Here is a 72,089-nt window from a genome sequence, read left to right as displayed (position 1 = left end):
TAATGATTATTCATTACACAGCTATGGCTGCGGAGTACGATCTTAGACTAAACTAAATATCCGATCCGGTCGCAGCTAGAAGTCTTCGTCTGGTTGCAGCGCTGTCGCCAAGGTGCCGGATAAGCATTTTTTGTCCAGGTGCTGACGATCACTCGCTGCGCAAGCGTTCTGGCCGGGAACTGTGGGATTGTCTCCAGACTGCAGAGTTGACGATTTCCTATGCGCGTGTTGGCCACTTCTGATCGGGCTCTGTGATTGCCCCCAGAGTGCAGAGTCGGCGGTTTCTTCGTTGCGCATGTTGACCACTTCTGGCCGGGCTCCGGGTGATTGTCCCCGGAGTGCAGAGTCGGCAGTTTCCCTATTCCGTGTGTTGGCCACCGGATGTGGCCCGCAACTCGGCAGTTTCCCAATTTGGGAACTGGGTGTGTTAACTTACATAACATTATGTACATCAAACAACCAATTAAATTTCTACAAGGTGCATCACATAGTTCTTCCGATTGCAGAGCCGTATAGTCCAACTTGCTTGGGAGGGGAGTACTAACTGAATTACAATGTTCCATATTAAATTTTCTCAATACATTCTGAATATATGACGTCTGACTAAGACAAATCTCTCCATCGGTTCTGTCAATTTTTATGCCAATAAAGTGTCTAATTTCCCGTAAATCGGTCATTTGAAACTTATCATGAAGGTAAGATTTAAATTTTGACATTGTATCTGATTTGTTTGTTGCAATTACTATATCATCCATATATAACAGGATATATATATTTCTCGAAATATCTCCCTTATCCAGAATATAAATACACCGATCAACTGCTAAGTTTTGAAATCCAACATCCTTCAACACACTTTCAAAAACTTCGAACCAACATCTAGCAGCTTGCTTAAGGCCATATATAGCTTTATTAAGCTAACATACTTTGTTCTCATAAGACTGATTCAGGCCTTTTGGAACATTCATGTAGATTTCATCTTTTACAGTTCCATTTAAAAACGCAGTTTTTACATCCATATGATGAACAATTAAATCATGGTGATTTGAAAGGGCCAACAAAAATCTAAAACTGGATATACAAGTCTTGCTTTGTACTTTACTAAGTTCCCAAATTCATCTTGTTTAATACTAAATACCCATTTGCAATCAACTATGTTCTTATTATCTGGCTTATGCACTAAGGTCCAGGTATTATAGCATTCTCCCAGAAAGATGTGTCCTCACGAGACTTAATCTCATCAAAGGTATTAGGAATATCATTTAAGCATATTTGAGTATTCACTAGACATCTTTCTAAAAATCGATATGATAATTTGTGTTTACTTTTAATTCTTTCTACTATGTCTGATTTCTTCTTCCCTCTTTATTTTTCTTTTAATTTATCACCAGTTTCAACGACTGGATCGGCATTCTCAAGATATGTGGAATTTTCATTGAGTTGTTCATTTAACTCAGAATCAACAGATTCATTATTTTCCACTAAAGGAAATCCAACTCTTTATTTTCGTTAGTTAAAGATTTATTATTTTGTTCAACAGTATTACTTTGAACATCCGAATCTTTTCCATGTAAAACTCTTGGTTTTAGCATGTTTATTTCATCCACCACAACATCTCTTGCTGTCATAAATTTCCTCGATTCCTCATTCCACAGTTTATAACCATTGGTTCATATTCAACAAGTATAGCTTTAATTGACTTTTCGTTAAACTTTCTTTTTTGTACTTTATTAAATGCATATATCGTCGAACCAAATATCTTCAGATATCTTAACGTTGGCTTTTTGTTATGCCACATCTCAAATGGTGTTTTTTTGATCTTTTGCAATGCTCTACTTGGGGACCTGTTAATTAAATAAGTTGCTGTTTTACAGCCTCACCCCAAAAATGTTTATTGAGTTTAGCACCATTGATCATAGATCGAGCCTTTTCGGTGATTGTTCGGATCATCCGTTCTGATACACCATTTAACTCTGGAGTATGAGGAACCGTCAAACGATAGCTGATGCCTTTTTCGATACAGAAATTACGCATTTCATTAGATAGATATTCCCTTCCATTAACGATATACAAATTCACAATTTTTAAATTTTAATATAGAATGCTTGCCATTTATACAAGCCTCGCATAATTCATGGTTTAAATCAATATTGCTTAAAATATTAGTATCTTCAAAAAGACTATTTCGCTTTATTTCTAAAAATTTTCCTACGCTTATGTGACCTAATCTTTCATGCCATAATCGATAATTAGTACTATTTGAAATTTTAGTCGTAATTACTTTACTGTTCAATTGAAATTTTATAATAGGTACATTGTACTCACAGATTCCATTAAAGGCCAATTTACCATCCTTAGTTTCTTTTACACCAGGATTAAATTCAATGGTCATGCCTGCATTCTGCATTTTCTTTACTGATAGAAGGTTGTGTGGAATATCCTTGCAATACAAAACGTTTTGCAAGGTGATTTGGTTTCCGCAGCTGGTAATATTCACAACTCCTTTGGCTGGTGCGTGGATAAACTCTCCGCGTTTGGCAATTTCGATGGGCACATTTGATTGCAAATGATCATATTCGGAGAACAATGCTGTGTCATTTATTAGGTGGTCTGATGCTCCTGAGTCTAGTATAAACTCAGCCTCGTTTGTCTTTGAGTTGGAAGTTGCACTTCTCAACATGAAGGCAAAACTATGCTCTGGTTGGGTTGTTGCTGTTGTTGCCATCTGAGCCTGCCCTTCCTTTCTTTTGTATTCATTAAGATTCTGATTTTCTTAAAATGACCTAGCTTACCGCAATGAAAACATTTTTGGTTTCGTTTTGAAACTTGGCTTGAACACTTTTTCTTCAACTTCTGCATTGGATTATTTTCAAATTTTATATCTTTTGAACTCCTTTTTACCTACTGCTTGCAAAGACTTTAATACTAGTATCCTTACTAATATTCTTAAGCTTTATTTCTTGGTCAAAGAAGTCGTGTTTTAACAAAGGCTAATGTCAAATTATCTTCCGATAGAGTCTCTATTGCCGTTATAACTCCATCATAACTGGGTGGAAGAGCTAGAAGTAAATGGAAAATTTTATCCATATCATCTAATTTTGCTCCTGATGCGATAAGTTCAGTAATGAGATCGTCGAAGGAATTAAAATGATTGAGGAAAGAAGTGTCACCTTTTAATTTCATGGCTAAAAGTTTCTTTCACAGAGATAGTTGTAATGCCAAACTTCTTCTCTCGTAAATTGCATCTAAATTTGCAAAAATCTGCTTAGCCCGTGCTCCCACTGTTAGTGAAAGATAGAAACGCATCACTTAAGTATTCTATTATTAAACCTTTTGTATTTCGTTCATCTTTTTTTATCTCATCAGTCATTTCTTCATGCGTTTCATCTATAACCTTCAGAAGATTATGCTCTTCTAACAACGCTCTCATTCTAAACTTCCAAATTGAATATTTATCACCGTCAAACGGTTTGATATTCCTTTTCCCTTTATCCATTGTGATTCTATAACCCAACAGCAAATCAAACAAGAGGGAAACGCTATAGTCGAGTGCCGCGACTATAAGATACCCGTTACTGTTTTACAAAATTTTAAAATATTATTTTGCTAGTGGAAATTCACAAAGGCTCCACCTATTGTCAGAGGGAGTATGTTGAGTATTAGCTTATAGTGACGTCACTGCCCTTAACCTTAACTTCTTTTTTAAATAGCGAAATAATGTTCCGATTTGAAAAATCTTTGGTAAATCGATAGATATAAACAGAAATAAGTTATACAACGTCAAACGAAGGCATTCATAATATTATTATAGACGCCACAGTGTTCCGCGGTTTGTAGGCGTTAGAGTGGGCGTGGCCGGATAAAAAGGGATGTAAAGTTGCAGTGGCATCCCTAAAATACGTATTCTTAAGCCTAACTTTCTAGCTGTTTTAGTTCCCGAGATTTTTGGTTTTTTGGGTTTTGTGGGCGTTAGGGTGGGCGTGGCTAGATGGAAAAAACAATTCGCATTTGGGGAATCATACAAATCTACATGTTTAATCTGAACTTTCTATCACTTATAAATACCGAGATATCAGGTTTTCTTGAAAATGCGAAATTCGTCTTTTGAACTTGATGGGCGTATGGGTGGGTGTGGCCAGATAATAGTACCACTAAAAGATGCGCTGGCATCCAAAGTTTATACATAATGAATTTCAACTTTCTAGCTCTAATAGTTCCCGAGATTTTAGCAATTTTGGTTTTTCCCCGATTTGTGGGCGGTAGAGTGGGCGTGGCAGGATGCGAAAATAAACTTGCGTTGTCCCGGGACCTCAAGATTCTTCATGCCTAATCTCAACTTTGTATCTGCTATAGTTCCTGAGATCTCAGCGTTCATACTGACGGACGGACGGACGGACAGACGGACATGGCTCAATCGACTTCGCTATTGATCCTGATCAAGAATATATATACTTTATAGGATCGCAAACGCTTCCTTCTATCTGTTACATACTTTTTAACAAATCTAGTATACCCTTTTACTCCACGAGTAATGGGTATAAATATACGGATTAGCATCCAAGTAGGCTGTTATCGATAGGTAGCTGATATAGAACAATTTGACGCTGGCGATTTGCCACGGACGGTGGCTTATGGGGTTAAGGCGAATCCCCAAGAATCCAGCGGCATGGGATCGAGTCCTCCCAGAAAGATTCAAAGATCCAACACACACACACACATAAAAAAATATACGGATTAGCATCCAAGTAGGCTATTATCGATAGGTAGCTTATATAGAACAATTCGACGCTGGCAAATCGCCACGGACGGTGGCTTAGAGGGTTAAGGCGAATCCCCAATAATCCAGCGGCATGGGATTGAGTCCTCCCAGAAAGATCCAAAGATACAACACACACACATAAAAAAATATACGGATTAGCATCCAAGTAGGCTGTTATCGATAGGTAGCTTATATAGAACAATTTGACGCTGGCAAACGCCACGGATGGTGGCTTAGGGGGTTAAGGCGAATCCCCAATAATCCAGCGGCATGAGATCGAGTCCACCCAGAAAGATCCAAAGATCCAAAACACACATAAAAAAAAAAATATACGGATTAGCGTCCAAGTAGGCTGTTATCGATAGGTAGCTTATATAGAACAATTTGACGCTGGCAAATCGCCACGGACGGTGGCTTAGGGGGTTAAGGCGAATCCCCAAGAATCCAGCGGCATGGAATCGAGTCCTCCCAGAAAGATCCAAAGATACAACACACACATAAAAATATACGGATTAGCATCCAAGTAGGCTGTTATCGATAGGTAGCTTATATAGAACAATTTGACGCTGGCAAATCGCCACGGACGGTGGCTTAGGGGGTTAAAGGCGAATCCCCAAGAATCCAGCGGCATGGGATCGAGTCCTCCCAGAAAGATCCAAAGATACAACACACACACATAAAAAAAAATATACGGATTAGCATCCAAGTAGGCTGTTATCGATAGGTAGCTTATATAGAACAATTTGACGCTGGCAAATCGCCACGGACGGTAGCTTAGGGGGTTAAGGCGAATCCCCAAGAATCCAGCGGCATGGGATCGAGTCCTCCCAGAAAGATCCAAAGATACAACACACACACATAAAAAATATACGGATTAGCATCCAAGTAGGCTGTTATCGATAGGTAGCTTATATAGAACAATTTGACGCTGGCAAAATCGCCACGAATGGTGGCTTAGGGGTTAAGGCGAATCCCCCAAGAATCCAGCGGCATGGGATCGAGTCCTCCCAGAAAGATTCAAAGATCCAACACACACACACACATAAAAAATATACGGATTAGCATCCAAGTAGGCTATTATCGATAGGTAGCTTATATAGAACAATTTGGACGCTGGCAAATCGCCACGGATGGTGGCTTAGGGGGTTAAGGCGAATCCCCAAGAATCCAGCGGCATGGGATCGAGTCCTCCCAGAAAGATCCAAAGATTCAACACACACACATAAAAAAATATACGGATTAGCATCCAAGTAGGCTGTTATCGATAGGTAGCTTATATAGAACAATTTGACGCTGGCAAATCGCCACGGATGGTGGCTTAGGGGGTTAAGGCGAATCCCCAAGAATCCAGCGGCATGGGATCGAGTCCTCCCAGAAAGATTCAAAGATCCAACACACACACACATAAAAAATATACGGATTAGCATCCAAGTAGGCTATTATCGATAGGTAGCTTATATAGAACAATTTGACGCTGGCAAATCGCCACGGATGGTGGCTTAGGGGGTTAAGGCGAATCCCCAAGAATCAGCGAGGCATGGGATCGAGTCCTCCCAGAAAGATCCAAAGATTCAACACACACACATAAAAAAATATACGGATTAGCATCCAAGTAGGCTGTTATCGATAGGTAGCTTATATAGAACAATTTGACGCTGGCAAATCGCCACGAATGGTGGCTTAGGGGGTTAAGGCGAATCCCCAAGAATCCAGCGGCATGGGATCGAGTCCTCCCAGAAAGATTCAAAGATCCAACACACACACACACATAAAAAATATACGGATTAGCAATCCAAGTAGGCTGTTATCGATAGGTAGCTTATATAGAACAATTCGACGCTGGCAAATCGCCACGGACGGTGGCTTAGGGGTTAAGGCGAATCCCCAATAATCCAGCGGAATGGGATCGAGTCCTCCCAGAAAGATCCTAAGATACAACACACACACATAAAAAAATATACGGATTAGCATCCAAGTAGGCTGTTATCGATAGGTAGCTTATATAGAACAATTTGACGCTGGCAAATCGCCACGGATGGTGGCTTAGGGGTTAAAGGGCGAATCCCCAAGAATCCAGCGGCATGGGATCGAGTCCTCCCAGAAAGATTCAAAGATCCAACACACACACACACATAAAAAAAATATACGGATTAGCATCCAAGTAGGCTATTATCGATAGGTAGCTTATATAGAACAATTTGACGCTGGCAAATCGCCACGGATGGTGGCTTAGGGGGTTAAAGGCGAATCCCCAAGAATCCAGCGGCATGGGATCGAGTCCTCCCAGAAAGATCCAAAGATTCAACACACACACAAAAAAAATATACGGATTAGCATCCAAGTAGGCTGTTATCGATAGGTAGCTTATATAGAACAATTTGACGCTGGCAAATCGCCACGGATGGTGGCTTAGGGGTTAAGGCGAATCCCCAATAATCCAGCGGCATGGAATCGAGTCCCCCCAGAAAGATCCAAAGATCCAAAAACACACATAAAAAAAAAAATATACGGATTAGCTTTAGCATCCAAGTAGGGTGTTATCGATAGGTAGCTTATATAGAACAATTCGACGCTGGCAAATCGCCACGGACGGTGGCTTAGGGGGTTAAGGCGAATCCCCAATAATCCAGCGGAATGGGATCGAGTCCTCCCAGAAAGATCCTAAGATCCAAAACACACATAAAAAAAAATATACGGATTAGCATCCAAGTAGGCTGTTATCGATAGGTAGCTTATATAGAACAATTTGACGCTGGCAAATCGCCACGGACGGTGGCTTAGGGGGTTAAGGCGAATCCCCAATAATCCAGCGGCATGGGATCGAGTCCTCCCAGAAAGATCCAAAGATCCAAAAACACACATAAAAAAAAAAATAAACGGATTAGCATCTAAGTAGGCTGTTATCGATAGGAAGCTTATATAGCACAATTTGACGCTGGCAAATCGCCACGGATGGTTGCTTAGGGGTTAAGGCGAATCCCCAAGAATCCAGCGGCATGGGATCGATTCCTCCCAGAAAGATCCAAAGATCCAAAACCCACATAAAAAAAAAATATACGGATTAGCTTTAGCATCCAAGTAGGGTGTTATCGATAGGTAGCTTATATAGAACAATTCGACGCTGGCAAATCGCCACGGACGGTGGCTTAGGGGGCTAAGGCGAATTCCCAAGAATCCAACGGCATGGGATCGAGTCCCCAAGAAAGATCCAACACACACGCACACATAAAAAAAATACGGATTAGCATCCAAGTAGGCTGTTATCGATAGGAAGCTTATATAAAACAATTCGACGCTGGCAAATCGCCACGGACGGTGGCTTAGGGGGCTAAGGCGAATTCCCAAGAATCCAACGACATGGGATCGAGTCCCCAAGAAAGATCCAACACACACGCACACATAAAAATATACGGATTAGCATCCAAGTAGGCTGTTATCGATAGGAAGCTTATATAGAACAATTTGACGCTGGCAAATCGTCACGGATGGTGGCTTAGGGGTTAAGGCGAATCCCCAAGAATCCAGCGGCATGGGATCGAGTCCTCCCAGAAAGATCCAAAGATCCAAAACACACATAAAAAATATACGGATTAGCATCCAAGTAGGCTGTTATCGATAGGTAGCTTATATAGATAGAACAATTCGACGCTGGCAAATCGCCACGGACGGTGGCTTAGGGGTTAAGGCGAATCCCCAAGAATCAGCGGCATGGGATCGAGTCCTCCCAGAAAGATCCAAAGATCCAAAACACACATAAAAAATATATACGGATTAGCATCCAAGTAGGCTGTTATCGATAGGTAGCTGATATAGAACAATTTGACGCTGGCGATTTGCCACGGACGGTGGCTTATGGGGTTAAGGCGAATCCCCAAGAATCCAGCGGCATGGGATCGAGTCCTCCCAGAAAGATCCAAAGATCCAACACACACACACACATAAAAAAATATACGGATTAGCATCCAAAGTAGGCTGTTATCGATAGGTAGCTTATATAGAACAATTTGACGCTGGCAAATCGCCACGGATGGTGGCTTAGGGGTTAAGGCGAATCCCCAATAATCCAGCGGCATGGGATCGAGTCCCCCCAGAAAGATCCAAAGATACAACACACACATAAAAAAATATACGGATTAGCATCCAAGTAGGCTGTTATCGATAGGTAGCTTATATAGAACAATTTGACGCTGGCAAATCGCCACGGATCGTGGCTTTAGGGGGTTAAGACGAAAACCCAGCAGTGAGTCTACTAAGCTTAGGTGGTGTTTGACGCCTCTTGCCGGACGTCAAATCAATTATCACTCAACGACTTGCTATGCGTTGGCCCAACACTCCAGGAGGACTTGTACCTGCAGCTTCTAAAGTTCAGGCTTCATCGTTACGCCATCACTGCAGATGTGATACATCTTGTATAGGCAAGAATCTCGACATTATTGATCGCAAATACCAGTACATTCTTTTGGAGAGCATAGGTAGGATAGGTAGCTTATATAGAACAATTTGACGCTGGCAAATCGCCACGGACGGTGGCTTAGGGGGTTAAGGCGAATCCCCAATAATCCAGCGGCATGGGATCGAGTCCTCCCAGAAAGATCCAAAGATCCAAAACACACATAAAAAAAAAATAAACGGATTAGCATCTAAGTAGGCTGTTATCGATAGGAAGCTTATATAGCACAATTTGACGCTGGCAAATCGCCACGGATGGTAGCTTAGGGGGTTAAGGCGAATCCCCAAGAATCCAGCGGCATGGGATCGATTCCTCCCAGAAAGATCCAAAGATCCAAAACACACATAAAAAAAAATATACGGATTAGCTTTAGCATCCAAGTAGGGTGTTATCGATAGGTAGCTTATATAGAACAATTCGACGCTGGCAAATCGCCACGGACGGTGGCTTAGGGGGCTAAGGCGAATTCCCAAGAATCCAACGGCATGGGATCGAGTCCCCAAGAAAGATCCAACACACACGCACACATAAAAAAAAATATACGGATTAGCATCCAAGTAGGCTGTTATCGATAGGAAGCTTATATAAAACAATTCGACGCTGGCAAATCGCCACGGACGGTGGCTTAGGGGGCTAAGGCGAATTCCCAAGAATCCAACGACATGGGATCGAGTCCCCAAGAAAGATCCAACACACACGCACACATAAAAAAATATACGGATTAGCATCCAAGTAGGCTGTTATCGATAGGAAGCTTATATAGAACAATTTGACGCTGGCAAATCGTCACGGATGGTGGCTTAGGGGGTTAAGGCGAATCCCCAAGAATCCAGCGGCATGGGATCGAGTCCTCCCAGAAAGATCCAAAGATCCAAAACACACATAAAAAAATATACGGATTAGCATCCAAGTAGGCTGTTATCGATAGGTAGCTTATATAGATAGAACAATTCGACGCTGGCAAATCGCCACGGACGGTGGCTTAGGGGGTTAAGGCGAATCCCCAAGAATCCAGCGGCATGGGATCGAGTCCTCCCAGAAAGATCCAAAGATCCAAAACACACATAAAAAAATATATACGGATTAGCATCCAAGTAGGCTGTTATCGATAGGTAGCTGATATAGAACAATTTGACGCTGGCGATTTGCCACGGACGGTGGCTTATGGGGTTAAGGCGAATCCCCCAAGAATCCAGCGGCATGGGATCGAGTCCTCCCAGAAAGATCCAAAGATCCAACACACACACACATAAAAAATATACGGATTAGCATCCAAAGTAGGCTGTTATCGATAGGTAGCTTATATAGAACAATTCGACGCTGGCAAATCGCCACGGACGGTGGCTTAGAGGGTTAAGGCGAATCCCCAATAATCCAGCGGCATGGGATCGAGTCCCCCCAGAAAGATCCAAAGATACAACACACACACATAAAAAAATATACGGATTAGCATCCAAGTAGGCTGTTATCGATAGGTAGCTTATATAGAACAATTTGACGCTGGCAAATCGCCACGGATGGTGGCTTAGGGGTTAAGGCGAATCCCCAATAATCCAGCGGCATGGGATCGAGTCCCCCAGAAAGATCCAAAGATACAACACACACACATAAAAAAATATACGGATTAGCATCCAAGTAGGCTGTTATCGATAGGTAGCTTATATAGAACAATTTGACGCTGGCAAATCGCCACGGATCGTGGCTTTAGGGGGTTAAGACGAAAACCCAGCAGTGAGTCTACTAAGCTTAGGGTGGTGTTTGACGCCTCTTGCCGGACGTCAAATCAATTATCACTCAACGACTTGCTATGCGTTGGCCCAACACTCCAGGAGGACTTGTACCTGCAGCTTCTAAAGTTCAGGCTTCATCGTTACGCCATCACTGCAGATGTGATACATCTTGTATAGGCAAGTAAATCTCGACATTATTGATCGCAAATACCAGTACATTCTTTGGAGAGCATTTCCAGAAGACACGCTGCGCACGTATCAATTGAATACGGTAACCTACGGCACTGCAGCCGCCCCATTTTTTGGCAACACGTAGCCTCAACCACCTCGCTGATGTTCATCAAGCTGACTGTCCAATCGGCGCCGCTATCATAAAGTCGTCTTTCTATGTTGATGACCTACTCACGGGTGCAGACGACTTAGAGACGCTTCGCATTATCAAGGATCAAGTCACAGAAATTCTTCGTCGAGGGCATTTCCCACTCACCAAATGGCATTCCAACTACGTTGGATTCATGGAAGATCATGCATCCAAGAAGCTCAGTTCCTGTGGCGAGGGACTAGCCAGCGCTCTTGGGTGAACTGGAACCAGCACAAGGATACACTGTTCTTCAAGTTCATACCAAGGAACCACGCAACACGTATCACCAAAAGAAGTATTTTGTCCCCCGCATCCGCCTTGTTCGACCCGCTTGGTTTGCTCTCACCGCTTGTTGTTGTCGCAAAAATACTTCTGCAAGAACTTTGGCTCGCTGGCCTGCAATGGGACGAGAGCGTTCCAGAAAACATACACACGGCCTGGAGCAAATGCCTAGAATCATTCCAAACAGTCTCAATTTTATCGATTCCCCGCTATTGCCTCCAACACAAGATGCGATCACTTCAACTTCATGGATTTTGTGACGCATCAATCAGGGCTTACGGCTCTACGCTCGGAAACGTCGACGGGAGATGTCGCAGTGCAGTTATTGACTGGCAAATCGAGAGTGGCTCCTGTGAAGAAAAAATCCCTTCCAAAACTGGAATTGTGTGGAGCGCATTTGCTGGGCCAACTGTATGCGAAATTGAAGCCTATATTAGCGGACAGAAAATTCTCGGTCTATTTCTGGACGGACTCGCAGATTGTGCTTCACTGGCTGCTAAAACAGCACTCAGTCACACTGTCAGCATTCGTTGGAAACCGAATCTCCGAAATTCAAGAATGGACCGCAGATGGCCAGTGGAAATTTGTACCAGGTGAGAGCAATCCGGCGGACATAGTTTCGCGCGGAGCTGCTACAACTGAGCTGGCAGCATCGCTGTGGTTCACAGGTCCACAGTTCTTGACCCAACCATCGTCCCAGTGGCCAACCACTCCGCAAATCATCGATATCGATCCAACTATTGTCAAAGCAGAGCAACGAAGGAGCACATTCACCACGGCTGTGATCAGCAATCATGTTCTCCAACAGCTGACTCACATCAGCTCATACACTCGCTGCATTCGAACCATCGCATACGTCTTTCGCTTCGCCAACTTATCAAGAGGAGTCAAAATTGTCAATCCATCGCTTACATCGGAAGAACTTCGCCGCGCATTGTTCAGCATTGTCTACAATATTCAGCAACAGTCGTTCCTTGAAGATTTTCACTCGCTGCAGAAAGCTAAGCCGCTTACAAGTCACCTAAAGTATTTAACGCCTTTTCTCGACAGCTCATCAGGACATGCTCTTATAAGGGTTGGAGGACGATTACAGAACGCCGACATCCCTGAATCTGAAAGGCATCCGCTGCTACTGCCTAGCAAATCGCACTTTGCGTGGATTTATGTACGACACTTGCATCTGAGGAATTGTCACGCAGGCCCGAAAGCTCTAGTCGCGCTAATCCGTCTGGAATACTGGATCATCAACGCCAGGGATCTGGCTCGTCGAGTGGTGCGTTCCTGTATCGCCTGCGTTCGGTTCAGACCCAAACTGGAGAACCAACTCATGGGATCGCTACCACTAGAACGAGTGCTACCGCAACAGCCGTTCCAAAGGTGTGGCGTCGACTTCTGCGGACCGTTTAACACATATCTTCGCATTAGAGGAAAGGGTCCAACAAAGTCCTACCTCGCCGTCTTCATTTGTTTGGCATCCAAGGCCGTCCATATAGAAGTCGTCTCGGGATTTGTCAACCAAGGCATTTCTTGCAGCACTTAAACGGATGATCGCCAGACGGTCAATTCCAACCGACATCTTCTGCGACAACGGAACCAATTTCGTCGGAGCTGCAAACCATATTCAAGAACTACGAGCGTTCCTTCAAGACAAAGCCACGCAAGAAGTCATTCCGTCTTATTTGTCAACTGATTTCATAACTTTCCATTTCATCCCTCCCTAGAGCTGCTCACTTTGGAGGCCTTTGGGAGGCGGCGGTAAAAAGCGCCAAGAGTCTACTCTACAGAACACTGATGAATTCAAGATTCACCTTCGAGGAGCTCTGCACCATAACCACTGAAGTCGAAGCGATTCTCAACTCGCGCCCATTGTCTCCGCTGTCTCCAGATCCCAACGACTTTGGGGCACTTACTCCGGGCCACTTCCTGGTGGGGAAATCTCTTCGTGCCCTTCCAGAACGGACTGTGTCATCAACACATGCGTCCAGCCTGGAACGATTCGACGCCGTGACCTCGAGCAAACAACAGTTTTGGCGAAGGTGGTCGCTTGAGTACCTACAGGAACTACGCTCGCGCACCAAATGGACAACACCATCGGCCAACATCAGGGCTAACACCATGGTCATCATCCACGACGACAATCTGCCTCCTCAGCGATGGAAGATCGGGCGCGTCGAGACCGTTGTTCCCGGAAAGGATGAGCTAGTTCGAGTGGCCCACATTCGAACCAGCACTGGGGTGTGCTGCCGACCAGTGCATAAGCTGGCAGTATTACCCAAGGATTCTCAATCTTGTTGAAAGATGATACTTTCAAGGCGGCCGGGATGTTCGGTCAAACTCACAATATTTTTCGTCTTACATACTGTTTCTCTTTGCCTATACAAATGTAAACAAAGCTCATTAACATGCATTAACCAATCTCTGTAAATTACTCTGTTAGAACATTATGTTATTTTGCCGCTGCTAATAAAAGGCAGTTGCTGATGTTAGATCTTGGAAAACGGTTGTCTTTTTCTCGCCTGAGTTTTTAGATTGCAATTAGTTTATGCACCCCCAACCTGATATCTTATGCAGCACAAAAGACACTTTGTGCATTAAACATAGGCTGTTATCGATAGGTAGCCCCCCAGAAAGATCCAACACACACACACAAAAAAATATACGGATTAGCATCCAAGTAGGCTGTTATTGATAGGTAGCTGATATAGAGAACAATTTGACGCTGGCAAATCGCCACGGATGGTGGCTTAGGGGGTTAAGGCGAATCCCCAAGAATCCAGCGGCATGGGATCGAGTCCTCCCAGAAAGATCCAACACACACGCACACATAAAAAAAAATATACGGATTAGCATTCAAGTAGGCTGTTATCGATAGGAAGCTTATATAGAACAATTTGACGCTGGCAAATCGCCACGGATGGTGGCTTAGGGGGTTAAGGCGAATCCCCAAGAATCCAGCGGCATGGGATCGAGTCCTCCCAGAAAGATCCAAAGATTCAAAACACACATAAAAAAAATAGCATCCAAGTAGGCTGTTATCGCTAGGTAGCTTATATAGAACAATTCGACGCTGGCAAATCGCCACGGACGGTGGCTTAGGGGGTTAAGGCGAATCCCCAAGAATCCAACGGCATGGGATCGAGTCCCCCAAGAAAGATCCAACACACACACACATAAAAAAAAATATACGGATTAGCATCCAAGTAGGCTGTTATCGATAGGTAGCTGATATAGAACAATTTGACGCTGGCAAATCGCCACGGACGGAGGCTTAGGGGGTTAAGGCGAATCCCCAATAATCCAGCAGCATGGGATCGAGTCCTCCCATAAAGATCCAACACACACGCACACATAAAAAAAACAAGAAGAAACGCTATAGTCGAGTGCCGCGACCATAAGATACCCGTTACTGTTTTACAAAATTTTAAAAAATTATTTTGCTAGTGGAAATTCACAAGGCGCCACCTATTGTCAGAGGAAGTATGTTGAGTATGCTTATAGTGACGTCACTGCCCATGTGAGGCTTTATAACTTAATTTCTTTATAAATAGCGAAATAATGTTCCGATTTGAAAAATCTTTTTGGTAAATCGATAGGTATTAACAGAAATAAGTTACACAAGGTCAAACGAAGGCATTCATAATAATATTATAGACGCCACAGTTTTCCGCGGCTTGTGGGCGTCAGAGTAGGCGTGGCCGGATGCAACTTCTTGGAAAGTTGAAAAGGCATCTCTCAAATACGTGATCCTAAACAAAATTATGTAGCTCTTATAGTTTTTGAGATTTTTGCATTTTTGGTTGTTCAGGTTTAGTGGGCGTTAGAGTGGGCGTGGCTTGAAAAACAATTCGCATTGGGAGCATAATAAAAACCTACATGCTTAATCCGAACTTTCTATCTCATATAGTTACCGAGATATCAGCTTTTCTAGAAAATCCGAAAACCGTCTTTTGAGCCTTGTGGGCGTATGGGTGGGTGTGGCCGGATAGTAGTACCACTATAAGATGCGCTGCCATTTAAAGATTATACTTTTTGAATTTCAACTTTCTAACTGCAATAGTTCCTGAGATTTCAGCAATTTTAGTTTTTGGCGATTTGTGGGCGTTAGAGTGGGCGTGGCAGGATGCTGTAATAAACTTACGCTGTCCCGGGACCTCAAGAATCTTCATGCTTAGACTCAATTTTGTATCTGCTATATTTCCTGAGATCTCAGCGTTCATACGGACGGACGGACGGACGGACGGACAGACGGACATGGCTCAATCGACTTCGCTATTGATCCTGATCAAGAATATATATACTTTATAGGGTCGCAAAAGCTTCCTTCTATCTGTTACATACTTTTCAACGAATCTAGTATACTCGTACCCTTTTACTCTACGAGTAACGGGTATAAAAAAATTTCTGGTTATCATCCGGATCAAGGGTGAACACCAGCAGGTGGAGGGTACCTGAAAATATTCAGATTCAGATTCATTCTTTGAAATTCTGTCAGTTGGCCAGATAAAGCAGGGGCCTGAACTCCCCATTTTACAAAAAATTGTTCTTGGCTGGATAGTGTCAGGGAGTTGTGCCTCGGAAAACAAAATAAAGGCAGAAAATTCGGTACATTTCAGCTGTCAGGAAGAATCGTTGGAGTCAATCGACACCACCCTGCAGAAATTTTGGTCTGTGGAGGACTTGCCGACTAAGGCTAAAGTCCATACTCCTGAGCAGCAACTTTGTGAACAACACTTTGAGAAAAATACTTAAAGACTGTCGTCTGGGAGATTTTCGGTTCGTCTGCCGTTCAAATCTGACCCAATAGTTATTGGTTCGTCATATGCAAAACGTAGATTTTTGTCGCTTGAAAGGAGATTGTCAAAAGATCCTTCGTTAAAGAAAATGTATCTGGATTTCATAGAGGAATATGTAGCACTGGGCCACATGTCCTCTACTAATGGGCCAGTTGGCCCACACTATTTCATTCCGCACCAATGCGTGCTGCTTCCTCAAAGCACCTCAACCAAGTTGAGAGTGGTATTCGATGCCTCACGTTGTTTCGGTTCAGATTGCACAAGTTTGCCCTTGCAGTGGACATTAAAAAGATGTACCGCCAAGTGATGGTCGACGAAGCTGACCGAAACTTCCAGCTTATAGTGTGGAGACGAGATCCTTCTGAGTCTATGAAGATCTTCAAGTTGAATACCGTAACATATAGAACTTCGCCAGCTCCGTTTATGGCGATCCGATGTTTAATGCAGCTTGGAGAGATGGCGCAAGCTAAGTATCCAAATGCTGCGAAGGTCATTCAGAAAGATTTCTATGTTGACGATATGTTGACAGGCGCCGGAAGCGTTGAGAACCTGCAAAGCCTTCGTGATGAAGTTTCTTTGGATTTGCAAGAGGCAGGGTTTAAATTGGCAAAGTGGTTTTCAATCTGCCCAGAGATCTCGGCATCTGAGAGCGCTGATATGCCCTTATTGGCGGACTCAGATGTAACCAAGACCCTTGGAGTGGTTTGGTTACGTGGCAAAGATTACTTTCAATTTCGTGCGACAAAACGGAACATACTCTCGGGGACCGCGCGGCTTTTCGATCCATTGGGCCTATTGTGTCCTTTGGTCACAAAGGGAAATATGATTTTACAGGAGCTGTGGCTTCGAAAAATAGATTGGGACAAGTCGCTACCAATGCAGTTACTATCGTCGTGGGAAGCCTTTAAATCAACTTTGCTTCAACTGCCCAAGGTTATGGTACCGCGATTCGTTCACACAGATCCGCAGGTTCCGATTGAGATACACGGTTTCGCTGACGCTCAAAATGCGGAAGGTTTAAAAGTGTCATTATTGATAGCTAAATCAAAAGTAGCTCCACTAAAGACGAATACTTTGCCTCGCCTTTAGCTGTGTGCAGCTCACCTTTTATCAGATCTTCTTAATAGTGTACGACCACTAATTAATTGCCCAATAAGTACAGTTTACCTATGTAAACCCTCGTTGTTGTCCGTTTTCATTTCGGACCGAGTAGGGGAAATCCAAGAGTGGTCGGAGAAAGCAATTTGGCGACACGTCCCTAAGAAAGTGAACCCAGCGGATATAGTGTCTCGAGGATTTGACGTTGAAGAGCTCCTCACGTCCATCTGGTTCGCTGGGCCATCGTTTTTATTCGACTCAGAAAGCAATTGGCCTGTAAATTCACACTTCGAACCAGCTTCAGAAGTTGTGTCTATGGAGTTACGCAAGTCAGCGTTAACTCTGATCGCTACTACAGAGCATAATGGGTTGCTTCAAAAAATAGAGTCCTTTTCATCGCACCATCTCTCCTTCTCTCGTTGCGTCTTCTGTCCAAAGCATAAGATAATGTTACTCAGATAAATTAGTTCAAATCGAAACTCCTTTTCGTACGCACGAGCTGTGCCTTCTCGTTCTCGCAAAGTAAATTTCAAAATCGTAATTAAAATAAACCCTGCATATCACAAAATAAATGTTAATAAAATCTATTATTAATTTTAATGGGGTCCCTGACGTGATTTCAGGTCCATGGCCCATCTTTCAACTTTTTGCATTCGTGTAAAATCGGTAGATAGCATTTAACACATAATTTAACACAAATAAAAATTCGTAGCACTTACAATTATTTTATATTTATTATTCCTGCAAAATAAATTAAGATAAAAAAAGTGAATCTCTTTGGGTGTTAAATTTAATTTCGTGGTGGACCCAAATTGTGGTTTAATTCCCCAACATCTCGTAGTGTGCACAAATTTAGGGTTCAATTTCAAGACAAAAAAATACATTTATTTCGTTTTCGTTTCTTTTTTTTCTGTAACTTGTTGCCAAGAAAATTGCGGGACATTTTCTGTCCTAAACTTCCATCCGGCTTATATATTCGTTCTCTTTTATTTATCGGCCATGTGTCGTTACATATATTATAAAGGAGAGAGCCACCGCCCGAATACCACACATACACACTCTCGCACTGATATCGCTGCCAGTTCTTTCGACTCTCTCTCTCTTTGCATTTTCGTTTCGGTCGTTGGACAAATGCAAGCGTTGTTGTTGTTTTTCGCAGAGTTTTCGGTATTCTGGCTGAGCTTGTGCTACCCTTTTAATTTTGTGCGTACGGCGTATTAATGCCGAAGAAATTAACATATAAAATATTAATTTTATTTGTTTGTTCGAAAATTCATCGACAAGTCCCCTGCTTGCCTTCGTTCGGAATATACCACTCGTCCCTTCTGTAGGCAATTTAAACAAAAATGCAACCTTTTTGCTTCGTTGTAGCGCTGAGTCGCAGTCAATCCTAGAAGCTCTGGACATTTCATCAAATAATGCTACCTTGACTCACATAGTATACACGATGGCAATGTCGAAGACGTAGCAATAAGCGCGGTGTGATTACTTCTACTAGCTACATTTCCCACCTGTTCGCTAGGTGTATGGTCTACCGTAGCGCATTCCAAATGTCCAAATGTGGAAAATTTGTCCCAATTCGGCAGCTCTTTTGCAGGCAACCCTTCCTCCCACATCTCCTGGTTCCATTGCCCCAGCTTTGAAGAGATGAGATGGATCAAAAGACCGTCAAGAATTTCCTGCGTAGTTCCCATAGTACTGAGGGCGCGCAAATGTGAATTTGCCTCGTCGCTCAATTGCCTCAAACCACATGCTGATCCTTCTGCATACCTGGTAGCTCGAATAATGACCGAACGTGAGCCTGAAAATGTAACAGTTTATAATCAAAACGTAAAATCAATAATTCTAAGACCGAGTCATAATTCCTCTCAGTGGGTTCCAGGGATCGAATTGTGTCCAACGCTGCGCCATCCAACCAGGAACCAAGAGGCTGTAATTTTTCAACATTTGACAAGTCCTCGTTTTTTCCCACCACCGTGTTGAACATAGCGTAGAAGTCCGGCCAATCGATGTATCCTCCAAATCGAGGAATATGAAATTCCGGAAGTCTGGTGGGTCTAGAATTGCGCTTGAAGTCGGAACTGATGCCATGCAATTCGGTTGAATTTGCCATGGACTTTCTCCTTTCGCTGTTCAAGAAGCGGCAAATTTTCCCTTTTGTGTCACAGTAGGCGGTGGAAAATCTAATGCGCCGTCGGATTTCATCTCCGCGATCACTAGCCGTTCGAGGTTGTAGTTGAGAGCAGTCGAAGTTGGAATTAATCCTCTCGACTAACTCTAACCGCACCTGCAATTCACTTTCATCGAACTTGGCCAACTGTACATCACTCAAGAATGCACTTAATGACGCAAGTCTTCGTTATCTGGGGCTCGTTGCACAAGTTCTGTTTTATTTGATTGAGACATTTCGAATTATTTTTGGGAAGGGTATACGACAGTCACTACGCGAACTTTCCCATGCACTTGACTAACGGCGACGAAAGCGAGAATAGAAGTAGCGGGTAGAACGGAACCGAAAAACGAAAAAACCGAAGCAGCCAGAAGCAATCAGAAGCCCACTAGGAAAGACGATACATGGAGCCAAAGAGGGAAGTTGCTGAGCGGACCGAATCGGCTGTACAGGTATAGAATGTTTAAAGTTGGGAGTTAATCTGTGGCATTTTTTTAAAATAATTTCGGCCCATCTTTCTTTTCACTTTTAGATAGTGAGCATTTAACACATAATTTAACACAAATAAAAATTCGCGTGCACTAACAATTATTTTATATTTATTATACCTGCAAAATAAATTAGGATAAAAAAAGTGAACCGCTTTGGGTGTTAAATTTAATTTCGACGTGGACCCAAATTGTGTTTTAATTCCCCAACATCTCGTAGTGAGCACCCATTTACGGTTTAATTTCAAGACAGGAAAAAATTGATTTATTTCGTTTTCGTTCCTTTTTTTTCTGTAACTTGTTGCCAAGAAAATTGCGGGACATTTTCGCGCGCATTTTCAGTCCTAAATTTGCCGCGTGTCCGCAATTTCCCAACCCTCAACGGTATTTTCTTGGGCTTCCATCCCGCTTATATATTCGTTGTCTTTTATTTATCGGCCTGTGCATCATTTTCCGCTAAGTGTCGTTACATATATTATAAAGGAGAGAGCCACCGGCCGAATACCACACATACACACTCTCGCACTGATATCGCTGCCAGTTCTTTCGACTCTCTCTCTCTTTGCATTTTCGTTTCGGTCGTTGGACAAATGCAAGCGTTGTTGTTGTTTTTCGCAGAGTTTTCGGTATTCTGGCTGAGCTTGTGCTACCCTTTAAATTTTGTGCGTACGGCGTATTAGTGCCGAAGAAATTAACATATTAAATATTAGTTTTATTTGTTTTTTCGACAATTCATCGACAAGTCCCCTGTTGGCCTACGTTCGGAATATTCCCATCAATATTTTTATTTATTTATTATTAGATTGGTTATTTCTTTCGAATTAAAATTAAAATATATTTTTATCACACTCTTCGATTCCTAAAAAAAAATTTTATAAGCAATAACATGGCGAGCAATGATATCAAAGAGCTTAATAATAAACGTTGCTCTTCCAACCGTCAGCGGAAAGCACTCCGAATTTAAAAATTAATGGCGACGCTTTAGGCACAGTCAGGGCGTTCCAAGTCACTGCGATTAATTACCCCAAAGCCCTGTCTAGCCTGAAGCGGGTGTACGATAATGATTGTCTGATTTCCTTCGACAATATATCGACACTTTTCAATCTGCCTGTCACACTGCTAAAAAATGCAAGTCGAACAGGTGCAGGGTGTGCAAATCTTCTCACCACACATTGTTGTATAGATACTCTGCTAACAAAAATCTCGCATTGCCGCCTCCTCCTCAGCCCGCGCTCACGCAAGAGTCTCCATCAACATCGCATGTCTTGCATGGGACTGTGTCGGATAGAGTTATTCTTGTCACAGCTATCGTGAGCGTGTTAATGAAAAGTGGCGAAATTGTGATTCTGGTTCACAAGTAAATTTTGTGACCGATAAGCTCGCTCAGAGACTACAAATTAAAAGAGAGGACGTGGGGAGTTTGCGGGGTGAAACTAGTGCTTAATCAACAAAAAATATAAAAATAGTCCGATTTTAATGTTTAAAAAATATTTCTGGTTATCATCCGGATCAAGCGGTGAACACCAGCGGGTGGAGGGTATCTGAAAGTTGGCCAGATAAAGCAGGGGTCTGAACTTACCATTTTAAAAAAAATGTTCTCGGCTGGATATTGTCAGGGAGATGTGCCTCGGAAAACCAAAAAATGGTAGGAAATTCGGTACATCTTAGCTGTCAGCTTAGCTTACCCCGCAAAAATTTTGGTCTGTGGAAGACTTGCCGCCTAAGGATAAAATCCATACTTCTGAGCAGCAACTTTGTGAACAACACTTTGAGAAAAATACTCGTCTGCCGCTCAAATCGAACGAATAAGTAGAATAAGTAGATTTTTGTCGCTTGAAAGGAGATTGTCAAAAGATCCTTCGTTAAAGAAAAAGTATCTGGATTTCATGGAGGAATATGTAGCACTGGGCCACATGTCCTCTGCTAATGATTAATTCCATATGGCCCTTACTATTTCATTCTGCATCAATGCGGAATGCATTGCTTCGGTTCAGAATGCATAAGTTTTCCCTTGAAGCGGACATTAAAAATATGTACCGCCAAGTGATGGTCAACGAAGCTGTCCGAAACTTGCAGCGCGTAGTGTGGAGACGAGATCCTTCTGAGTCTCTGAAGATCTTCAAGTTGAATACCGTAACATATAGAACTTCGCCAGCTCCGTTTATGGCGATCCGGTGTTTAATGCAGCTTGGAGAGATGTCGCAAGCTAAGTATGCAAATGCTGCGAAAGTCATTCAGAAATATTTCTTTGTTGACGATTGTTGACAGGCGCCGGAAGCGTTGAGAACCTGCAAAGTCTTCGTGATGAAGTTTCTTTGGTTTTGCAAGAGGCAGGGTTTAAATTGGCAAAGTGGTTTTCAATCTGCCCAGAGATCTCCGCATCTGAGAGCGCTGTTATGCCCTTATTGGCGGACTCAGATGTAACCAAAACACTTGGAGTGGTTTCGTTACCTGGCAAAGAATACTTTCAATTTCAGTTGGATAGTCATCCATCTTTCCTGAATCTTCGTGCGACAAAACGAAACATACTCTCGGTGACTGCGCGGCTTTTCGATCCATTGGGCCTATTGTGCCCTTTGGTCACAAAGGGAAATATGATTTTACAGGAGCTGTGGCTTTGAAAAATAGATTGGGACAAGTCGCTACCAATGCAGTTACTATCGTCGTGGGAAGCCTTTAAGGCAACTTTGATTCACTTCGAACTAGAACTAGCTCTGATCGCGACAGAGCCTTCAAAAAATAGAGTCTTCTTCGTCGCACCTGAAGCTTCTGAGAGTTTTTATGTGGATTTTTCAATTCATTCGAAAGTAAAAAAAGTGTCAACGCCTTTCGAACAAAGTATTACGCCAAGAGAACTGAATTTTGCTTTCAAGAGATTGTAGAAGTCATCCAATCTATCGAATTCAGTGACGACATAGGCAAAATTCGGAAACAGAGACCGGTATCACCGAATATTCAGAAATTGAATCCTTTTGTGCAGGAAAATAGCTTAGATTGGTGCTCCTCGACGTTGCTACGAGTTGATGGTCGGTTGTTGAATGCTCCTATCCCATATGAAGCCAAATTTCCGTTGTTGCTATCGAAAGGCTCGCAATTCGTTAAATCTTACGCGACATACCTGCACGTTACGAATTGTCACGCTGGTCCTCGAGCTCTTGTAAGTCTTCTGCGCGAAAAAGTATGGTTAGTCAATGCTCAAGAAGTATGTCGCCGAAGTGTTCGTTCGTACATGCTCTGCTTCCGTTGTCAGCCGCAAATCTTGACGCAAATAATGGGGAACTTGCCATCAGACAGACTTCGAGCTCTCCGCCCATTCAATACTTGCGGCGTTGATTTTTGTGGACCAATTAGCTTAAGCTATCTTATTCGTGGGAAGCCACCGTACAAGTCGTTCATGGCCTTGTTTGTGTGTTTTTCATCCAAAGCGGTACACTTCGAGTTAGTGTCCACCACTGATGCTTTTTTATTGGCTTTTCAAAGGTTCGTGAGTCGCCGCGGGATCCCGGAGAAGGTGTGGTACGACAACGAGACCAACTTCGTCGGCGCAGACCGCCATCTGAAAGAGTTCCGGGCCCGTCTGGAGGAGCAGGAAGACGATCTGAAGGCATTTGCATCAAAAAAAGGATGAGCGTTAGCGTTCATACCGCCCAAAGCACCTCACTTCGGCGGTCTATGGGAAGCAGGTGTGAAGTCTGCAAAGCAGCTGTTCCTTCGGACGGTCGACAACGACCTCTTGACCTCAGAGTTGTTCGGGACTCTCATTGCCAGGGTAAAGGCGGTGCTAAACTCGAGGCCAATCGGAGCGCTAAGCAGCGACCTCAGCGACGGCGAAGCCCGTGCCCCCGGGCATCTCCTGATCGGCGGCCCGCTGTTGGCTTTACCAACGTCGTCACTGCAGGACCAGATCAGACCAACCTGGCGATGGAGCAATGTCTTGTGTCTCAAGCACAGGTTTTGGCAGCGATGGTCCCGGGAGTACGTCACGAGCCTGCAGAAGCGGCCAAAGAGGAACCCGGAGGTCCCAAACGTCGACGTGGGAGCACTCGTCGTCGTAGGAGAGGACAACATTCCGCCCGAGCAGTGGAGGATCGGGCGCGTGGTGGTCGGCGCTGACAGCAAGGACCGAGTGGCGGACGTGAAGACAGCGGAGGGAACGTACCGGCGCGCCATCCATAGATTGGCGATTCTACGGATGAAGTCCTGAAGGACGTCGTCCCTTCAGAGGGGGCGGTGTTCGTTCAATGTTCGGTTTTCCAGTGTATAGAGGGGAGCGGGACCAAATGAAGCTTTTCCCTCAGGCGAATTCGCCCGCCACTCTCCTCTCTCCGAATAAACTGGTGACATGCTCAATAAGAATTAATACTTTCTCATCTGAAACTTGAAAGTCTGACACAACGCTTAACGCTGGACCAGATAAGCAACTAAGTAGGTAAATAGGTAAATTTGTCGAAAATATGTTTAAATGCAGAAATAAAGCGTTTATAATCACTATATTTCACGTCAAACCTTAGCAATTTGAGAGCAGGGTGCCGGCTGTGGTTTCCGCTACCTAAGAACGTGGAATTGTGTCGCTTAACTCATCAGACCGCTTCGGCCTATACCAAGCGAAAAAAATCACTCGGCTTTTCATCATCGGCTGCTGTACATTTCGAAAACTTTTACACAACGCCGAATGCTACATAATTTCGGTTGCTGAGCGTTTTTCGGTTCCGTTCTGCCTCTACTTTTATTCTACTCTTCCCGAAACTAATTCGAAATGTCGGAAGCAAATAAAACAGAACTTGTGCAATGTGCTCTAGATAACAAATACTTTTATCGGGCAAAGGCAAGCTCCGTGGCCAAATTCTATGAAAGTGAATTGCAGGATGAATTCCGACTTTGACTGCTCTCAACTTATCCTCGAACGGCTAGAATCGTGGACGTGCGCATAAGATTAACCACCGCCTACTGTGAAACAAAAGGGATAATCTGCCGCTACTTAAACAGTGAAAATAGAAGGTCCATGCCAAATTCAACAGGCATGGCATCAGTGCCGCCTTCAAAGGCAATGATAGGCTTACCAGACTGCCGGAATTTCATCTTCCGCGATTTGGAGGAGCATACATTGATTGGCCGGACTTCTACACTATGTTCAACACGGTGGTTGGAACAAATGAGGACATGTCATACGTGGAATTCCAGCATCTTTGTTCCTGCTTGAATGGCGCAGCGTTGGACACAATGCGATCCCTGGAGCCCACTGAGTCGAATTATGACAGGACCTTAGAACTATTGATTTTACGCTTTGATAATAAATTGTAACATTTCCAGGCACAGGTTCGGTCATTATTCATGCTACCAGGTGTGGAGAAGGGCTCCGCAAGTAGTTTCCGGCAATTGATCGACAAGACAAATTCACACTTGGGCGCCCTCAATACTATGGCGACTACCCAGGAAATTTTTGACTGTGGTTTGATCCATCTCATCTCTTCAAAGCTGGACCATCAGAACCAGGAGAGGTGGAAGGATGTGTTGTCTGCAAAGGAGCTGCCGAAATGGGACAAATTTTTGAATTTTTTTGCCCAAGCCGTCACCTTTAGCTCTGTCGCCAAATAATACCGATTACGTGTTGCTTGCCACTGCAATGGTTTATGTCAAAAACCGCTATGGCGTATTCGTACCATGTCGGGCCTTACTCGATTCGGCATCTCAAATCAACTTCGTCACCTCTCGATTCGCAAATCAATTAAAACTCAAAATCCATCACTCAACCATCTCCATATCAGGAATCGAACCAATCAGCGAATAAATTAACGCATCAAAATGGAAAATACCGAATAATCTGGAGCTTGCCGACCCACTCTTCTACAAAAGTCAGCGCATTGGCTTGCTTATCAGAGCAAGTGAATTCTTCGAACTGCTTTGTATTGGACAAATTTGTTTAGGAAACCATTTACCCACCCCGCAGAAAACCAGACTTGCCCTAAAGGTAGAAGCCTCATCTTCAATTTCTTCAATTCAGGAACCCTGCACTCAGTCGGAGGCAGAATTGATTTCCGACTCATAAAAGAAAAGTTTCCCAGATTCTATAACAACCATTTCGAAGGAGGATGCTCTTTGCAAGCAGCTATTTTAACAACAATACACTCGGCTGGAATTAGGTCAATATTCAGTTCTGCTTCCTGCCAAAACTTGTTTCGTTGTTTTAGAATGTTATTATACCCGTTACTAGTAGAGTAAAGGAGTATACTAGATTCGTTTCCGACCCTATAAAGTATGTATATTCTTGATCAGGATGAATAGCGAAGACGATTGAGCCATGTCCGTCTGTCCGTCCGTCCGTCCGTATGAACGCTGAGATCGCAGGAACTATAGCAGATACAAAGTTGAGTCTAAGCATGAAGATTCTTGAGGTCCCGGGGCAGCGGAAGTTTATTTCAGCATCCTGCCACGCCCACTCTAACGCCCACAAATCGCGAAAAACTAAAATCTCGGGAATTATTAGATCTAGAAAGTTGAAATTCAGTATGTATAAACTTTGGATGCTAGCGCATCTTTTAGTGGTACTATTATCTGGCTACACCCACCCATACGCCCACCAAGCTCATAAGACGATTTTCGCATTTTTAGAATACGTATTTTACGGATGCCACTGCAGCTCCCACGAGTTTTTATCCGGCCACGCCCACAAACCGCGGAACACTGTGGCGTCTATAATAATATTATGAATGCCTTCGTTTGGCGTTGTATGACTTAATTCTGTTTATATCTATCGATTTACCAAAGATTTTTCAAATCGGAACATTATTTCGCTACTTATAAAGAAATTTAGGTTATAAGGCCTCACATGGGCAGTGACGTCACTATCAGTTACTCGACATGCTTTCTCCGACAATAGGTGGCGCTTGGGTAATTTCCACTAGCAAAATGAATATTTTAAAATTGTGTAACATTGTAACGGGTATCTTATAGTCGAGGCACTCGACTATAGCGTTTCCTCTTGTTTTTGTTTTAAGGCACTTGAGGCTAAATTAGCATCTGAAAACGCGGATATTTAAAGAGCGTTGGGCTCAGCTTGGGATACCTTATCGGATAATTTGCTTAAGCAGACCATCTGGTCACATCTGGTTCGCCGTCAGCGTGGAAATCAGCATCCTTATCAGCTGCTCTATCCGACTCCTCTGAGTGTTGTGGAGGCAACGAGCGGCGCAGGAAATACAACAAGTCGTCAATAAATTCCAGATGACCGAGGACGGTCATACTTCTAAGGGGGAATAGTGTAATAAATATAGGGCCATATTGTCTGGCAACCACGACAGGATTGTCATGGTCGCCAAGTTATTATTCCAGTGACAAAACGTCGTGTTCCGTTTGACTATATTTTATTGAATGTTTTATATGAATATCTTCTTAAAGCTAAGAGCTACAAACACATCAGCAGAGCGGCAGCAGCGGCTATGTATATAAGAATATTTTATGGTCACACATAAGGCGAGAACGCGAAAGAGATCCATATTTACATTTTATATATATGCATTGTCAAGCTATGAGAAAGTGCTGACACTTGCATTTCCCACGTAACGGGCTCTGTGGCGCGTTTGGACCGATCGTATTTCTGTCGGCCAATTTGTGTTTATGCAAAACACAGTAGCACAATGATGGCATTGGTACAGTGTGTATTCGATACGATAATATGTGCATACTACATCTCCCTCCTAACATCACCCTAATAACGTAATATTATGTAGTTATTTTCAATGTGTATAATATGCATTTAAATTTAAAATATGATAGTAATCATTTTTTTTTTGTTTTTTTTTAACATATTTTGAAATGTTAAAATGATTATTAGAATCCAAACATTGACATTGATATCATTTTTTTTTTATATATATTTATCTTATTTTCCGTATTAATTCAAAACATGGCCATACGTATTTATCTTAGAAATGGGATTTATGAATTATTATATAACATTTTTGTAGAAATTGTTGATAAAATTAAACTAACAAAACTTTATCTACTGTTTGTTTTTATTATTTTATTTTTTTTATTTTTCTTATTTTTTTCTGCTCATTTTCTTTGTTTTATTTACGGTCTGGTGATAATATGTTCTAGCTGTGTGTATTTTTTTTCGTTGTATTTGCTTAGACTTTTTTCCAGTGTCCGTAATGAACGTCTTCATTGGATGCACTTAGAATACAATCTTCAAATAAAGCTTTTGAGGCAGTTTTTGTAAACTTATTTGCAATTGGTAACTAAATATTTTGCTAGATCACATATGACTGCATATTCGTTACCATTCTCAGATATTGGTAGTAGGCCAATAGAGTCTACTATCACTCTGTCGAAAGCACTTATAGGAATGTCAGTTATGGTTAAAGGAGTATTGTATAGAATCATTTTTTTTTTGTAATGTAAACAGTTGCTTCTTTTTATAATAGGGTCACCGGCTTGAGTAGAGCTACTCTTATATGTATATTTTCATATTTATGCCCATTATATTTTAAAGATTCTATTAATATGATTTCATAGATCTTTTTGCTCGGTGCGAATTTGTGTTTGCTGATTAGTATACCGGCCTGCTTTTCAAGCCTTTGGAAAAATGTACCTAAGTCGAGAATTCCATTAGTATATAAATGGCTAACATCATATCTTGCAGTAAGAAAATACATGCAAGGTCACTACGTTTACGTATTTCGTCATTGCTTATGTCTTCTTATAGGTTGGGCTTAGAAGCTTTAGTCAGATTATGCCTAAGCAAATCAACTTTATATTTTTCTGTTTACTAATATCTGGTAGTGACTTCAGATTTTTATTATTCGATTCAATAATTTCCAGTTTGGTTTTTGCATAATAATTGTGTTGAAAATTTAAAAGAATTGTTAATAGATCAAAGTAATTTTTGAAAGAACAATTTGATAGATGAAATTAATTTTTTCCGAAAGGAAAATTGAATTAAACCGTCAATAGATCAAGGTAGACTTTTTTTTCAAAAAATAATTGTGAGACAATTTTTATTTTTAACAAAAACAACGAAAAAAAAACACCGCTTTAAAAATTTTTTTTTTTATTCCTAATTATGCTGACTGAACTGAAAACTCATATTTACTTTTTTCATTTTCAAAATTTTAAATTTATATTTAGTTAGCTATTCAGATAGTCACTTGAGGAATATGCCTACTTCTGAGTATACATGGAGGAGAGTTGTCAACTATGACATTATTTACGACATTAGCCGTATTGTCTTTTACTTGTTCCTCCTTTGAGCTCCACAGGCCCATTTTTACTTTTTTAATTTTGATAAAGATTTTTATGAATGTAGATAGGATAACATATTTAGAGAACCTATAAATGATGTGGTTAATAAGTGCACAACTTTTAGTTTAGTCTTATATTAAGCTTACACCAAAAGTTGTGTGTTAGTAGATGGGTTTTTGTGAAAAAAAGGCGTAAGCGCGTTGCAAGTGCTAAAAAAAATGATGCGGTGAACTAATTACTTAGTCCGCTTCTTCTTCTCTTGGTGTAGAAGGTATTGGGGAATGGTCAAAGGTCTTGGTACATCCTTCGGCTGCGTCTCCTGTGCCTCTCGAAGTGAGGGTCTGTCGTTTTGTGGTACAGTTGTACTATGCATACCCTTCCAACGGTGGTACAGCCAGTGGATATTGCTTGCCGTACTATTACTGCCTTTTTGAATCCCAGATCGTTGGCATAGTGGGCGGCCCAGCCTACCATGCATTGTAAATGGTTCTTCATCCTTTTTTTTTATTGGTTTTTTTTTTGCTTATTTTTGATGCTTTCTCTAGCTTTGCAGGCCTTTGAATATGTTTGTTATAATTAATTTTTATTTTTTTGCACCTTTTTGCACTTTAACTTTTTCTTTTTTTCTTTTTTTTTGTTTCAAAAATAGTTTTGTACTTTCATGGGTCCTGTCACGGTCGCCATGTAAAAAATGTAGGGCCATATTGTCTGGCGACCACGACTGGGCTGTCATGGTCGCCAAGTTATTATTCCAGTGACAAAACGTCGTGTTCCGTTTGACTATATTTTATTGAATGTTTTATATGAATATCTTCTTAAAGCTAAGAGCTCGCGCTGCGCTGCCTACAAACACATCAGCAGAGCGGCAGCAGCGGCTATGTATATAAGAATATTTTATGCTCACACATAAGGCGAGAGCGCGAGAGAGATCCATATGCACATGTTATATATGAGCGTTGTCAAGCTATGAGAAAGTGTTGACACTTGCACTTCCCACGTAACGGGCTCTGTGGCGCGTTTGGACCGATCGTATTTCTGTCGGCCAATTCGTTTACGCAAAACACAGTAGCACAATGTTGGCATTGGTACAGTGTGTATTCGATACGATAATATGTGCATACTACAATAGTTAACATAGTTAATGGGTAACTTATAAGTCGGTACAAATCTTGAACGTTTCTCGGATCACCCTAGTACCGTTATGTGCAGACTCAGCATAAGACGCATTTAGGGTCGTGCCTAGTTCTTGGCATGGTGGGTTCTACATTTTCTGCTAGTATAAGCATTTTTGTATGACAAGCGTTCGGCTTGCAGGCCACGTTAAGCGTGAATAAGCGTGAATAACAAATCACTTCTCTTTCAAAGCGAACGGTTGTGTTTTTGGCTTTTCGTGTTCTCAAGAGATTTATTCCCGAATCACCTCGTTTTTGCTACTTTTTGCAAACGGATATCTACTTCAATAATCTGTCTTCGATTCCGCGTCGTGCAGTGCATTTATTGTTATCTGGTTACATAAAACATTTATTGCAAGCGAATTACAACAATTGTGGTCTGCATTCTAACATATTTTTACTTTACTTTGTGCTATTAATAACGGAACTTTCACCGCTTGCCTCTCTAGCACAACATCTGTAGATCTCTTTTCTGCATCTCCCACCGGCTTGTAGCTCTCGAAAACACACTCTTTCTCCCACTCTCCCCGTAGTTTACACTGCTTACTGCTCTTATACAACTCGTACTCTCTTATAACGCCTCGTAGCTCTCGCTAACACTCTCTCGCTCACTCTCTTGTCCCTAACTGTTTCTCTCAATCTCCCTTTCTTCTTCTTTATAATATTTTTCTGGCACAGTGGTTTACTTATTATTAATTATTTGCCAAAATGTCCGAAATTATCTGTTGCGTTAAAAAATGAAATATAAAATTGTGTCGGTTGACCAAGTAAGCGTCCACTGTTGCCTGTGTTATAACATTGCGCACTCCAAGTGTGTAGGGTTTAAGTCAGCCACCATTCCGGATGCTTTTGGTCGTTCCGACTCTGGCTTACACTAATATTGTGACAGATGTCGTGAGGCCCAGAAGGAAATTAGATCGTTACAATTTAAAAATTGGTTCGGTCAGGTATTGGTTGCTTTTTGCAAAGCTAACGACCTGTTTTCTGCGGTGGGCACCCAGTTCAACAATTTACACCTGTTGAATGAGTCTCCTAAGCGCAGAAAAACGACCCGTTTGCCGCCAGCGGTTACCGCCATTAATGCGAAGAAGATTTCTCCAGGAGGTGTGTACCTATATAGGCTTGACCGATCTCTTCGAAATGGTGGTTGAGTCCTAATTTCAGTGGACTCTAATCTCGATTCCGAGGTGCTAAATCTTCAAGCTGGAGACTTACAATTTATCACAGTAAAAATTTCATTCTCTAGGTTAGATCTGTATATCACTTGTTCTTATATTCCGCCTAAGTCTGATTCCTTGACATATGAGCGGCACCTAGCAGCCATTCAGTTTGTCTTCTCAATGTTATCGGACATGGATCAGCTGGTGGTGTTGGGTGATTTCAATTTACCCCAGGTGTTCTAGTCCATGAACGATATCACTTTAGCTTTAACACCTACGTCGCATCACGACTTTACCGCTGGCATGTTAGACATGTTAGACATATAGGGAATTCCTTAGGTCGTTTGCTCGATCTGTGCGGACGCCGTATCCATATCCAGAGCTCCACCTCTCACACCCTAAAGATCGTTATCATCCAACATTAGATCTTTCGATCGATAGGGTACTATGTACTAAGCCTAAGAACAATAACGCTGATAAGAAAAATCGATGTTTTCGTAAAGCCAACTTAAAAAAAATTAATAACTTTATTTCAGAACTTGACTGGACCGATTTTTACGCATGTACCGATATGTCGACTGTATTCCAGGTATACAAGGCACTGTTTTACACAATTTTATAATATTCATTTTGCTAGTGGAAATTCACAAGGCGCCACCTATTGTCAGAGAAAGCATGTTTAGTAATTGATGGTGACGTCACTGCCCATGTGAGGCCTTAAAACCTTAATTTCTTCATAAATAGCGAAATAATGTTCCGATTTAAAAAATCTTTGGCAAATCAATAACAGAAATAAGTTATACAAGGTCAAACAAAGGCATTCGTAATAATATTATAGACGCCACAGTTTGTGTCGCGGTTTGTGGGCGTTAGAGTGGGCGTGGAAGGATGCTGTAAAGACCTCAAGAATCTTCATGGTTAATCTCAACTTTGTATCTCTTAAAGTTCCTGAGATCTCATCGTTCATACGGGCAGACGGACAGACAGACAGACATGGTTCAATCGTCTTCGCTATTCATCCTGATCAAGAATATATATACTTTATAGGGTCGGAAACGCTTCCTTCTACCTGTTGCATACTTTTCAAAGAATCTAGGGTATAAAAATATCAAGTTAAGATTCTTTAAAAAATACTTAATAACTAGTAGCAATGACAGTTATGTGCATTATATGGTGGCTCGGTCTAACTTTACCGTGCAAAACACTCAGTGTTATAAGAACTATTAAGCTCGATGTAAGCACCAGTTTGCTCTGGATCCGAAGCAGTTCTATAGTTTTGTTAACACTAAATCTAAAACCTTTCCGTCTTTGCTATCGCTTGGAAAATCTACTGCAAGCACGGATTAGGAAATTGCCGCTCCTTTTGGAAAATTTTTTTTTAAACCACATATTCGCCTTTGCTGACAAACGCGCAGACTTACGCTTATGATATCCCCCGGTCTAGTTTTATTTCCCGACCCACCTTGTCGGAATGTGGAAAATAAAGAATCTTCAGAATGTGAAGCCAGTCTTTTCGCCTGGTCCAGACGGGGTACCGGGCTGTGTGCTTAGGTACTGCACTGCTACCGTGGCCGTACCCCTTTTAAAATTATTTAACCTTTCCCTGGAAACGTCAACGTTTCCCGCTACCTGGAAAGAGTCCCTTATTAGTCCCCTTCGCAAGAAGGCGGAAAATCAGATGCTGAAAATTACAGATTTATTTGTAAACTATCAGCAATTCCCGAAACTTTTCGAAAAAATTCTTGTGCCTCACTTGTAGCACCAGTGTAGAGCATGGCTTTATGAAACAACGGTCTACCACTACCAATCTTCTGGAACTAACATCCTTCGTGATCACTGGTTTCCGAAATAAACTTCAGACGTATGACAGATACATTGACTTCAGTAAAGCATTTGACTCCGGCCTTCTTCTAGAAAAACTCGATCTTATCGGTTTTCCTACTGATCTCCTGGGTTAGATTAGCAGTTATCTCACAGGTGAAACGCAACGAGTTCTTTTTAAAAATTCAGTGTCTGCTTTAGTGTACGCTTTTTCCGGGGTCCCTCAGGGGAGCCATCTTGGTCCGGTACTTTTTACATTATTCATTAATGGCCTTCCCTTGGTTGTTAATGACTCCATAGTATTATGTATGCAGACGATGTCAAACTCTGTCTGTCCTACCAGGTGAATCTGCAATCTGACCTTAATAATTTTCAAAACTGGTGCCCTGCAAACTTATTAAATCTTAATGGCTCCAAGTGCAAAGCAATGACCTTCTGTCGCCTAAGACCTAAAGCTGCCACTTATACTTTGCATGGTGTAGCTCTGGAAAGAATTAATGCAGTTGAATATCTTGGCATCCTACTCGATGCAAAACTTAAGTTTTCCGACCATATTTCCTCTATGGTTAATAAAGCTAGGGGAGTTCTTGGTTTCATTAAAAGGTGGTCAAAGGAATTTAACGACCCCTATGTTACCAAAACACTTTTTATTTCTTTGGTTCGTCCGATTCTGGAGTATGGATCATGTATCTGGGACCCCCATTATGGGGTTCACCAGTGCCTTATTGAATCCATCCAAAAGAATTTTTTAATATTTGCTCTCCGTGGTCTCAACTGGGATGCAAATACACACCTTCCCTCTTATAATAGTAGACTCTTACTAATTAATTTGCCATCCCTCGCTAATCGTAGGACGATGCTTGGCGTCGTCTTTATCCATAATCTTCTTAAGGGTGAAATTGATAGCCAGGCCTTCTAGGCCGCTTGAATATCCATGTACCCCTTAGGATTACTAGAAACTATATTCCTCTATCCTTAAAGCATTGTAGTTCGAACTTTGCCCAATATGAACCATTTCGGGTACTATGTTCAAACTATAATGATCTTTATAACATTACATCTAACTCTTCTCCTAACACTTTGAAAGTTTCGATACTAATCCATTTAGCTGAAAACTAACTTTACTCGTATCTTAACTAAGCCACTCGGATCTATCCCCGTGTTCCGAGCCGTACGTCAGACGGCAGCGCCCCTCGGTCAAAAAAAAAAAAAGCGTTCGCTTAGGACAGCCAAGGGCTGCCAACTGTACGGGGTGTCCCCATACTTCTACGAGGAGATCGCACGCAAGGAGCACGTACTAGAGAATCTGTTGATTGAGGTGGAGAGCATAGTGAACTCTCGTCTGCTCACTCATCCTCTTGTGACGGTGGACCAGGAGGCTCCACTGACACCCAACGATTTACTGAAGGGAGTGCCCGATATTCCGGACCTTCCCAAAGATGACTGACAGGAGGCTGAGAGATGCGCTACCAGGAATCAGTGGCATAGCAAGAATGATGCAGGATCGGTTCTGATATACATGAGTACCTGCCAACACTTGTGCGCAGGGAGAGATGGTGCCAGCACGTCGAGCCTATTCGTCGAGGCGATCTGGTGTTTATATATGATCCGGCCATACCACGAAGAGAGTGGAAACGAGACGTTGTGGAAGAGAACCTCGTCGAGCGGTGGTGCGGACTAATGACCGAGCTAAGACGACAATGCGTCCCGCTTTGAAGCTAGCTGTCCTGCACGTGGTGAATGTGGCTGCTTTACGGGGTGGGGATATCGCGGATCGGATAAGGGCTATCGGTAGTTAAGTTTGAATTTAGAGCCGCTAGAAGTCAGTATTATATGTGTGAGGATTTTTAGGGTTATGTTATTCGGTCACACAAAATCGGTTGATGACCGGGTACGAAGATGATCGGGTAATTGGCGTCCCGGCTTACACCGATTTGCGCAATCGCAGAGAGAGGGAAGAGAAACTGCGGTATTTAAGCTAAGGAATTCTATTTCAGGTTAAGTTAACTGATGTACAAGTCAATAAAGATATGGTGTGGTATATTATATTATAATCGGTTATCCCTTGCTGCAGTCAGTGGTGTCGCAGATGCTAGAGAGATGATGGGGTAGTTGTCCCTGGCGTTGCCGAGGGGGTTGCTTCTCCTTGTAGGCAGTGAGCGATGTTTGGGTCCCTGGCGGTTGCCGAGGGAAATTCCTTTTATGACGGGAACTACGGTGGGAGCACTTGCTCCGTTATCACGGCCCTTGAGGCGCGGTGACCGGAGATGCCGGAGATTTGATTTAAAGTGCTCTTTATTGCTTGAGACTCTGACACAAACTGAAACTTAAAGCTAAAAAAATGTATTTCATAGCGGCCACGCAAATGTGCAGTGCTCGCCGCTATGTATGGGCATCCGGCCAGACGCTGGGTCAGCAGTTTGGCCAGAGCGAGCTCTTAAATAATCGAACATTGCCGCTGCTCGGTTAACTTCAGTTAACTACTCCCCCTTCAAGAATGAGGCCGCCCTCGGCCGACCCTATCTGGGCAATCATCTCCTGTAGTTGGGCCGCGGTTCTTCGGCCCTGAGTGACTCGCCGATTGGTCAAGCCGATGCAAATTAAAGCGCAGCATATTGCTCCCGCTATGAACAAAAACCGATATAACTGATGGTGGTTGATCTTATTCCCGAACTCCCTAATATGTTCCAGGTTACGTTCACTCAACCGATGAAGGTAAGACTAAGAACGTTACGTTCCATAGTGACGTTCAAGGAAGGTGAGCTGGCGACTCCTGGAGCCCTCTTCTGGGCTGTGTCGTGATTGACCAATCGGGTTTCATTGACAATGGCACTCTTTTCAAAGGTGACGAGATATGTGCCCCTTATATGGACACAGGTGCCATTATCCACACACACGCGAGCCGAGCGATCATTTACAATTAATATCCCCTCATCAACGTTAGTGATGGAGTGTAAATCGCTTTGTTGGATCTCGCAATGCGCCGTGCCTCCAGCGTATAGTTCTTGGGCGGATGATCTTCTGCGAGCCAGCTGGCAAAATGTAGCTCCTGATGTCGGGGAGCACTTTTCCACGGTGTGGATCTCACCGTCGCATTCGGCAATGACGTTGTCTTCCAGCCTGAGTATGGTGTCGTGATGTGACACCGGGAAAACGGTGATCTTGCTGCAGGCCGACTTTATTTTCGGAAACTTAATGGTAAAATGTAAGATGTTATCGGACTGTAAAATTTTAACGGACGATACGGACAAAACATCTCGAATCGCGGTCTCGGTGGGCTCTTCCATCCACACACCTTCTAGGTCTGCATGATCTAGGATGCTGGGGCTAACAACATTTACCTTGGCAAGTGCCACTGCTAACATCAAACCCTGCAGCTCCATTGCTATCATCCTATTCCGAGTTAAAAGGATCTCGAATAGGTGCCCAGTATCAATTTGGGATTTTATTGCTGACATCAGAAGTTGGTTGACAGTAGCGGAAATTTTATTGATTTGAATTTGTACTTTATTGTTAATATTAACCTGCCTATTATTTGCATTTATTAATTGGAATTCTTTAAATTTATTTTTTTCAAAGTTCTCAGCGTCCGGCGTTCCTGCCACCACTCTTAACGCGGTCCCTAAGAAATATAAGCTTCTTGCTACCCTATGATGGATGCTCAACGAGTCGAGCAGGTCGCGTAGGTGGGCGACATCAACAACTAGGAGTTTCTGCATGTGAGACTGAGGGAACATGTCGGTCATCATATTAGATTCTTCGATGACGCGCCTATATTCCGAGAGATTCGCTTAGTGTTTTATAAATGCGAATTCCTCCCATATCAGGATTCGGCCATCAACGATGGAAATGTTTTTGGCTTCGGAATAATCCCTGACACGTGCCAATGTTGCGGCCAAAAGGAAAATCAGGGAAAACTGTAATGTGGATATGTTGTGAGTTTTGTTGAAATTGGGTAGCCCACCACCAAAGCATGATTAAAATAATAAAGGAAGCAAAACATATGCCAAGTGGCTAGGAAAAAAGATAATAAAAAATGAAAGATTATCAGGCGAGCGATAATATTGTTACGCTCGGCCTACCTAAGGTTGTCTTTGTGGACCACCCTCCCCTTAATGAGGACTGTGGTCCCCATGTCCGCCAACCTTGAATACTCTATTTTGGCGGGCAGCGTTTTCCCTATTCCGGAGCTTGTCTTGGGTGAGATTTATCCTATCCTGTATTTGCGTATTGTGGCTCATTTGATTGTGTATGCACCACGTCAGCCGGCGTCTTGTCGATGACCGAATGGATAGACTTCTTATATCTGGCCGTAGCCAGAAGGATCAGCTCTACGGTATCGCTGATGCCTTTATCGAAATGTCCATTACTCGGTTTTTGCAGTGCCAAAATTTGGGGGCACGGAATTGCCGAATCAGTTTGTATCACTGCTAGCGTGTGCAAATCGCAATGAATGGCGTTTACGCCTTTAGGGACTATTATCTTTGCGAGCTCCTCCAGCAATGACTCCTCGCAAGTGAAGTCAATAATATGCCGTCTCTTGTTTCCAAAGAGAACGAAGCTGCTCTTTGACGGAGAGCGTGCTTCCTCCAGAATTATCTGGTTTTGAAAGCAATTGAGGGGCTTGTCCGAGGATTGGATGGTGTGGGTTAGCGACAGCTCACTGTGAATTGTGGCCGCGCTTGAAATTGCCTCTTCCTCTTCTACAACGATGAGTGGTTGCCTCAAGAGGGCATCCGCAACAAGGCTGGCCTTGCCAGGCATGTATTGGACTTTGGCACCACACTCGTCGATGCGTTCTTTCCATCTTTTAATTTATGTATTCGGATTAGAATCCGATACCGCGTAGGTCAGCAGTTGGTGGTCAGTGTAGATGTTTAAATCTTTGACCCTATAAAGGTAGTGGCGCAGCTTTTCTAGCGCCCAAAGGTTCTTTGGAAGATGCTGGCAGCATTCCTCAACCCGAATGGCAGACGGCGAAATTCGTATTTTCCCCCGTTTACGGAAAAGGAAGTTTTCTCACGCTCACGTTCTGCCAGTATAATTTGGTGGTAGCCAGACTTCAAATCGAGCGTTGTGAAGTATTTGGCTTTGCCTAAATTCCCTAGTATCATAGGGATAATTGGCATAGGGTAGCGATCCGGAATTGTCCTCTCGTTTAACTTTCGAAAGTCTAATACTAGCCGCATTTTGCGGTTGTCAGATTCGTCGGTGCCCTTTTGTCTACTACCCATATTGGGTTATTGTAGGGGGGATCTCGACTTCTGGATTATGCCGTTTTTAGTAGGTCTTGAATTTCGCCATTGACGAAATCTCCCGTTCCAATCGGGTACGGATAGGGTCTGGCATAAATGGGCTCCTCATCAACTGTCCTGATGGTGGCTACCACTGACGTGTTGTAAGGTAACGCCTCATCTGGGTTCGCGAAGGCGTTTTTCCTGTCGCTTAGCATTTTTGAAAATGCTTTTCTGACTAAAGGTGGTGCGCTGGAGGAGTCCACCTCAGTGACATTTACGTCGGGGCATGATTGGAATTCTAGCTTTTTCATCTCGGAGCCCCATTTGAGGTGGCCGGAAGCTAGGTCAAGTGATGCTCCTGCTTGTTTTAATAGATCAAGGCCGATGATGGCTTCAAAGAAGGACAAATCTGGTAAGATGAAGAACATAGCCTTCAAGTTGAACAGGAATATGAAGCATTTTTTTTGCTATCGTGGTAACGCCATGGATGGAATGTACTGAAAATGGCGAATCTACTGGGCGGACGCCTTTCAACCCTTCGTATGGACGGATGAAATTTTTTTACGCGCCCGTGTCTATTAAAGGCTTCATTTCTACACCTGCTACTCTTCGTCTGATGACGGGTAGCAGGGACTTTCCCCTAAAAAATGTATGACGTCCGAATCGTAATCTTTAACAGCACCGTCGTCAATTTCTTGAGACGCGTTGCGGCAGTATATTTGATCCCGGTTTCGCTCGCGCCCTGCGCGACGTGATTAAGCCTCTGCCTTTTGTGTGGAGCAGATCGATCGGACTCAGCCAGCTTCCTGTTTTGGTATGCCGGGGCTTGGGATGGCTTAAGCATCTTGGACAGCGATGGGTCGATGTCCATGGGTTCAGGGGTGCCTCGACTTGGTGGGGCAGATTGTACCTGCGCCTTGTGTTGCTTGGCGTAGTACGGATTATTGCCAGCGTTTGTCTGTGCATTTGCCTGCGCAGAAGTCTGTCGGTATTCTTGCGCCTTTGGGTGCTGTTTTTTGTCTTTGTCCTACTGGCCCTTCGGTCTCGGACTCAGAATCACTAGAGAGTTGTCTTGTGTTCCTATATTGTTGAAAGGGATTGCTCATGTGGAGCTGTAGCTATAAAACCGCCCGTTAAAATAAATTTATGCATGAAATTTATGCCGACAGAGGCAATTGGGCTGGTAAGGGGGCCGCGGGGGCTGAGCTGCCGCTTTAGTTATGTGTCGGGCTCGTCAAATTGCGCTATTGCTGTGTCAGGTAACGGTAAGGTGAGGGGTGCGCGGGGACTGAGCATCCGCTTATGACAAACAAATAAAAATAAAAGCAACAAAGTGGCATACATGGCATTTGCGGCCGTACCGTATTTCTGAAAACGGAGTGGGGAAACAAAACGGAGAAGAAAAAAAATAAATAACCAAAACTGCGCATCTAATACCAAGAATTCTTGTGCAACAAAAGAGACATATAAAAGCTGAATTAAATACACGCGATTATATAAATTATTTCGGACAGAAATTTAAACTTTTTGCCAGCGATTTTTTCGTCTTGGTTAAGAATTTTTATTCCGCACTTGTTGTGTTACATATGTAGTAATATTTATTTATTTATTCACACAAAAAAGAAATGCAAACAATATTGGGAAGTAATTAGTTTATAAAAATGGTTTATAAATTTTATAATAAGATAAGAAATGTCAACGCTAAACCGTCAGCCACTTAATGGAAATTAATTAAATTGAAAAGGTAAAAGGGGCTGCACATTTGTAGGTGTCAGTGTAAGGAACAATATTTCACTATCCTCGTCTTCCTTTTTTTATATAAAAAAAATTCATGCAGACATAGAGGGTATTTATGTAGATAAAAGAAGTGCTTACTTACATAATGTTTACGTTGGGCGCCAGTCAATAAAGATATGGTGTGGTATATTATATTATAATCGGTTATCCCTCGCTGCAGTCAGTGGTGTCGCAGATGCTAGAGAGATTATGGGGTAGTTGTCCCTGGCGGTTGCCGAGGGGGTTGCTTCCCCTTGTAGGCAGTGAGCGATGTTTGGGTCCCTGGCGGTTGCCGAGGAAATTCCTTTTATGACGGGAATTACGGTGGGAGCACTTGCTCCGTTATCACGGCCCTTGAGGCGCGGTGAACAATTCAATAAAATGAATTTACTATTTAACGGCTATGCCGGAGATTTGATTTAAAGTGCTCTTTATTGCTTGAGACTCTGACACAAACTGAAACTTAAAGCTACGGTACGCCCAACGCTCTTGCAATATCCGCGATTTTAGATGCTAATTTAGCCGATCATATAAAATTTCTACAACATTAAAACAAGTTTTGGCAGGAAGCAGAACCCAATTATGGCCAAATTCCAGCCGTATTGCTGTTGAAATAGCTGCACGCATAGAGCACTCTCCTTCGAAATGGTGGTTATAGAATCTCGGCAACTTTATTAACCGACTTATCCGATGCTAGCGAGGACTCGTCGACTCCAAATTTGGAGATGGTTGAGTGATGGATTTCGGGTTGTAGCTTGTGGGGTTAGAATAGTTCATTATTATATTTAGTATTGGAAATAAACGCAGTCATGAGCAATGGCTCATCTAGTATATATCTCTGTGTGACAAGATATAACCTCAACCTGTTTCTGTAGGGTCTCTCGAGCATCAAGCCTCCCTCCTTGGGTTCTAATTAATTCTTATGGAAAAACTCATTGCCTCATTGGATGACCAACCAGAAAACCAAAAAAAATCGTTCTTGTTGCCTCACCTGATCTGTCTATTTTTTAAGAATCCACTGGCCATCCCCAGCAACATTTATTGAGATTCATCAGCACTTATTCAAACCCATTTGATGTGTTTCTAAACGACTTGCAATTTTCGTATAAACCAACTCTAAACCAATTTTGTATTAATTTTAATTATTTTGAATATATACCTTTTTTTATTTTTACTTTGAAATAATTTAATTTACCCTTTCACTTATAATATACTTTTGCATTACATGTGCTGCTGACGAGCTGAAACTTTTCATATACATATTACATTTAACCATTATCTGCAAGGTCAAAACGTCGTCCATAGGCCTGTCGAAATCGGAGAACCTGGTCGTAAGTACGGCATAGCCGAGAATACCTCACAATTCTATATGAAAAAAGCCTATTGTCAGCACACAGAGTAAACCTCTTTAAACCACTGTAACTCGCGATCATTATTTGAAGTCCCTAAAATCTTGAATTTCGATATAAATAAATACAAATTTACTAAACTTTATATGTGTCACCCTAGTTTTAGGTACACAATTTATAAATAACCTGAATGAAATCATGAGTTGCTAACTTATTTCTGTAGGCACTTTAAGTACACATCACTTCGGTGGTATTTCTGAACTATTGTTCTTGCTACCTTCTATCTACAAATTATTCGAGTGACGGCTGCATCCTAAGAGGCACAAGAACAACCCCCTTATCCCTGAGCTTAGCTGGACACCTATGTTAGCCAGAGAGTGCCTCGAAGGATGTAATCAAATGACCCGTTACAGAGTTGGCACCCAACGTGAGGTTCGACTAGGTTTAAAAAAAATAGAAGGAACACATAAAAAAAATAGGGCTAAATATTATTTATTGGCCTAAGGTCAAGCTTTAAAATATATTTCCCAACTATCTTTTTTCCCCCGTTATCAAAGATCCAACCAAACATTTTTCTCAGTTTCTGAATTTCATAATTAAGCCTCTGAATTGTAAAATTAAAAAAAGCAACCAGAAAATAGACTGTGTGAAACGTTATTTCTACAGATATTTAAAGTTGAATTTCTTAGGAATTCGGCTCTGTCAAAAGGACGAAGATCACACCACCTAATTTAATTTTAAATACCTCATTGAATCGTTGTAAAATTAAGAATCGTTCATGCTCTTAATTTTTATGCATGATCCTCATATACAGGAAGTTGAATTCAAAAGCTGTTTATATGTATGACAGTGACAGAACACCAGGCATGCAGATATCAACAAACAAAAAAATTCTCCGACTAATTAAGGCAACTAATTTCTTAAAGGGAAAACAACAAAAACAACAAAGAGATATATAAAAAGAAATAAAATAAAAAGATCAATAAATAATAATAATAAATCAAATAGAATAATGAAATCAATTCTCAAAATATGGCGTAGTGTTGAAAAACTCGTTTCATTGGTATCAGCCAATGAACCATTTTTCTGTACTATTTGTAATGAGGCTAAAAATACCGCCGTACTTATAACAACCCCATGCAGACACCAGTTTCACAAAGCGTGTGTATTAACTTGGTTAGAAACTAACGAGACCTGTCCATTGTGCTGACAGAATTGTACTCGGGAGGCAGTATTAAGTCAAGAGTCTAAACCACTACCCATAGAAGCAAGGGTTCAGATTTTGCAAGTGCCAAGTGCAACGGCGGGTAGTTCAAGAACAGGTACCGAACCTAGAACTCGACCACCAACCAGGAATATTTCACGGAATGTACAAAACCCTTCTAATCTCCCAAGGTCAGCCCCAAATACAACAATAAGGCAGAAGCCAAGTCGTCAGAGTATAGCTGAAGGTCCGCAAGGATTGTCCGAAGAGCGAGTTCAACAAATAATAGCTCGATCATTTGGAAACCATAGGGCGAGCTTTTTGGCAACGATTACAGATCAAATTGGTGAATCTTTAGCAAATTCAGAGACAACAGAGAGCAACTTCAGAGACAATAATTCGAGACGTCAGAGTGTAAATGACTATTCAACAGAAAGATGAGATAGGGTTTCGAGTGAAATTTCCAATTATCATCTTAAATTTAGCGGCTCTTGTACTGACATTCCTATCGAAGATTTCATATATCGGGTTATCGAAGATTTCATATATCGGGTTAGCTGCTTGACAACGCAGTGCCTAAATGCAAACTTCGATCTGTTGTTAAAGTTGGATAATCTCCTATTTTCGGGATTAGCATTGACGTTTTGTTGGCGGGTGCATCGGAGCTCAGATATGATGAATTGGTTTAGTTTGTGCGATCGCCTGAAAGATAGGTACCAAGATCAACGAACTAAGTGTGACATCAAGAATGCATTACGGCGTCGAAAACAAACGCTTAGTAGTCGATTTTAGGAAATTAAATTCGAAAACTATTTCCAATAGATAGATACCCAATGCCGAGTATAAATATGATACTGTCGAATCTGGAAAGGGCCAAATTTTTCATTTTCATTACCGGATCACCAGATAGATTTTGCGGAATTGGATAGGGAGAAAACTTCTTTTTCGTTCAACGGAAGCAAATACGAGTTCTGCCGACTACCTTTCGGACTAAAGAATGGCTTAAGCAAAGGGCAATAGATAGATAGATGTTCTACGGGAGAAAATAGGAAGAAACTGAAGAGTCTCATGTTGCGCATATCGCGGAGGTTTTAAAGAGTCTGCAGAACGCCAACTTGCGAATGTCCAGAGAAAAGTCACATTTTTTTAAAAGAAAGTGTCGATTTCCTTGGTTTTGTTGTCACAAAGGAGGGTACTAGGACAAGCCAGGACAAGGTAAAAGCCATCAAGGAGTTTAAACAGCCAAGTAATTTGTTCGAGCCGAGATCGCTCTTGTGCTTAGCAAGTTACTATCAATGCTTCATCAAAAATTTCGCATCAATAGCGACCCTCTGACAGAGTTACTGAAGAGTGAAGGTGGCAGGGTAAGCAAATACACTGCAAAAGGCATTTCGGTGTGTGACAAGAATATAACCTCAACCTGTTTCTGTAGGGTCTCTCGAGCATCAAGCCTCCCTCATTGGGTTCTAATTAATGCTTATGGAAAACCTCATTGCCTCATTGGATGACCAACCAGAAAACCAAAAAAAATCGTTCTTGTTGCCTCACCTGATCTGTCTATTTTTTAAGAATCCACTGGCCATCCTCAGCAACATTTATTGAGATTCATCAGCACTTATTCAAACCCATTTGATGTGTTTCTAAACGACTTGCAATTTTCGTATAAACCAACTCTAAACCAATTTTGTATTAATTTTAATTATTTTGAATATATACCTTTTTTTATTTTTACTTTGAAATAATTTAATTTACCCTTTCACTTATAATATACTTTTGCATTACATGTGCTGCTGACGAGCTGAAACTTTTCATATACATATTACATTTAACCATTATCTGCAAGGTCAAAACGTCGTCCATAGGCCTGTCGAAATCAGAGAACCTGGTCGTAAGTACGGCATAGCCGAGAATACCTCACAAATCTATATGAAAGAAGCCTATTGTCAGCACACAGAGTAAACCTCTTTAAACCCCTGTAAATCCTTGCCAAACTTCGATCTGTTGTTTCAGTTTGATAATCTCCTATTTTCGGGATCAGCATTGACGTTTTGTTGGCGGGTGCATCGGAGCTCAGATATGATGAATTGGTTTAGTTTGTGCGATCGCCTGAAAGATAGGTACCAAGACCAACGAACTAAGTGTGACATCAAGAATGAATTACGGCGTCGAAAACAAGGTACCACTGAATCGTTCGATGAGATATAACCACAGAAGTAAATTGCAATTTACAACCCAAGTTGAAACATGAGCTCTTACAAGTCCCCACTCCCAGTTTATAGGCATGAGGAATTTTGCTGGAGCTCCCGGTCCAGACCTAATGTCCGACTGTCTGTAAATGCTTTTAGGTTGAGGAAGAGATTATAGACAGCGATGAAGATGAGTTTATTCCGTTCCCTGAGGAGATGTGTGTAATTCGTTCTTCCGACAAAATAAAGGTCTGCGGCCTAATTAACACATACAGGCCAAAAGTGCAATCCATCGCCGGAAAACTTGGTACGGGATATTCGTCGTCTCCCACAACAAGTCTCGGCTTTAAAAGGGTTCCACAGTCCTGAAACCATAGACACTAATAGTTTGTTAAATTTCTTACCTTATCACATTCGTAACATATAACTTGAGAAGTAGATCGCGGACTTGTGATATTGGGGATGAAGTTATAAAAAATAATTTTCAACTCAGTAACTTAGGCTCCCATGCTAACGCCAAACTAGCACTCGTAGGAATAATTTTTGCATCACCCATTTTTCAGCTTTTATCATTACCCGTACGGTAAAGATCAAAACTGTGGTGAGAGGGTGAGAATAGCTCATTATTATATTTGGTATTGGAAAGTAAACGCAGTCATGACCAATGGCTTATCTAGTATATATCTTTTGGTATCTATCGATCCTAATCAGCTGATCCCGTTCTCATTCCCTTAATACCGGTGCAAAAGTTAAGTTATTATCCAAGTAACCTCGTGGCGACAATTATAAAGAAACACGTGTTAAGCTGGAAATAACCTCGCCAATTAAAATTATTTAAATTGATCCATTTGTATTCGGGTATTTAACTTCCCCCTCAGTTGTGGGTTGTGGTTGAAGCCCCGAGTACCTACTTGGCTAGGGTAAGAATTAGTGAAGAGTGTGTGACAAGAATATTACCTCAACCTGTTTCTGTAGGGTTTTTTCAGCATCAAGCCTCCCTCCTTGGGCTCTAATTAATTCTTATGAAAACCTTATTGCCTGGATGACCAACCAGAAAACCAGAATAAACCAGAAACCAATAATTCTCGCAGTTTTGGAGCAAAAGCCTCTGCTACCCTACGCATGCATGGAAAAACTCAACAGGTTTATATTGAGAGACGATTGCGTGTGATTTTTCCGGCGAAATTGTTGCCTCATCTGATCTGTCTATTTTTTGAGAATCCGCTGGACATCCCCAGCAACATTTATTGAGATTCATCATTGATGTGTTTCCAAACGACTTGGAATTTTCGTATAAAACAACTCTTAACCAATTTTGTTTTAATTTTGATTATTTTGAATATAAGTTAGCAATGGAATGGCGATCTGAGCTAAGAAAACGACGACGGACGGCACACGAAGTCCTACGACGGGCGCTGGCCGACGGCCGTGATCTGTGCGAGTTAGGGTTACGATTAAGCTCTCTTTTATGTTAATTAGTTCTGAGCTGACAGCCAAAGAGACTTCTTTTTTTGTGTTGTTTGCTCGCTTGCGTTTGGTCTTAATAGCGATTGCATGAGCGATTCAGAGTTCGAAGACTTGGTTGTTGAGCTAAGTAATCTCTCTATATCAGAAGAGGACGTCGAACGTATAGTACAGGAAGAACAAAGCATGGATCCACAACAACTGCAGGCAATCATAAATGCTGCGGTTTCGGCTGCATTACAGGTGCAGAAACAAGAGTTTGAAGAGAAATTGGGGGAAGTCACTGCCATTGTACTTGCTCAAGCAAGAGCTTACGACACTGAGGCAGGGACAGATATCTATCACTCAGTTTTATGAGGAGCTTGAGATGAAGCTGACGCTCCTTACAAATAAGATAAATATGACATATGAGACTGACCATGCCCGGTCTATGAATGATAAGTATAGGGCTGATGCCTTGCGTGTATTTATTTCCGGGCTGAAGAGAAACTTACCCGGTGTGCTGGTGGCTGCTCAGCCTAGGGACTTGCCATTAGCCTTGGCAATGGCTCAGGAAATAGAGGCAACCATGAGAGGCCTTTGCCAAACAGTATGCCAGGTCCGTTGAGTAGAAACAGCTTAGATAGGCCCAAAGTAGTACATTGCAAAGGACATCCGATTCCAACCACGATCAGGTACATAAATAAGGGTGGAAATATCTATATTTTACCAGGGATCAAGTTCAACGAATCGTTGTCGATAATAGGCCATTAGAGAAGATGGAGGTAGATCCAACATCGTCGAAAATCCATCATTCAGCAAACTTTCAACGCCCTCAGAGTTCTTCCGCGCTAAAGGCACTCGGATGCACAGCAACAGATTTCACACAATTAGCCGATGAACTCTCAAAGATTGTCTTACTTTACGCGTCAAAGAGTTAATCATCTGTCCGAAGAAGATAAGGGTGGTCAAACTGAGGAATATTATAATCAGATTGCTAGTGATGCAGTGGATGACATAGATGGTAAAGAAGAAGCATACTATGAAAGTGATGCCGTCCAGTTTTTAGGGGATCTTCCCTGCTTCCGTTCATCCAACGAACATTAGCAGGGAATCATGAAGATTTCTAGTAGACACAGGGACCTCTAAAATCTACATCAAGAGTGAGATAGGGTGGCCGACTTCAATTCCCGTTGATTCTCCATTTACTCTCAAGTCGCTTCATGGGTTTGAAAAAATAGAACACAAATGCCTGTTTTATCTTTTTGGTGTAGAAAGCCCCTTCTTCTTATTAGCCGGACTTTAAACTTTTGACGGCATAATTTGCCTAGACCTGTTAGCACAAGTAGGGGCGACCATTGATCTTAAAAACAATTTCATTAGATTAAATGGGGGACGTGAGGATCTGCACTTTCAAAAATGCGCTCAGGCTAACTTTACGAAGGTTGAGGGTATTGTCGTGTCCCCAACAGTGCAGAAAGGTTTTCAGAAGATATGTCTAAATACTCCGGGGCCTTTGCTGACCCAAATAAGAAGTTACCGTTCAACACAAACGTTGTAGCGACTATTCGGACAGAGGATAACGAGCCAGTATATTCAAAGCTGGACTTGTTTCCGTTGGGTGCTGCCGATTTTGTCAATCAGGAGATCACAGACTTACTAAAAAATGGCATAATTCGACCATCTCGGTCTCCCTACAATAACCCCATATGGGTTGTAGGTAAAAAAGGCACCGACGCCTCGGGATCGCCTAATAAACGCTTAGTAGTCGATTTTAGGAAATTAAATTCGAAAACTATTTCCGATAGATAACCAATGCCGAGTATAAATATGATACTGTCAAATCTGGAAAGGGCCAAATTTTTCACTACACTCGACCTTAAGTCCGGATATCACCAGATAGATTTTGCGGAATTGGATAGGGAGAAAACTTCTTTTTCGTTCAAGGGAGGCAAATACGAGTTCTGCCGACTACCTTTCGGACTAAAGAATGGCTTAAGCAAAGGGCAATAGATAGATAGATGTTCTACGGGAGAAAATAGAAAGAAACTGAAGAGTCTCATGTTGCGCATATCGCGGAGGTTTTAAAGAGTCTGCAGAACGCCAACATGCGAATGTCCAGAGAAAAGTCACATTTTTTAAAAGAAAGTGTCGATTTCCTTGGTTTTGTTGTCACAAAGGAGGGTACTAGGACAAGCCAGGACAAGGTAAAAGCCATCAAGGAGTTTAAACAGCCAAGTAATTTGTTCGAGCTGAGATCGCTCTTGTGCTTAGCAAGTTACTATCAATGCTTCATCAAAAATTTCGCATCAATAGCGACCCTCTGACAGAGTTACTGATAAGTGAAGGTGGCAGGGTCAGCAAATACCGTTCAAAAGGCATTTCGGTGAGCTTTGATAGAAATATCCTTGCCTCAGAGGACGTTATACTTCTTTACCGAAATTTTCCGCGACCATTTAATTTGACAACTGATGCTTCATCCTTTGGCATAGGTGCGGTCTTATCTCAGGGAAATAGGCCTATATCGATGATATCCAGAACGTTGAAATATAGGGAATTGAATTATGCTACGAACGAAAGGGAGCAATTGTACTAGCAATTGTATGGGCCTTGGGTAGTTTTTGTAACCACCTCTATAAAGCACATATTTACCGACCGTCAGCCCCTTATATTTGCGATCTCTGATAAGAATCTTAATTCAAAACTCAAACGTTAGAAGGCCCGCATTGAAGAAAGTGGTGCAAAGGTCAGGTATAAGCCAGGGAAAGAAAACTGTGTGGAGGGCGTTTAGCTCAGCGGCGTCAGATTGAGCCACTATTCACAGTGAAGTGTCATCAACTCTTGTCATTGAGGTCACAGAAAAGCCATTTAACTGTTTTAAAAACCAGATCATATTGGAGGAGGTGTCCACGTCAAATAAGCGACTATTTATAGTGTTTGGTACAAAGACTTGGCATCAAATTCATTTTTCTGATTGGGAGACATTAGTGGACTTAGTGAAGGAGGTAGTAACACTCAACGTCGTGAATACCATACATTGTAGGCTTCCAGTATTGGCTCGTATTCAAGATAGTCTGGTTCTTCCCGGTCACTAAGTTTTGGTACTGCAAGTCTTGGGTGGCGGACGTTATCATACCGGACGAGCAAAAAAATAAATACTAGTTGTGGAGCATAGCAGGGCTCACAGATTTGCTCGAGAGAATATTAAAAAAGTGCTGCTTTACTATTATTTTCCAAAAATGGGTACAATAGCGGCCGAAATCGTTCTAAATTGCAGAATTTGTCAGAAGGCAAAAGGCTGAAAGAGGGTTTCACAAGGGCTAACTTAGACAGCTGCTTAATGTGGCTAAGATGAAAACTCTAGCTTTAAAAAAATAATTATTGAATTTTGTAGAATTAATATTTTTTTGTATGGTATATAATACGAATCTTTCCTAATCGGACGCAAATGCCAGATATCACACGCTGTCACGTCATAGGCTACGATTAACCATTCGCAGTGACTCAGCGATCATCCATGCTTGATCACCACCGCAACGAAACTCTCAGACTGCACTTCCATTTAAGCCTGTTCCTTTTTTACGAAACGAAAATCGCGTGCAGCATATAACGGAGTCGCAATTTCTTACAACCAAATGACAGCTGCAGCAGCGTTAAACTGCTTCGCGTTCTGCGTATTAATAAAGTTAAAGATTTATCTGGGTAACCTACAGGCTGCGATGCAGAGCCTCGATAGTGGTGGCGGAAATCCTTGCTAACTTTGGCCGAGGACGTCCATTTTTGAAAAAAAGGGGAGGAGTCAACAATGCAACGACGATCTGAGCTAAGAACATGACGACAGACAGACGATGTCTTACGACGGGCGCTGGCCGACGGCCGTGATCTGTGCGAGTTAGGGTTACGATTAAGGTCTCTCTCTCTCTCTCTCTCTCTCTCTCTTATGTTGATTAATTCTGAGTTGATAGGCAAAGAATAAAGGCACGTTTTCTAATCATGTGCTTCATTTTTGACAATCACTGTGATAGTAATAGTTGGAGCCACGACCCGGCTACCAGCTTACTAGAAGAAGTTCAGCAGCATTAACGTCACAGATCGTGGCCACCACCAGGTCTTGATCGGTGCTCTGCAGCGCCAACCGACTGTAGAGACGCCTCCGAGGTGCGAGTGACCGAATGTTGTGGGCAGCAACTCGCCGCCACGGTACATCAGAACTAAAAGATCCGTGAAAAGCACGTGCCACGGCGTAACTCCCTGCAAGACCTGTGCTGGCGGAGAATATTGTGGCCAAACACGCCGCTACAATATTCCATAACCTTATTTTATATTCCTTTTTTTTATTTTGACTTTAAAATAATTTAATTTACCCTTTTACATATAATATACTTTGCATTACATATACTGCTGACGAGCTGAAGCTTTTCATATAGATATTACGTTTAACAAACGTAGTCCACAGGCCTGTCGACGGCATAGCCGAGAATACCTCACAAATCTATATGAAAGAAGCCCTTTGTCAGCACATAGAATGAACCTCTTTAATCCCCTTTAACTCGCGATCATTATTTGAAGTCCCTAATATCTTGAATTTCAGTATAAATAAATTCAAATTTACTAAACTTTATATGTATTATCCGAGTTTTAGGCACACATTGTATAAATAACCTGAATGAAATCATGAGTTGCTAACTTCTTTCTTTAGGCACATTAAGTAAACATCACCTCGGTGGTATTTCTGAACCGTATTATCACGGTAATAATTTCACCTAAATTCTCCGTTTGATCTTGCCGCATTTATTTTCATACTTTTTATCATTCCCTATTGTACTTGCTACACTCTGTCTACAAATTTATTCGATTGACGGCTGCATCCTAAGAGGCACACACGCACAGGGCACCTATGTCAGACAGAGAGTGCCTCGTAGGATGTAATCAAACGATCCGTTACACTGATTGCTAATTTGTCATTGATTGTTTTTTTTTTCTAATTGATTACCAGTTTAGAATTCTCTTTTTCATCAGTTTTCATCCTTTTTCTTTTGTACTACCGAAATAGATGAAAATAAAATAGATTTTTACTTGGAAATTATAACGTGTTCTTCATGCTAATGTAAAATTCAAAATTGTACCTTCCGTGTTTATAACTATTTAAATGTTCAAGTTGCTTTTCCTTAATTCGTAGTTGATAACGAATTTGACATATTGATCTTCTGTAGAAGTCTGACTAAGGCGATCTAGTGCGCTCTTATCCTTATTAATGTTTTCTTTTTCATATCTGAATTTGTATTAATTAAACCATTTATCCTTCGGCAGGAAGGTCCTTAGCTGCATTCACTCGAGAGTCGGAGCCGGTTTGCCGTAGTGCCTTTAGTGCCCTTCATATACTGTTGGTCTAGAGACTCAGTTAGTTTCAATGCAATAAAGAGATATATCGGCTGTTTGCTGGAGTTGTATTTTAAGAGAGCTTGTGCTTTTTATTGCACGAACATTCAAAACGAACTTAACTTAATGGCTAACATAAGAATGCTTCATAGCGGCTTTGGCGCATGTTTTGCAATTAGCGACGATTTCGCTCCCTAAATTTGCAATCGGTAAGTAGCACTCGGAGAGTAACTGTTTCACGTTTTTTTGAACCGACCTGTGACCTCTGCTATGCACGGCGGTAAGCGCAAAAATGTCAGTGACCCTCTTCTTGCATTACCAAAACTTTGTGACCGGAAATCATTGAACCACTTCGTTTTGAATTAATGCCAATGAAGATCACAATAAAAGGTATTTACACCATTAGGAATAATAGTGTTGGCAAGTTCTTTTAGTAAAGAGTCTTTGCACAAGAAGTTTGTCCGTAGATTTGGTAGTGTGGGAATTGGTATCGTGGCACACGAATCCGACTCTTCGGCTTGTAAAAAATTTCCGCGCCTGTCTTATCGATGCGTGCCATCCACCTCTTGAGTTTTTCGTTCGGATTGGATTTCTATACTGCGTTTTTTTGTATTCTGGATTGCCGAGGATGACGTCTTCAGATGCTAGGATATTACGAAGTTTCTCTAAAACTCGTTGTTGCTCTTCGGGAAATTGCACCTGAACATTCCTAGATCTGAGCTTACTAACATTTCCATTTTCCCCTTTTGATATGGTGTTATGGGTCTCGCAATCGATGCAAAATCTTTAATAAAGGGTCTATAATAGCTTACCTCACAGACACTTTATGTTACGGAAATTCTTAGATGGAATTGACATTTTCTTATTTTTACTTATTTATTATACGTACGACGTATTTAAAAGAATAGCCTCATTTGGATCCGCAAAGGCTTTTGAAAATTAATAATAGTTTTTATTAACGTTTATTTTACGAAGCGCCAACCTATAGCTGGCTCGCCGGTATGTTCCCTCCGCTGTCTTCACGTCCGCCACTCGGACCTTGCCATCAGCGCCGACGTGCACCGCCACCACGCGCCCGATCCTCCACTACTGGGACGGCATGTTGTCTTCTCCTACGACGACGAGCGCTCCCACGTCCACGTTTGGGACCTCCTGGTTCCACTTTGGCCATCGCTGCCAAAACCTGTGCTTGTGACACAAGACATTGCGCCATCGCCGCGAGCAGGTTGGGCTGATGTGGTCCAGGAGCGACGACGTTGGTGGAGCCAACAGCGGGCCGCCGATTAGGTATGATCGCAAATTCGAATCCTTTTTTTGATGCGAATGCCTTCAGACCGTCCTCCTGCTCCCCCAGACGGGCCCGGAACTCTTTCAGGTGGCGGTCTGCGCCGACGAAGTTGGTCGAGTTGTCGCACCACACCTTCTTCGGGATCCCGAGGCAACTCACGAACCTTTGAAAAGCCAATAAAAAGGCATCAGTGGTGAGGTCAGGCACTAACTCTAAGTGGACCACATTGGATGCAAAACACACAAACAAGGCCATGTACGACTTGTACGGTGGCTTCCCACGAATAAGATAGCTTAAGCTAATTGGTCCACAAAAATCAACGCCGCAAGTATTGAATGGGCGGAGAGCTCGAAGTCTGTCTGATGGCAAGTTCCCCATTATTTGCGTCAAGATTTGTGGCTGACAACGGAAGCAGAGCATGTACGAACGAACACTTCGGCGACATACTTCTTGAGCATTGACTAACCATACTTTTTTGCGCAGAAGACTTACAAGAGCTCGAGGACCAGCGTGACAATTCGTAACGTGCAGGTATGACACGTAAGATTTAACGAATTGCGAGCCTTTCGATAGCAACAACGGAAATTTAGCGTTGTACGGGATAGGAGCATTCAACAACCGACCACCAACTTGGAGCAACGTCGAGGAGCACCAATCTAAGCTATTTTCCTGCACAAAAGGATTCAATTTCTAAATATTCGCTGATACCGGTCTCTTTTTCCGAATTTAGCCTATATCGTCACTGAATTCGTGAGATTGGATAACTTCTACAATCTTTTCGAAAGCAAAATTCAGTTCTCTTGGCGTTATACTTTGTTCGAAAGGCGTTGACACTTTTTACACTTTCGAATGAATCGAAAAACCCACACGAAAACTCTCAGAAGCTTCAGGTGCGACGAAAAGGACACTATTTTCTGAAGCAAGCCATTAGGCTCTGTTGTAGCGATCAGATTTAACGCCGACTTGCGTAACTCCATAGACACAACTTCTTAAGCTAGTCCGAAGCGTGAGTTTACAGGCCAATTGCTTTCTGACTCGAGAGCTCTTCAACGTCGGATCCTCGAGACACTATATCCGCTGGGTTCACTTTCGTAGGGACGTGACGCCAAATTGTTTTCTCCGAATACTCTCGGATTTCCGCTACTCGGTTCAAAACGAAAACGGACAACGACGAGGGATAAGATTTAATCCAATGCAGAGTGATCTTGGAGTCAGTCCATAGGTAAACTGTACTTATTGGGCAATTAATTAGTGGTCGTACTCGATTAAGTAGATCAGCTAAAAAGTGAGCTGCACACAGCTCAAGGCGAGGCAAAGTTTTCGTCAATAATGACACTTTTAAACCTTCCGCAGTTTGAGTGCAAACGTAGATGCACGCTCCATATGCTCGCATGGAGGGAGGATCTTATAGAATACCTGACTCAGGCGCATACATACATACCGAGTATCCGTGCATACAAGTATTTAAAATTTTAAAATCAAGTCAGCTAAATGTAAAACTGATCTATTATAATCAGCCTATGTCCTATGTTTTAGCTACTTTCGGCTTAACGCTTTAGAAATTTTAAATTGGTTCACGATCGAATGCAAGGGCTGACAACGTGGTTACAAGTAAATATATATATAAAGGTAAAATCTTTATTTTATAACGTTGGTCGTTGGCCGCCATATAAGTATTGATATCTTCCTGGTCCACAGGTAATAATAAGTCTCTTCATTTTTGGGATATAGTTCTTTATTAATTGGAGCAGCAATGGTGCCGCTCCAATGATCCAATTGATTGTGTTTTTATACCCGTTACTCGTAGAGTAAAAGGGTATACTAGATTCGTTGAAAAGTATGTAACAGATAGAAGGAAGCTTTTGTGACCCTATAAAGTATATATATTCTTGATCAGGATCAATAGCGAAGTCGATTGAGCCATGTCCGTCTGTCCGTCCGTCCGTCCGTCCGTATGAACGCTGAGATCTCAGGAACTATAGCAGATACAACGTTGAGATTAAGCATGAAGATTCTTGAGGTCCCGGGACAGCGTAAGTTTATTACAGCATCCTGCCACGCCCACTCTAACGCCCACAAATCGCAAAAAACTAAAATTGCTGAAATCTCAGGAACTATTGCAGCTAGAAAGTTGAATTTCAGAAAGTATAATCTTTAGATGGCAACGCATCTTATAGTGGTACTACTATCCGGCCACACCCACCCATACGCCCACAAGGCTCAAAATACGGTTTTCGGATTTTCTAGAAAAGCTGATATCTCGGTAACTATAAGAGATAAAAAGTTCGGATTAAGCATGTAGGTTTTTATGATGCTCCCAATGCGAATTGTTCTTCTCCGATCAAGCCACGCCCACTCTAACGCCCAAAAAACCCGAAAAACCAAAAATGCAAAAATCTTGAAAACTATAAGATCTACACAATTTTGCTTAAGAGCACGTATTAAGAAGATGCCTCTCCAACTTGCCACGAAGTTGCACCCAGCCACGCCCACTCTAACGCCCACTAACCGCGGAAAACTGTGCCGTCTATAATATCATTATGAATGCCTTCGTTTGACCTTGTGTAACTTATTTCTGTTAATATCTATCGATTTACCACAGATTTTTCAAATCGGAACATTATTTCGCTGTTTATAAGAAATTAAGTTATAAGGCCTCACATGGGCAGTGACGTCACTATAAGCATACTCAACATACTTCCTCTGACAATAGGTGGCGCATTGTGAATTTCCACTAGCAAAATATTATTTTAAAATTTTGTAAAACAGTAACGGGTATCTTATAGTCGCGGCACCCGACTATAGCGTTTCCTCTTGTTCAATATTACTTTAAGTCTTATTAATGTTAAGTCTCGTAGCTGCGCTGCCCGCAGACGGCGGCAGAGAGACTGCTATTTAGATATATACTTATGTATGTTCATATGTACTTATGTACTTAGGCTATGCCCTCAGTAACTGTGAGCGCGAGGGGTATGCACATGTAGTCCGTTCGTGGTGCAATTTATGCCGACGCTAGCACTTCCTGAGTGCGTGCTAAGCCATAGCGATCGGTTCATATTTCGGCCACTTAGGGTTTATGACCGGGACTTTGAATTATGTAAACACTGCAACAAAGTGTTACAGTGTGTACCCTTTAAGTACTCTCGGTACAGGGTATTCAGGGTATTCAGTATGAGTGCATATTACATCTCCCTCCTTTTGAAAAATAACGTAATAAAATGAAGTTATTTTTGTAATAATAACCATTTTTAATTAATACAAATTTTTCTTTTTACTATTTTTTTTGTTTATTTTAATTATTTATTTTTTTATGTATTATTTTATTAGAATGAAAGAAAATGAAATAATTAAAACTATGTGTATCTATGTTTGTCTATGTATGGCCATACTAAGTGCAATTTTAAGAAATAAAGATTTTTAATCTATCCTTATGAACTGTTTGCTTCTTATTTTTATTATTTGTTATTACTATGTTATCTCTATCTCCTATTTCCGTTACTTTATACGGACCTATATATTTAGGATCTAACTTATGACCTGTCTCGTCTTTTAATAAAACTTGATCGCCTACTGATATATCTATATCTCTTACCTTCTGATCATATAGTAATTTATTTCTATTCTTATTTGCTTCTAACATAACTCTAGATCTTTTATAAGCTCTCCTTAGCATAGTCATCGATATTATATACGGGTTCTATGTTATCTATGCTATTATATTCCTTTGGTAAATTATTTGTTTTACCAAATACTAACTCATATGGACAATAGTTATGTGCAAAAACAAAATGTGAAACAAAATACAAAGTATTGAAGCCATACGTCCCAATCAGTTTTATCAACCGATATGTAAGATCGTATATACTCATTAAAGGTTCTATGACTTCTTTCTATTGTTCCAAATGTCTGGTGGTGGTGTGCTGTAGATGATATGCTTTCGATTTTCAAATATTCTCCTTTGGTAAATGCTCTTGATGCGTATGTAATGGGAAGTTGGAGACCATTATGATTTTGAGTTAAAACCGCTCCACACGCTTGCTTGCTTGCATCTGTTATTATACAGAATTCTTTAGCAAAATCTGGATATTGTAGCAAAGTAGGTTCCATAAGTTTTGTTTTTATTCGTCCATTCGTCATTCGTCCATTTAAACGGAACATTCTTTTTACATAATCTTGTTATGTGCCGTGAATAGTCGGCGAAGTTTTTTATAAAACGTCTATAATAGTTACAGAACGCTACGGAACGTCTAGCACTGTCCGCGTCGTGCGGAATTGGGTAGTTCATAATGACGTCGTATTTCTTGTCGTCTGGAAGTATTCCTTTATCAGTGCATTTGTGACCTAGAAAAGTCACTTCATGCATAAAAAATTAGTATTTTTCTGGATGTAATTTCAGGTTATATTTCCTACATTTCTCAAAAACGTCTGTTAAGTTCTTAAGCATATGTTTTTCGGAACAACCGATTACAATTAAGTCATCCATATAAAGGAATGCTTGAGAAGGTTCTAGTCCAGATAATGCAATAGTCATCATTCTCTGAATCGAATTAGGAGCTATTTTTAATCCAAAAGGTAATCGCGTGAAGCGATATGAGCCATTGCCCGTTAAAAAAGAAGTATATCTCTTGAACTTTTTTCTAGTTCAATTTGATGGAATCCTGACATTAAGTCAAGACACGAAAAATATTTAGCTCGACCTAGTTGATCCAAAATATCATCATAGGTAATGGATTTATCAGATGGTAATTTTTTATTGATCTGGCGATAGCCAATTACTAATCGCCATTTCTTTACATCTGACCCAGGGGACGGTTTCTTAGGAACAAGTAACAATGGGCTATTATATTCGGATACGGAGGGTTCAACGATCCCGTCAGAGATTAATTTTCCTACTTGCTTTTGTATTTCGTTTACCTGACTATGTGGGCTTCGATAGTTCTGTATGTAAACTGGTTCATCATCTCTTAATCTCAGTTTTTGTCTATAGAAATTGTTTGTTGATATTGATTCGGTTTCCAATCCGAATATATCTATATCGGGTGCATAAGCTGGAAAGCTGTGACTTGAACTGTCGAGAAAAGTTTTTCAAAAATTGAGATAATACTGATTTTTCTCTATTGTCAAGATTTGTTTTGACTACTTCGTAGTTCGAAAGTGATTCATATATTAGGTTATTTGTACTGACTACTTGGTCAGTGTTCGGTGTTTTAAGTAACCTTATGAAAGCGTTACTAGACGTTGCTATGGTATTTGCAATGTAAATACCATGCTGAATTTCCTGATTTGGAAGTAATACACTGTCTTCTTTTGAATTGAGTTCAATTTTTCTAATAACTTGGGATCTTGCTGGCAGAAGTACTGAGTGGTTGCCAGAACTGTGAGCTATTGGTACGTTAATTGGAAATTTTAAATTATTGGGTCTAATTATAAGCCAATCTTCAGCTGGCTTGAAGTCTAATTGACAGTTATATTTTTTAATGAAATCAATGCCTAATATTCCATCGCATGGAATAGGAAATTGGAAACTTACGATATGAAAATCGTGGGGAATTACATACTTAGTTGTTTGTATTTCAATAGAAATTAAACCTTTGGATTTGGTTATTTCTTGACTTATTCCCTTTATGTCTATAATATGGTCATCTTGAATATTATAAAAAATATCCGAATTTTCTTTTAAGACTGAGATGTCTGCACCCGTGTCTATTAGAAAGACAAGATCTTTCCCTGTATTTACATTGGTAAATGAAACGAATATATTTTGACCGAGATTAATAGTGTGAACTCTTGCTTCATTTAATTCTGAATATTTAAAGGGTTTTGGGAGTTTCCCGATGAATTTTGGAAATTTCCCGACGTGTTTTGAGCAAGTCGAACATTTCCTTGGTTATTGTTTTGGCCTCGATTCTAGTTGCCACGGCCTCTATAGTTATTTCCTCTATATTGGCCTTGTCCATTGTTATTATGTTGGTTATTTTGGTTCCAACGGGAATTGCCTCTATAGTTATTGTTTCCCGAGTTTCCACGTCCGCGTACACGTACGGCGGCAGAGAGACTGCTGTTTAGATATATACTTATGTATGTTCATATGTACTTATGTACTTAGGCTATGCCCTCAGTAACTGTGAGCGCGAGGGGTATGCACATGTAGTCCGTTCGTGGTGCAATTTATGCCGACGCTAGCACTTCCTGAGTGCGGGCTAAGCCATAGCGATCGGTTCATATTTCGGCCACTTAGGGCTTATGACCGGGACTTTGAATTATGTAAACACTGCAACAAAGTGTTACAGTATGCACCCTTTAAGTACTCTCGGTACAGGGTATTCAGGGTATTCAGTATGAGTGCATATTACATCTCCCTCCTTTTGAAAAATAACGTAATAAAATGAAGTTATTTTTGTAATAATAACAATTTTTAATTAATACAAATTTTTTTTTACTATTTTTTTTGTTTATTTTAATTTTTTTTTTATGTATTATTTTATTAGAATGAAAGAAAATGAAATAATTAAAACTATGTGTATCTATGTTTGTCTATGTATGGCCATACTAAGTGCAATTTTAAGAAATAAAGATTTTTAATCTATCCTTATGAACTGTTTGCTTCTTGTTTTTATTATTTGTTATTACTATGTTATCTCTATCTCCTATTTCCGTTACTTTATACGGACCTATATATTTAGGATCTAACTTATGACCTCGTCTCTTAATAAAACTCTCTTACCTTCTGATCATATAGTAATTTATTTCTATTCTTATTTGTTTCTAACATAACTATAGCTCTTTTATAAGCTACTTCTAATCTATATTTGCTCTCCTTAGCACAGTCATCGATATTATATACGGGTTCTATGTTATCTATGCTATTAAATTCCTTTGGTAAATTATTTGTTTTACCAAATACTAACTCATATGGACAATAGTTATGTGCAAAAACAAAATGTGAAACAAAATACAAAGTATTGAAGCCATACGTCCAAATCAGTTTTATCAACCGATATGTAAGATCGTATATACTCATTAAAGGTTCTATGACTTCTTTCTATTGTTCCAACTGTCTGGTGGTGGTGTGCTGTAGATGATATGTTTTCGATTTTCAAATATTTGCACAAGTCAATTATAATTGAATTTTTGTATTCTGTTCCCATGTCCGTAATGAACGTCTTCATTGGACCGTACTTCAGAATAAATGATTCGAAAATTGCTTTAGCGACAGTATTTACGTTTTTATTTGCAACTGGTATGGCAACTAAATATTTTGTTAAGTCACATATTAGCGTGACTACGTATTCATTGCCATTTTCTGATTTTGGTAGTGGACCAACAGTGTCCACTATCACTCTGTCGAAAACATTTATAGGTGTTTCTGTTATTGTTAATGGGGTCTTGGTATGCGATGTAGTTTTTGATTTATGGCATTTATGACATTTCCTTACGTACTCAGTTATATCTTTAGACATACTTTTCCAGTAATAGTGTCTTTTTACTTTGGCCAAAGTTTATGATATGCCAGTATGGCCTCCTTGAATTGGATCATCATGAAATGTAGACAATATTGCTTCTTTTTCTTTTAAATTTGTTATTTGGGTCACCGGGTTGAGCAGCGCTACTCTCAATGATTTTAATGTTTTATTGCCCATTTTCTTGAAATTATCTATTGAAACGTGTTCAAAGATATTTTCCCACGGTGCCACTTTGAGTTGGCTGATTTTATGTATACCGGCTTGCATTTCAAGCCTTTGGAAAAACTGACCTAGGTCAAGGACTCCATTGGTATATAAATCGCTAACATCATATCTTGCGATTATTTTCTTACCATGCTTAAGGAAACATAGCATATCTTTAATCTGCAAGGTCACTACTTTACGTACTTCGTCATTGTTTATGACGTCGTGAACGCTGGGCTTAGAAGCGTTTTCAATAGTTTGCCTGGGCAATTCTATTTCTTTATTTTCCGCGCGGAACTTTTATCTACTTTGAAATCTAGTAGTGACTTTCATTATATTTCCAGTAATATTTTGTAGCTCTTTAATGGTTATTCTTGATAAAGCATCAGCTACATGATTGTCTTTCCCCTTTAAATATTCGACTGTAAAGTCGTATTCTTCTAATTCGAGCCTCATACGTGTAAGTTTAGAATTAGGATTAATCATTGAAAATAGATATATAAGAGGTCTGTGATCCGTTTTAATTATGAAATAATTTCCATAAATATACGGTCGAAAATGTAATATTGCCCAATGAATTGATTCCTGCTCGGTGGTACACTTGTTACTTTCTCCTTTGGTAAATTCTCTTGATGCGTATGCAATGGGAAGTTGGAGACCATTATGATTTTGAGTTAAAACCGCTCCACACGCTTGCTTGCTTGCATCTGTTATTATACAGAATTCTTTAGTAAAATCTGGATATTGTAGCAAAGTAGGTTCCATAATTTTTGTTTTTAAGTACTGAAATGCATTTTCACACTCATCCGTCCACTTAAAAGGAACATTCTTTTTACATAATCTTGTTATGTGCCGTGAATAGTAGGCGAAGTTTTTCATAAAACGTCTATAATAGTTACAGAACGCTACGAAACGTCTAGCACTGTCCGCGTCGTGCGGAACTGGGTAGTTCATAATGACGTCGTATTTCTTGTCGTCTGGAAGTTTTCCTTTATCAGTGGATTTATGAGCTAGAAAAGTCACTTCATGCTTAAAAATGAGCATTATTCTGGATGTCAGGTTATATTTCCTACATTTCTCAAAAACGTCTGTTAAGTTCATAAGCATATGTTTTTCGGAACAACCGATTACATCTAAATCATCCATATAAAGGAATGCTTGAGAAGGTTCTAGTCCAGAGAATGCAATAGTCATCATTCTCTGAAACGAATTAGGAGCTATTTTTAATCCAAAAGGTAATCGCGTGAAGCGATATGAGCCATTGCCCGTTAAAAAAGAAGTATATCTCTTGAACTTTTTTCTAGTTCAATTTGATGGAATCCTGACATTAAGTCAAGACACGAAAAATATTTAGCTCGACCTAGTTGATCCAAAATATCATCATAGGTAATGGATTTATCAGATGGTAATTTTTTATTGATCTGGCGATAGTCAATTACTTATCGCCATTTCTTTACATCTGACCCAGGGGACGGTTTCATAGGAACAAGTAACAATGGGCTATTATATTCGGATACGGAGGGTTCAACGATTCCGTCAGAGATTAATTTTCCTACTTGCTTTTGTATTTCGTTCACCTGACTATGTGGGCTTCGATAGTTCTTTATGTAAACTGGTTCATCATCTCTTAATCTCAGTTTTTGTCTATAGAAATTGTTTGTTGATATTGATTCGGTTTCCAATCCGAATATATCTATATCGGGTGCATAAGCTGGAAAGCTGTGACTTGAACTGTCGAGAAAAGTTTTTCAAAAATTGAGATAATACTGATTTTTCTCTATTGTCAAGATTTGTTTTGACTACTTCGTAGTTCGAAAGTGATTCATATATTAGGTTATTTGTACTGACTACTTGGTCAGTGTTCGGTGTTTTAAGTAACCTTATGAAAGCGTTACTAGACGTTGCTATGGTATTTGCAATGTAAATACCATGCTGAATTTCCTGATTTGGAAGTAATACACTGTCTTCTTTTGAATTGAGTTCAATTTTTCTAATAACTTGGGATCTTGCTGGCAGAAGTACTGAGTGGTTGCCAGAACTGTGAGCTATTGGTACGTTAATTGGAAATTTTAAATTATTGGGTCTAATTATAAGCCAATCTTCAGCTGGCTTGAAGTCTAATTGACAGTTATATTTTTTAATGAAATCAATGCCTAATATTCCATCGCATGGAATAGGAAATTGGAAACTTACGATATGAAAATCGTGGGGAATTACATACTTAGTTGTTTGTATTTCAATAGAAATTAAACCTTTGGATTTGGTTATTTCTTGACTTATTCCCTTTATGTCTATAATATGGTCATCTTGAATATTATAAAAAATATCCGAATTTTCTTTTAAGACTGAGATGTCTGCACCCGTGTCTATTAGAAAGACAAGATCTTTCCCTGTATTTACATTGGTAAATGAAACGAATATATTTTGACCGAGATTAATAGTGTGAACTCTTGCTTCATTTAATTCTGAATATTTAAAGGGTTTTGGGAGTTTCCCGATGAATTTTGGAAATTTCCCGACGTGTTTTGTGCAAGTCGAACATTGCCTTGGTTATTGTTTTGGCCTCGATTCTAGTTGCCACGGCCTCTATAGTTATTTCCTCTATATTGGCCTTGTCCATTGTTATTATGTTGGTTATTTTGGTTCCAACAGGAATTGCCTCTATAGTTATTGTTTCCCGAGTTTCCACGTCTGCGTTTTGAACCGCGTTGTGAATAATTCCTGTAATAAAGGACAGTATTTGACTGTCCAGTTGCCTCAGTGCAACTACTTACAAACTTAGAAACGGCATCATTCATTGTATTGAATGTTCCCGCCTGCATGATATGTTTTACATTGTCAATCGTGCAGTTCTTTGTCATTGCTTTAACGGCATGCTGAGTGGAATAACTTCTTGCCAGTTCTAAAGTTAGTCCATCTGATATGTAAGATCCTTCCAAGGCTTTCGTCATCTGCTCAATTTCTTGTGTATACTGATTGGCAGTTTTGTTGCGTTGCTGTAGGTTCATCAGCTTTACTGACAATACCTCCACAGTTTCGCATTTGACGTTGCCTTTTAGCCTAGAAATCGAAAATGCGAAATTGTTGTTTCATTTCCTATTAGATTTCTAGCAGCTCCTTTCAATTTTGTTTTTATTTTTGAGACTGCGATTTGTTCATGCTGGCCCTTTATTGAGTCTACAATCTCTTATGCATCCACTTGTTAGATTCTCTGCTTTACCATCAAACACTTTTATCAGCTTGGATGCAGTTTCGTCCGTTTCGGCCGAATCTGTGTCAGGGGCAGCATCTACTGCTATGGGAGTGTTTAGTACATTCGGTACTACTATTTCTAAATCGAATCTTTGTTTGACCGATATTAGATTAGATCTGAGTCCTATCATAAGCTTAGATACTTGTGACCAATGATCTGAATTTAATCTCTTCCTGTGCCCATATATTAATATTCGCGCTTCGTTAAAGCACTTTACTAATATTTCGACATGTTTCCTCACTGTTGCCTTTTGAATTGGTCTATTCTGACTGACTGACTTATATGATTTGTTGAAATCAATTTTTATATTATTTATTTTTTCATATAGTTCGTTCCATTCCATTTTATTATGGACATGAATAAATGGGAAATATTAAAAGACTATAGGGTCGTTTCTCGAATTGTTTCTAGTTCAGCCATACTATGTGAGAAAAAGGAAGTGTAATTGAAATTTTTTTTTTTTAATTTTAATTTTTATTTCATCATTCTTTTTATTATTTTAAGTGAAAATTTAAGAAAATTGTGTTTAGCCACTGTTGTTTGTGCCTTTTGTTTTTGCTGCTTATATTTTATCCAGGTCATTTGCCCGGATCAAGTATTTCTTTTTTAGACATTTATTATGCAGCTTGTATATTTTATAAAAACAATTTGCGCACATTATAACAACAATGACTATCAAAAGAATATGGACCCAGTATAAATCAATATTACTTAATTCTACTTTATTTATGACATTGGCAGTGGAATCCACTGTTTTTATGTCCAACGTCATTTTCGTGGGTTTAATATATACTTTTATGGTATTCAATTGATTAAATTTGTAATTGCTTTTTCCTGAATATTTACTTATGGAATTTCTTTTCATTAATCTAACAGGTTTCCTACCTATATATATTTATATATTTTTTCAATTAAGTAGTATTTTCAAAGAAAAAAAAATGATTTGGCTTACATTCTTTCCAGCCTAATATTTGTATAGTTTTCAGGCCACACGCTATTCGGGCAACTTTTATATCGCTCAATTTTGCAAAGGTTGTTTTATATTATATAAAAAAAATATGCATCGCAGTGCAATTAAAAAAATTGTGCAACGCAGTGCAAAACACAGTGCCCTCACACGCAGTGCCTCACACTTGTTGATTCGGCTGCTGTTGTCCTGGGCCTGTGGGCTCAGGCGGCGCCGGTGCTGGTCATCGCACAGGCTTCAAGCAGGTTGCTTCGCAGAACGGGCTCTCCAAAGGTCCCGGGCAGTCCTTAGGACACTTCTTCTTTAATTTTGGAATCTCGGCTTTTTCTGGAGGAGGCTGTTTGACATTAATTTTTGCAAGATTTTTAATTGCAGTGTAGGTAGATGTTGGTATCTCTGTGGTTTTTTGTGGTTCAGTTTTTCTTTCGTTTAGTGCGGTTTTTATACACTTTTATACACTATATACTCCACTTCGGCATGTATCTTTACCGAGTGGGTCCATTGTAAGTCACTTCCGCTATTCAATAGCTTCAGTAATTCGGCCTTAATGGCCTTTAATTTCTTAAACACTCCACCTCATTTACCACACATCACACTCTACTCACTGCGTTTGCCTTTTGATGCATTTGTCCGTTTTCCAGATTTCCAATTCCGATTCCCATCCGAAGAATACAGTTAACAAGTCACGGTCGCCATATAACGTTGGTCGTTGGCCGCCATATAAGTATTGATATCTTCCCGGTCCACAGGTAATAATAAGTCTTTTGATTTTTGGAATATAGTTCTTTATTAATTGGAGCAGCAATGGTGCCGCTCCAATGATCCAATTGATTGTGTTTTTCAATATTACTTTAAGTCTAATTAATGCTAAGTCTCGTAGCTGCGCTGCCCGCAGACGGCGGCAGAGAGACTGCTAAATAGATATATAATTATGTATGTTCATATGTACTTATGTACCTAGGCTATGCCCTCAGTAACTGTGAGCGCGAGGGGTATGCACATGTAGTCCGTTCGTGGTGCAATTTATGCCGACGCTAGCACTTCCTGAGTGCGGGCTAAGCCATAGCGATCGGTTCATATTTCGGCCACTTAGGGTTTATGACCGGGACTTTGAATTATGTAAACACTGCAACAAAGTGTTACAGTGTGTACCCTTTAAGTACTCTCGGTACAGTGGGTATTCAGTATGAGTGCATATTACAATTTCATAATGATTGTGCATGACCGTTTCCGATTCCTTTTAAGTCTTATAATAAATATTTATTGCAATTGACGGTGTTCTGACCGTTATTTCCCACACACCTGTATTTACATTCGTGGAACTATTGGGCAAATACATTTATATATATATATACATATATATATATAATATATACATATATATATAATGTGTACATGAAAGAGTGAAAAAGCTATATTCTCTCATGTATAAAAGACCATGTAATTCCTGTAAAAATTAGTCTTCATCGACTAGTGTCTAGAACACCACGACTCCAATCTCTAACCAATCAAAAATGGTATATAAACACTTCTTTATGTATATAATCCTTCCTAATCTACTTCTTCCTCATAGGATTTCTTAGAGACCCTAAATGAATCAAAACCTGTTATTGGTTATACGAAAATTGAAGATCTATGTATTGGGTTTGATTATAAGATCACCGGATGTAAATTAAGGAAAACACCTTATGGAACTAAAATATACCTTTATTTAGCCAATAAGGAAAATGAGGATATTTGGATATTTCTACCAAAAAGTTATGTAAACAAATTGTCTACTAAGACACCATTTAAGAAATTGACTGGGAGCGGAATTTCTCATATAGTATATAAAGGAAAGGATCCAAATAGATATATCTGTGCTCAAATTGAATTTATCAATAAATAAATGAAGTAAATAAGAAATTCCCCTTATAAAAGATTGAATTTCTTAATCCAAAATCAGTCTTAGTTCAACCTCAACAAGTTACAAGTCTTAAAGTAGATGCACGCTAAACAAGTTGAAATCTTCTTGATGCAGTTTGAAGACATGTTATTCGAGCAACACCTCAGGAGGCTTAATACATTCAAAGTTTGGATTCCACTACAAACTTTGTCCTTGGAGTGATGATGATGGTACATCTAGACCAGACACATGTCAGTGTCATATGCTGCCGATATTAGAAGACGAGGCCCTTAATATTATGCTTAAATATAATATAATAAATAAACTAAACTTATTTAAACCCCACAATTTTCATATTATGCGCCTTGACCAGCTATTGTGGAGCTATCGATAAGAGACCGATCGTAGACAAAAGTTGGATTTTGTAAAACTGAATGGACGGTCACTTTGGATCTTAACAGAAGAGAAAAAGGAAAAACAACGTTATTTGGATCGAGAAGAGAAAAATTGTTAGAAATAAAAGCCATCCGTTAAAAATATTATTTAAAAAGAACTAAGAAGTCCACAAACCGGGTGTGGGGTTCGCGCAAAACATTATTTCGTCATGAAATACGCCGACATACTTAACCTGACAATAGAGGAGTTGTCCAACTGGCTTTCTGAGAAGCACGTGCCGTTGACCGGGAAGGAGAACATTCACCAGTGAAAACAATGGTTGAAGACCAGGATGATGCCGCCTTGGTGGAAGACGGAGACCGGAACGACGACATTGGCGTGGCAGAGAGCGTGGCAGATAGCAGAGCGGAGAACGTCGTGGGAAGGGAGTGCGAGCAGGAGGATCGAGGGCCAAGCGAAATGGCTGAAATCATGAGGCAGATGACGCTATATACAGCACGAAAGGACTTCGTTGAGTTAAAGGCGAAGGTTGCCGCTTTGGAAGGCAATTCGGTGGACTGCAAGCCCGTTGTTGATGTCAGGGATCTTGAGGCTAGTTTGCGCAAATTTTCTGGAGACGATAACATGTCTGTGCACGTTTGGATTCGTGACCTCGAGCTTGCTGCAGTTACGCACAGATTAAGCAACTCTCAACGTTGACAGTTGGGCAATCGGATGCTGGAGGGCTCGGCCTGCTTATACGTGATGTTCGAGAAACCAGCTACTTGGAAGGAGCTTTGCGAATGCCTACTGAAAACCTTCGGATTCCGGATGACCAATCACCAGGTGGCAAAGCAGTTACAGAGCCGTTCAATTCTGGCGAACGAATCGTTGTAGCAGTATTTTATTGCGATGCGTCACATTGCGGAGCAAGGAACCTTCGAGGAAACAGACATCATAAAATACATTGTTGATGGTCTGCAGGACAATTCCGGATGCGCAGCGCCATTGTATTATTGCGCTTCCTTGGACGAGCTGCGCGAGAAGATGATCCGTTACCAGATGGTACAGCCTGAGGACAGGCGGAAGATATCGGGATTGGTACGTCCAGTTGCACCTCTGCGGCAGGTGCCTGCAACAAAACCTACACATGCCAGAGGAGATGTTGCAAACGTAAGGTGCTTCGATTGCCGAGCGATGGGGCACTTCAGCAGCCAGTGCAAAAAACCGAAGCGCCCCGAGGGAGCTTGTTTTCATTGTTTCGAGAGTGGACACCAATATCGGCGGTGCCCTAAGCGTGTGCGAACGGCTGCCAGGCTTGTGACGGACAAGACGAGAAGGAAGACGACGACGACGCCGTTGGTGTAAATCCATACATTCAATTAGTAAGCATAAGAATACTTAGTGAAGAGGGATGCATTGATATTGATAACATTTTTGCGTTACTAGATACCGGAAGCCCCGTGAGTTTTGTTAGCAGAGGAGTTATTCCACAAGCAGTAAAAGACGAACACCTAGTAAAGAGCAGTTTTCGCGGCCTAAGCGGCCAAAATATTTTGACATTTGGAAAAATTAGGATTGTTCTTTTGTTTCAAGAAGAATATTACAGTATTGAAGCTTTTGTTATTCCTAATTTTATTTTACCTACGCCTATACTTCTAGGCAGAGATGTACTAAAACTCTTATCACTTAAATTACTCAAACGCAAAAATAAGTTATCATTAAATAAAACCATTGCATTATCTACCGATTTAATTTGTGCATCCCTAATTACTAGTACATATAAGTTAGATAACAACATAATGACAAGTAGAGAAAATTATTTACGTGTAAACGCACCTGCAACTCCGGCAAAGCCTCAGATCATTCAGGAATGGATGCAAGATTTCGCGAATTGTAGGGTATCGAATGAAGATGACGTAGTTAAAGTAGGCAGTGAGTTTGAAGGTGCCTTAATGCGAGAGTGTCGCGAAATAGTATATAAACAATACATTGATAGGTTTTCTAAAAGGTGTGCCAAAAATGCAAAATGTGCATTCGTCCTACTGATTCTACATCATTTTATTGTGCCCCTAGAAGGTTGTCATATCGTGAGAGAGAAATAGTTTCCGAAACCGTCAATGATCTTTTAACCAATAGAATCATCCGACCTAGTAACTCGCCATATGCCTCAGCCGTGGTTTTAGTTAAGAAAACAGATGGAAATGTAAGAATGTGTGTTGATAACCGTGGATTGAATAAGAAGACCGCTAGAGATAATTTTCCGTTACCCCTTATTGAAGACTGTTTAGTATACCTTGAAGGTAAATCCGAGATCTCCGTTATTGACCTTAAGAGTGGCTTTCACCACATAGGTATTGAAGAATAATCTGTAAAATATAACGCCTTCGTGACTCCGGACGGGCAGTTCGAATACTTGAGGATGCCTTTTGGACTTAAAAATGGACCCGCTGTTTTCCAAAGATTTATTTCCGACGCCTTGAGAGACTTTGTAAGAAACCGACAGATCGTTGTTTATATGGAAGTTATTATTTTAGCATCGTATTCCGTAAAAGAGAATAAAAAGATATTAGCTAGGTTGTTAGATCGACTCGTGGAGTTTAACCTTGAGATAAATTTTAATAATAGTAGTTTCCTGCAGAAGCGAATAGATTACCTAGGTTATGATGTTAGTGTTCAAGAAATTCTGCCTAATGATACACACTTAACTGCTATAAAACAATATCCGGAACCAATTAATAGCAAGACGTTACGTTCCCGTCTTGGTTTATTTTCATATTTTAGGAAGTTCGTTTACAATTTTTCACGTGTAGCAAAGCCTTTGACTGACCTTCTTAAAAAAGGGGGGAGTCCTCCCGTCCTACCAATCTTAAATCCGCAGTATGAAGACGAATTGCACACGGACGCAAGTTCCCACGGGTTTGGTGCTGTTTTGATGCAGCGTCAGCCGTATAAGAAACTACACAATGTTTTCTTCTACTCGAGAAAGGCCACTGCAGCCGAGTCTCGCTATCACAGTTTTGAACTCGAAACCTTGGCAATCATATACGCCTTGCGCCGTTTCCCAATATACTTAGAACATAAACCCTTTTTAATAGTAACCGACTGCAGTTCCTTGGTACAAACATTAAGTAAAAAGTCTATAAATCTCCGTATTGCCCGTTGGTCCTTTGAGTTAGAAAGTTTCAATTATTCGATAGCCCATAGGCCAGGGTCAAACATGGCCCATGTAGATGCGCTTAGTAGGCAAACAGAGATGCTGAGAGAAGTGGAAGGAATTTCTGATCCGTGTCTGATTCTGTCAAGAGATGTTGCACCTTTTGGACCTTGCAGCCCTATTAAACCTTGTGCTTCCGTTAAGCCTTGTGGCCCTACTGCACCTTGTGTAGTTTCTGACCCTGGAAAATCTTGTGAGCCTTGTAAAATTGATGAACCTTGTAAACCTTGCGAACCTAGAGGACCTTGTGAACTTATTGAACCGTGTAAGCCGTGTGAAGCTTTTAGACCTTGTCGGTCTACTGATTCTTGCGAACCTAGGAAACATGATGTACCTTGTGGTCCTGAAAAACGTGTTAAATCCTTTAGGTTTGCCCCTGAGGTTGAAGAGATTGTTGGAATTGTAGGCGCATCCCCGTATGATATTGATTTGCTTTTGCAGACCGAACAGATAAGAGATCCGGAAATCCGTCGAGTGCGAGAGAAGTTAAAGATGGGTGAAATTGAGAATTTCGTGTTGTTAGAAGGGATAGAGTATAGAGCGCAGGATAGTGACAAACTGTGTATGTATGTTCCGAGCCGAATGCAAGAAGAACTTATTAGAAAATTCCCTGAGAAGTTGGGCCATTTTGCGACCGATAAGTGTGTGAATAAACTGAGAGAAAAATATTGGTTTCCTGGTATGAGGAGTAAGGTCGATTTATTTATAAAGAACTGTTTACCGTGCATTCTACATTCAGTCCCGAGAAGTATTCACAATAGCACGTTTCATAGTATCCCTAAAGCACCGGTCCCGTTCGATACAATCCATATCGACCACCTAGTTCCCCTCCCGTCTATTAACTCAAAGAGAAAGCACTTGTTGGTGATCATTGATGCGTTCACAAAATTCGTTAAATTATATTCCGTCAATTCCACCAGTACTAAAGAAGTTAATTGCTCTTTATTATAGCCGGCCTCCCAGAATCATCTCCGATAGAGGCACCTGTTTTACTTCTTTTGAGTTTAAAGAATTCCTTGAGTGTAGAAATATTGATCATATTACAGTAGCCACGGCGGCTCCGCAGGCAAATGGGCAAGTCGAGCGTGTGAACCGTGTTCTGACACCGATGTTGGGAAAGCTATCAGAGCCTTTGAATCAGGCCGATTGGTATAAATTGCTTAACCGTGTTGAATTCGCTATAAACAACTCCATTCAGTGTAGTACCAGAAAGACCCCTAGTTCCTTGTTATTTGGTTGTAAACAACGAGGGCCAGTGGTGGATGAGCTCACCGAGTATTTGGAAGAAAAATTTGATCAGGAAAAACCGCGATGTTTGGATACAGTAAGGGACGAAGCC

The 72,089-nt window shown here is 41.0% G+C and overlaps 1 long non-coding RNA gene across 1 annotated transcript; it reads left to right on the top strand.

Annotated features, from left to right (window-relative positions):
- Positions 1–45,906: 45,906 nt before the first annotated feature.
- LOC108113099 lies at positions 45,907–46,589 on the top strand. The gene is made up of 2 exons (XR_001772698.2): positions 45,907–46,196; positions 46,252–46,589. It is a non-coding gene; the product is annotated as an uncharacterized LOC108113099 (long non-coding RNA).
- The last annotated feature ends 25,500 nt before the right edge of the window (positions 46,590–72,089 follow it).

Source organism: Drosophila eugracilis, unplaced genomic scaffold, assembly GCF_018153835.1.
Source record: "Drosophila eugracilis isolate 14026-0451.02 unplaced genomic scaffold, ASM1815383v1 contig_175, whole genome shotgun sequence".
Classification (NCBI taxonomy): domain Eukaryota; kingdom Metazoa; phylum Arthropoda; class Insecta; order Diptera; family Drosophilidae; genus Drosophila; species Drosophila eugracilis.
Note: the sequence above shows the minus strand (reverse complement) of the source record. Positions and strands in the feature narration are given on the sequence as shown.